This window comes from Oncorhynchus tshawytscha, linkage group LG26 (genome assembly GCF_018296145.1).
Source record: "Oncorhynchus tshawytscha isolate Ot180627B linkage group LG26, Otsh_v2.0, whole genome shotgun sequence".
NCBI classification, from domain to species: domain Eukaryota; kingdom Metazoa; phylum Chordata; class Actinopteri; order Salmoniformes; family Salmonidae; genus Oncorhynchus; species Oncorhynchus tshawytscha.
The window spans coordinates 31,908,426-31,980,514 of NC_056454.1; the positions used below are offsets into that span (position 1 = coordinate 31,908,426).

A 72,089-nucleotide genomic window follows, 5' to 3' on the forward strand; every position below is an offset into this window, starting at 1 on the left:
AGCATAAAAATTAAATACAGGCACAGACTGTGTGTGGAAAATGATTTAAGACTGAGACTCTCTCCAATACAACACAACATTGCAGAGTTATGTGCAATCCTTTCAAGCACACCCTTCTCATTAACCTGTGGTGAGTTACTCACCATTTTCAATGAACAAATAAGGTTGTATATGTAAGATGGTTATATAAAATTATTGATTATTATTACATTATTATTTGTGCCCTGGCCCTATAAGAGCTCGTTGTCACTTCCCATGAGCCGGGTTGTAACAAAACTCTCACTCATTCTTATGTTTAATAAATGTATCATATAGTGTGCGTATGGCAGACTTACAATGATGGCAAAAAACAACGTTTGAGAGTGCACTGACCCTGGTGCTAGAGGGGATGCAGCTGGAGTTTGAATGTTTTAAGGGGTACGGGACTATAAAAAGGTTGGGAACCACTGCTTTAGGTGGTGTCATATTTCAGTTTTCTCAACCCTGGCAGTCATTCTGAATGCAGGTTGCTGGTGATCTAAAATTCAGGTTGGATATCCCCATTCTTGCTGGATATTTATCAGATTTACACATCACTTTGCAAGCCAGCATAATGTGACAGATTGCGTGAATAACCCACTATGTTGGGTTTTTCAAATGATCCAAACATGGGTTTACAAATTCGATTTTATTCACTTTCTTTCTGGTTGCCCAAGCAGCTCGGTCTTTTTTAACATAATCCATAGATTATTTTCAGGAGGTGTGGCTTATTAGGGATGTGGCTTTTAGATAGTTATTTTTGGCCACCCGTGAGAGTAAATGTCATTCCTGTTGGACATGTTAATTTTGTATACTGCAACTTAACATTTTACTTGAAAGTTATTCCACATCACATAATCTAATACATTTTTTTAAACATTATTATTACTATCCCATTGGGGATATCCAATTATGATTTGCATAGGCTTTTAAGGAACTCATATACTTATGTAGGCTTAATTAAAGCTAAAAAAAATAGTTAGCAATTCAACAGAACAGATGAACTGAAATTACATTTACTCTCACGGGTGGCCAAAAATGACTTCCTGAAACCACACCCCTACTACGTCAAGCCTCCAGTCTTCTGATTTGACCCGCTCGGTCATATCTCAGTAACCCAGAGTCCCCAAAACCAACCTTGCTCTTTTTTAAAAGACATGAGTTTTGAATGACACCTACCCCCTTTGTTCCATGCTAGCTGAAGACCTAGCTAGCCAGTAACTAGCTAACACCAGACAGAGATGAAAGGGGAAACATATAAGAATCGTTGCCATTGATGAACAGGGTAAACTTTTATATTTGATGACACCCTAAAGTCACATTTTGGCACGAGTAGAGTAGGTATCTAGCTATATACCACATCCCTATGTAAACATGCCTTCTCCAAAGTTGGTTACAAGCAGTACTTTTTTAAATGTTGCAATTGGTTCATTAAAATGAGACTGAAGGCGATGTCACCTTGTCCCGTTAATAATGAATCCAAGTGTTTGACATGGGGGAGGTGACCAGTAACTTTATGATCAAACATTATCAATCTAGAATCAATTGTCATTTTTCATACTTCGGTCATCATAGTTTGATCTGGTTTCCTTCAAATGTCATCCAGTTTCATGGAAAACATGATTTTGACTGTCCAATACCTTTAAATAGATCAATTTGAATGATAACATATTCACATAGGATCTCACTTGGTGAAGTCCATAGAGGAATTTCTGTGTAGAGACAATCTGGGGCAGGCCTTCACGGAAAACAAAAAATATTTGACTACAGGAGTCACCACGGTAGTCAACCACCACAGCCCGTGACGGTAGTCAACCACCACAGCCCGTGACACGCAGGTAGGCGAGCTAATACCTCATACCTGGAGCAGGGCCAGACACATTCCACCACATAAAGACTGCTATTAGTTGAATGAAAATGATCACCAGGGGTGAACAAACCTAACCTGGGAGAACTACCTTGCTGCACTCAAACCCTTCACAAGAACACATGATTCTGCTAGCTGCTCACTAGGACTGATTAGTTGAATCAAAAATCGAATCAAAGTTTATTGCTCACATAGACAGTTTAGTAGTTGTTATAGTGGGTGCAGCGAATTGCTTGCGTTATTAGATCCTTATAGTGCAGTAAAATGTCAAACATCAGGTGTGATTTAGCAAAAGCCTGCAACCCCAGTTGCTGTCCAGCAGCAGGGTTGGCTATCCCTGGAGTGATGATACTGTGAGGCGTAAGAGTCATGAGGTCAGGGTTGTGAAAGCTAAGCTTCCTGTTCTCAGCTGGTCTGGATTGACTCACTGCATGACTTGACTCTGTCACACCCTGATCTGTTTCACCTGTCTTTGTCCTTGTCTCCATCCCCCTCCAGGTGTCGCCCATCTTCCCCATTATCCTCAGTGTATTTATACCTGTGTTCTCTGTTGCCAGTTCGTTTTGTTCATCAAGCCTACCAGTGTTTTTCCCTTGCTCCTGCCTTGTTCTAGTTTCTGTTTTCCTGTTTTTTGACCACTCTGCCTGCCCTGGCCCCGCGACTGCCTGCCGTTCTGTGCCTTATGGACTCTGATCTGGATTACTGACCTCTGCCTGCCCTTGACCTGTCACTTTGCCTGCCCCTGTTCTAGTAATAAACTTTTGTTACTTTGACACTGTCTGCATCTGGGTCTTCTCCTGAAACATGATAGTCTCTTGGACTTTTCAATTCCCTCCTTCAATACAAGCTTGACTTTTTATCAAGGGGAATGTTTGGTTGACTGGCCAGATTATACTAAATCTGACAGACACACTTCACAGTGGAGGTGTATAACTGTATTTCAGCTGTTATTATAACTAAGTTATCAACTGTGTGGTGTCAGACTACTTATGTCCACTTGTAATGAGAGTGATATCAAATGTACATTCTGCTTCTACATGGAGTTTTCAATATCTTTGCTTTATATCGTGTAACAACATAGTGTATATTCTGGATGATGTGCCATTGGCGATATGCATTTAGATTTTAGTAATTTAGTAGACGCTCTTATCCAGAGTGATTAGGGTTAATTAGGGTTAAGTGCCTTGCTCAAGAGAATAAACAGATTTTTCACCAAGTAAGCTTGGGGATTCGAACCTGCAATCTTTCAGTTACTAGCCCAGCGCTGTTAACTGCTAGGCTACAGCGATAAGAAGCACTACAGAAGCACTACAGGATGTGGAGTCAAGAGTGCTAGTAGGCGCCAGAATCAAATCTACATCTGTGCTCCCATTTGCCCATGTTTCTTGGAGATCATTTGAATGGTAACATTTTGTGATATTCAACTCGACCTGTGGTATAAGCACATTCATACAGTAGCTGTTTCATAACACTTCAAATGAAAGTCACTATACTGAAGGTGTTTGTGCACACACTATAAAGCCATATGACAAGGTTATGATGTCCGTCATTCCATTCAATCCATTCAATTTAATAATGTGACACAGAGGTTGGTAAATGACAAAACACCCTGTTATAACATCTGGTATGTAGACTCTTATGTAGCATGTAATAACATATGACAAAAGTTGGAAACGAAGCGGTCTTCTGGTCAGACTCCGGAGACGGGCACATCGTGCACCACTTCCTAGCATTCTTCTTGCCAATGTCCAGTCTCTTGACAACAAGGTTGATGAAATCCGAGCAAGGGTAGCATTCCAGAGGGACATCAGAGACTGTAACGTTCTCTGCTTCACGGAAACATGGCTCACTGGAGAGACGCAATCCGAAGCGGTGCAGCCAGCGGGTTTCTCCACGCATCGCGCGGACAGAAACGAACATCTTTCTGGTAAGAAGAGGGGCGGGGGCGTATGCCTTATGGCCAACGTGACATGGTGTGATGAAAGAAACATACAGGAACTCAAATCCTTCTGTTCACCTGATTTAGAATTCCTCACAATCAAATGTAGACCGCATTATCTACCAAGAGAATTCTCTTCGATTATAATCACAGCCGTATATATCCCCCCCCCAAGCAGACACATCGATTGCTCTGAACGAACTTTATTTAACTCTCTGCAAACTGGAAACGATTTATCCGGAGGCTGCATTCATTGTAGCTGGGGATTTTAACAAGGCTAATCTGAAAACAAGACTCCCTAAATTTTATCAGCATATCGATTGCGCAACCAGGGGTGGAAAGACCCTGGATCATTGTTACTCTAACTTCCGAGACGCATATAAGGCCCTGCCCCGCCCCCTTTCGGAAAAGCTGACCACGACTCCATTTTGTTGATCCCTGCCTACAGACAGAAACTAAAACGAGAAGCTCCCACGCTGAGGTCTGTCCAACGCTGGTCCGACCAAGCTGACTCCACACTCCAAGACTGCTTCCATCACGTGGACTGGGAGATGTTTCGTATTGCGTCAGACAACAACATTGACGAATACGCTGATTCGGTGTGCGAGTTCATTAGAACTTGCGTTGAAGATGTCGTTCCCATAGCAACGATTAAAACATTCCCTAACAAGAAACCGTGGATTGATGGCAGCATTTGTGTGGAACTGAAGGCGTGAACCACTGCTTTTAATCAGGGCAAGGTGTCTGGTGACATGACTGAATACAAACAGTGCAGCTATTCCCTCCGCAAGGCTATCAAACAAGCTAAGCGCCAGTACAGAGACAAAGTAGAATCTCAATTCAACGGCTCAGACACAAGAGGCATGTGGCAGGGTCTACAGTCAATCACGGACTACAGGAAGAAACCCAGCCCAGTCACGGACCAGGATGTCTTGCTCCCAGGCAGACTAAATAACTTTTTGCCCGCTTTGAGGACAATACAGTGCCACTGACACGGCCTGCAACGAAAACATGCGGTCTCTCCTTCACTGCAGCCGAAGTGAGTAAGACATTTAGACGTGTTAACCCTCGCAAGGCTGCAGGCCCAGACGGCATCCCCAGCCGCGCCCTCAGAGCATGCGCAGACCAGCTGGCCGGTGTGTTTACGGACATATTCAATCAATCCCTATACCAGTCTGCTGTTCCCACATGCTTCAAGAGGGCCACCATTGTTCCTGTTCCCAAGAAAGCTAAGGTAACTGAGCTAAACGACTACCGCCCCGTAGCACTCACATCCGTCATCATGAAGTGCTTTGAGAGACTAGTCAAGGACCATATCACCTCCACCCTACCTGACACCCTTGACCCACTCCAATTTGCTTACCGCCCAAATAGGTCCACAGACGATGCAATCTCAACCACACTGCACACTGCCCTAACCCATCTGGACAAGAGGAATACCTATGTGAGAATGCTGTTCATCGACTACAGCTCGGCATTCAACACCATAGTACCCTCCAAGCTCGTCATCAAGCTCGAGACCCTGGGTCTCGACCCCGCCCTGTGCAACTGGGTACTGGACTTCCTGACGGGCCGCCCCCAGGTGGTGAGGGTAGGCAACAACATCTCCTCCCCGCTGATCCTCAACACTGGGGCCCCACAAGGGTGCGTTCTGAGCCCTCTCCTGTACTCCCTGTTCACCCACGACTGCGTGGCCATGCACGCCTCCAACTCAATCATCAAGTTTGCGGACGACACAACAGTGGTAGGCTTGATTACCAATAACGACGAGACGGCCTACAGGGAGGAGGTGAGGGCCCTCGGAGTGTGGTGTCAGGAAAATAACCTCACACTCAACGTCAACAAAACTAAGGAGATGATTGTGGACTTCAGGAAACAGCAGAGGGAACACCCCCATCCACATCGATGGAACAGTAGTGGAGAGGGTAGCAAGTTTTAAGTTCCTCGGCATACACATCACAGACAAACTGAATTGGTCCACTCACACAGACAGCATCGTGAGGAAGGCGCAGCAGCGCCTCTTCAACCTCAGGAGGCTGAAGAAATTCGGCTTGTCACCAAAAGCACTCACAAACTTCTACAGATGCACAATCGAGAGCATCCTGGCGGGCTGTATCACCGCCTGGTATGGCAACTGCACCGCCCTCAACCGTAAGGCTCTCCAGAGGGTAGTGAGGTCTGCACAACGCATCACCGGGGGCAAACTACCTGCCCTCCAGGACACCTACACCACCCGATGCTACAGGAAGGCCATAAAGATCATCAAGGACATCAACCACCCGAGCCACTGCCTGTTCACCCCGCTGTCATCCAGAAGGCGAGGTCAGTACAGGTGCATCAAAGCTGGGCCGAGAGACTGAGAAACAGCTTCTATCTCAAGGCCATCAGACTGTTAAACAGCCATCACTAACATTGAGTGGCTACTGCCAACACACTGTCAATGACACTGACTCTACTCCAGCCACTTTAATCATGGGAATTGATGGGAAATGATGTAAATATATCACTAGCCACTTTAAACAATGCTACCTTATATAATGTTACTTACCCTACATTATTCATCTCATATGCATACGTAGATACTGTACTCTATATCATCGACTGCATCCTTATGTAATACATGTATCACTAGCCACTTTAACTACGCCACTTGGTTTACATACTCATCTCATATGTATATACTGTACTCGATATCATCTACTGTATCTTGCCTATGCTGCTCTGTACCATCACTCATTCATATATCCTTATGTACATATTCTTTATCCCCTTACACTGTGTATAAGACAGTAGTTTTTTTGGAATTGTTAGTTAGATTACTTGTTCGTTATTACTGCATTGTCGGAACTAGAAGCACAAGCATTTCGCTACACTCGCATTAACATCTGCTAACCATGTGTATGTGACAAATAAAATTTGATTTGATTTGAAGTTGTCATGTAGACTGTGTAGCAGTTGACATTAGAGCATATGACAGGATGAACAGTCCTCTTTGACACCAATTATAACTAGTTTTATATAATCTAATGCCGCAACTCATTACCATTTAAAACTGTTCATGACAGCTTATGACAAATATTATAATGTGTAACACAGCTGTTAAAAAGGCTTCATGAATGCATTCGTAAGGACACCTACAGTAAAGTGTTCCCGAAATGGACAATTAACGACTTCAGCCAACCAGCTGCAGTAACAATGTTTGCCTATTCAAATGGATGGTGGGAATGCTCCGAGAGAAGTACAGTATTAAGCTTATTATAGTAAGTCATTAGTAGACGATCACCACATCTGGCATAGAGGAAAGTGAATGAAGGTTACTCTCCCACACTGTCAATGAAATGTTTTAATTTATTTAACCTTTATTTAACTAGGCAAGTCAGTTAAGAACAAATTCTTATTAATGGTATATGTTGCTTTTATACATGTCTTACTACTCGAAAGTGATCTTAATTTTCGCTCAAAACCTCCCGTGGCTTATTTTTAAGTTTGGCATGTTCTGTTTCTAAATGTCTGTGCAAGAGTGAAGGTTTCATCGAGTTGTGAGATAGTACTTTTTTCACATATGACACACTGTGGCTGAGGAAAGGCACTACTCCCAATATAAGTGAACCCCAAATCAATGTAGTTCCCATCATATTTGCGCCTCTTCAATGGTCCAACGTCCCTGTCTGTTGCTCGGTGCTTTCCCGGGTAAGGGGGGAGTAGCTCTTCGGCTGCATCAGATTCACAACTGTCTGTGTCCATGCTAGCTGGGCTAACAACAAATGTAGAACTACTGATGCTAGCATTGGATGTGTTCGTGGAAGCAGAACAACTTGTGTTGTCGACAGGTGCAGGTGTAGTACTGCTGGTATGTGTCTCTATGGACGCGGACCTTACTTTTTTTTAACCATTTATCCATTTTCTAGCAAACAGAATGAGCACCAGCGCAGTTGGCTACATACGGACCGTTATCGGAATTCCCGTGAGAGAGTAACGGTTAATGTGATTGGATGTTAATTATTTGACTAGGCTACCTGTATTTGACATTGTGTTGTTATTTCGCTTTTGATTTTTGGCAGTGAAACAAGGCTACTAAGGTGAGAAACAAACCTCACCCAAATACATAGCCCCGTTGGAAAATATAAAAATATACTGTTTGAAAATGTGAATCACATTTATATCTTGGGTATGTATATATCTGGGGTATGTACATTGTAACTTGGGAATACCTGACCTAAAGCATCTAAACTGGAACAACCATTTCAGTAACTGGCGCAATAAATCCAAGTAACACGTCGACTTAGTTTGGAAAATGTATGACATATATATTTGAGATGCATAACATTAATTAATTATTGTACTTGCAATTTTTAATAAATCAACCTGAAATAGAGCACGCTGTAAAATATGATTATAATGGGTGTGGTTTTGGTTCAACTCTGGTTATTAACACCAACGCTGGGGTTATTTTACAACACTGAGTGTTATCAACATTTAGTTATGTTCAGAGTAGGCCCTTAACATTATGCCATATGAATAATGTTTTGTATTGTGTTAAATAATAAACAATTTATGATAACATATTTGCTCAGGATCTCACTTGGTGTAGTCCCTTGGACTGAAAATATATATATTTATTTTATTTAACCTTTATTTAACCAGGTAGGCTAGTTGAGAACAAGTTCTCATTTACAACTGCTACCTGACCACAATAAAGCAAAGCAGTGTGACACAAACAACAACACAGAGTTACACATGGAATAAACAAGCGTACAGTCAATAACACAATAGAAAATAAAAAGAGGCTATATACAGTGTGTGCAAATGGCGTGAGGACGTAAGCCAATAAATAGGCCACAGTAGCAAGTGATTACAATTTAGCAAATTAACACTGGTGTGATAGATGTGCAGATGATGATGTGCAAGTAGAAATACTGGTGTGCAAAAGAGCAGAAAAGTAAATAAAAACATTATGGGGATGAAGTAGGTAGATTGGATGGGCTATTTACAGATGGGCTATGTACAGCTGCAGCGATCGGTTAGCTGCTCGGACAGCTGATGAATGCAACAACCATGACTCTGTCACTAACAAATACAGTCTCGGATAGTACTGTATCTCTACAATTCACTTGAAAGGCAATGCACTCGAGGATAAAGTAAAAACAAATAAAAAATAAGGCTTTACACCTAGCAGTGTGTTTATTTCAAATGTTCCAGTGTCTATAGGGGTACACACTTTCAGTGTTAATTTAACACTCTCTGTGTTGATTTAACACTGGATAATCTGTGTAGCTGTGGAGTGTGGGAGACAGACATTCAGTTGACAAGTAAGGGATTAAGTGGATGGTCAGAAAGAAGCATGGTACTTTTGTGTGTCTGATCATTTCACTTGCTGAAGATTCTGATAGTTTGTTTGAGTCTATTATGTCAATGTGTGACTAAAACTCACAAGTGATTCTGTGTGTCTCTTTGTTTCAGCTATGGATTGGAGTCAGAGGTTGCAGCTCTTGCTCTTCTCACTCCTCTGTCTCACTGGCAACTCCAAGGCAGTAGGAGGTAAGTAGGATGAACTTTACCCACAGAATTCATCAGCCATCAATCAATCAATCAACCATGTTACCAGGACAGCTAGAAGTACTGATTGAATTAAACTGGATCAAGTTAACAGCTCTATATCCGGAAACATGGTCCTTCACTTTGTCATGATTTAAGTCTGACCTCTGGTGGGTGTTGATGGAATTAAATCAAATCAAATCAAATCAAATGTTATTTGTCACATACACATGGTTAGCAGATGTTAATGCGAGTGTAGCGAAATGCTTGTGAATTATATCATTTTATAAAGCAACACTGCAAATATCTGCGTGCAGTTTTAAACTACCCTTCCCCCATTTGTTCCATACTGGCTGAAGACCTGGCTAACCAGTAACTAGCTAACACCAGACAAACATGAAAGGGGAAAAATATAAGAATATTTGCCATAGATTAATAGTGTAAATGTGTAATTATATTTTCTGACACCATACAGTCACATTTTGGCACCAGTAGAGTAGCTATCTAGCTATATAAACCATGCCCCTCTGCAAACATGTCTTCTCCGATGTTGGTTAAAAGATTATAGTTATTTAAATTAGGTAAGAGAATATCATGGTAGAGTACCATTGGTGTATTAAAATAAGAGTTAATGTGATGTCACGTTGTTACCTAAATAATTCATCTAAGTGTTTGACGTGGGGGAGGGGACCAGTAACTTTATGATCAAACTTTATCAATGTAGAATCTACAGTCATTTTTCATACCTTGATCATCATAATTTGATCTGGTTTCCTTCAAATATCATCCAATGTCATGAAAAACTTCCTTTAAACTATTCATGACCTTTAAATCAACACTGAAAGTGTTGTCTATGGACCCCATATAAAAAACCGGAACCATGTTAAATCAACTTTCTGCTCAGTGTAAAGCCTTATTCAAATATTTCCCAGATTGTCTTGCCTTCTGAGTAAATTGTAGTTACCACCCATGACAATATTTGTTATTAACAGAGACATGGTTGTTGCATTCATCCATTTTCAGTCATATGGAGTTCACCCAGTATTAAATGAGATCCTTAGTGAATGTTATCATAAAATATATATATTTAACACAATACCATATGTCTTTCGTAAGGCCTTATTTTGAGGACCTAGTTTTACCCTAATACAGAGGCCTGAAACTCATATACATCACTTTGAACCAAAACTACGACCGGCGTATGCTGTTTTGCAGGTTGATATTTTAGAATTGTTTGTTTCAATATCTATGTTTGTGCACGTACATTGATTGACTGATTTATCGTAGACTACACAAATATAAACTACATACATTTTTCTAAACTAATCCAATCACTTAGTTCAAATCAGGTAGTTCCTAATGTTCCTAACCCTGACAGTCATTCTGAATGCAGGTTGCAGGTGAATTCATTTTCCAACTGTTGGATCTCCACCCTCCATCACATCGTAAGCCAGCATAATGTGATTTGCAGGCCTGATGTGGCTTGTAAAACATGGATTTCAGGCCCTTGTATTACACTCTCAGAATAAAAGGTTTACGTTTGTTGCTAATGGGCTACAAACACGTAATCAATCAATGTACCAATGTACCTGCACAAACAGATATTGAAACAAACAATTAAAAAAAAAAATCTTCCTGCAATAGAGCATGCTGGGAAATATGATGATGGGCATGGTTTTTGTTCAAAGTGACGTGTATGAGTTTCAGGCCCCTGTATTTGGTTAAAACTATGCCTGCAAAATAAGGCCTTATGAAATACATATGGCATTGTGTTAAATATACCATTTTTATGACAACATATTAATTTAGGATCTTACTTTTTGAAGTCTACAGGACAAAAAATGGATGAATGCAACAATTATGTCTCTGTCACAAAAAAATACAGTCACGGGTGGTAACTACAATTTGCTCGAAAGGCAAGGCACTGTGGGAAATATTTGAATAAGGCTTTACACTAATCAGTGTGTTCATTTAACACTACTCTGGTGTCTATGGGTCCATAGACTCAACAATTTCAGTATTGATTTAACACCATTAGTGTTAATAAAAAAATGAACACTGGAGAATTTGTTGTGAAGAGATATATTTTGAAAGACCATCTCTGTAAAAACTCTGTCTATGCATACTACATGACACGCATAATAATTGCATACTTTTTTGGTCTGCATCATTTCCCCAACATATTCTGTTCTTTAAGACGTGGACTCGTTAAATAAGATGGTGGTCCTCAAACAGTCCCTGTACTGCATGTTTGTCTTTACTCTATAGATTCTTTGTGTGCAGAGCTCTGTGAGGACAAAGGACGAGAGACTGAGTGGGTCTTTTCAGTTTCCGGTGATGCTGCCATGTTGACATCCACCCTGTTGGACCTCAACGTGTCTGACAACCGCAGCATCCCCTATAACATCTCATGGTATTACCTAAGGACTGGGACAGAGCTGACCAGGGAGACAGGAAAGACTCTGGTGCGGGGGAAGACACTCTGGATTTTTAACATCACGATGGAAGATGCTGGAGACTATGAGTGTGTTGTGAGGTAGGGGCTATACATTTGTCTGCTGTGTGTGTGTATATGTGTGTGTATATGAGTGTGTGGTGTAAATCTTTCCTGTTACCTTTGATAACAGACTACCCTCTGAGTGCTACAAGAAGGTTGCCTTACTGATTGTGAACCACACCAACCCAGAAAAATGCGGTCGACCAGAAAAGGCCCAACAGGTCCTGACCAACACAGCCACCTCTTTCCTGAACTGCCCATTGAGTGACCATATCAGGGAAGTAGACAACTACTCCATCCAGTGGTACAAGGTGAGTCCAATGGGGTAAACAGACAATGCAGTGCAATAGGAGAGTGTTGAGAGGGGACGCCTGACAGCAGGGGCGAACTAGCCATCTGGCATTTTGAAAAAATGGCATTTTGGGAAAACACCGAATGGGCTGGTCCAATGGGATCGCCTAACTTTTTTTGTTTTTTTGTACAGAATTAGAATTATCTGGCTAAGAATGGGGGCCACAGAGACAAAAAAACGGGCCTTTAGGGGGCCTCAAGGAAAGAAAATGGGCCAATGTCGGGGCCTCAATGGAAAAAGGGTCTGATGTGTCAGAAATGCCATGGCGGATTTCTGGTCTCATGCTTGACAATGCTGGAAAGCCTGTTTGAAATCTTTATTTTCAGTCATTCAGTCCATTTCTATGTATGCTTAATTTGTGTTTAAAACTATAGGAATGTAGGGTTATTACTACTAGTGACTACATTTCAGACAATGTTACTTCAGACACACTATATACACTTTCATTGTTCATTTCTCTCACACATTGTATTGCATTGAATTGTTATGAGAGTTGGTCTTCTAAGGTAAGACATTATCAGAACTTATCTGTAATTGAATTGTGTATTAATTTTGTACTATAAGCCATATTCCATTACCTCTACCTTTCAGTGTGCATTTCTATTTTAACCCTGTCAGGGCTGTGAACCCATTGTGGAAGATGATCCCTTGTGGAACAGGTTTAGTTATGTCAGTGACAGTACTGTGGAGTTACTCCGAGTAAAAGTGGTCACCCTTGAGGATAATGCGTTCTACACCTGCACCATGACCTTTAACTTGGAAGGGTTCAGCGGCAGGATCTCAGAGACCATCAACGGTATGGTGGACGGTGAGTATCGCTGGCACAGCTCATAAAAGTTGTCCTTAACCACAGATCTAGGATCAGATTATTACCATATACCCCCAATCCTTACCACAGCCATTACAGAGACAGTGAAAGTCAAACTGGTTACAGATGATTGCTAGACCACCTTGTCAGGTCCTGCCATAGATTTTCAAGCAGATTTAAGTCTAAACTGTAAATCGGCTCCTCAGGAACATTCACTGTAAACAACTTCTGTGTAGATTTGGCCTTGTGTTTAAGGTTATTGACCTGCTGAATGGTGAATTCATCTCCTAGTGCCTGTTGGAAAGCAGACTGAACCAGGTTTTCCTCCGCGATTTTGCCTGTGTTTAGCCGAATTCCGTTTCTTTTTTACAATGAAAAACTCCCCAGTCCTTAACGATTACAAGCATACCCATAACACGATGCAGCCACCACTATGCTTGAAAATAGGGAGAGTGGTAGTCAGTTGTGTGTTGCATTGGATTTTCCACAAACCTAAGACTTTGTATTCAGGACAAAAAGTGAATTGCTCTGCCACTTTCTTTGCAGATTTACTTTAGTGCCTTATTGCAAACAGGATGCATGTTGTAGAATATTTCTATTCTGTATAGGCTTCCATCCTTTCACTCTGTCAATCAGGTTAGTATTGTGGAGTAACTACAATGTTGTTGATCCATCCTCAGTTTCTTCCTATCACATCCATTAAAGTCCATAACTGTTTTAAAGTCACCATTGGCCTCATTGTGAAATCCCTAAGCAGTTTCCTGCCGCTGACAACTGAGTTAAGAAGGACACCTGTATCTTTGCAGTGAATGGGTGTATTGAAACACCATCCAAACTGTAACCATCCAAAGTGTAATTCATTTTTACTCCTGAACTTATTTCACCATGCTCAAAGGGATATTCACTGTCTGCTTTATTTTTACTTGACCCATCTAATAATAATTTCCCTTCTTTGCGAGGCATTGGGGAAACCTCCCTGGTCTTTGTGGTAGAACCTGTGTTTGAAATTCACTGCTCAACTGAGGGACCTTACATGTAATTGTGCTGTATATGTGGGGTAAAGATATCTGGTAGTCATTCAAAATTCATGATCAACACTATTATTGCACACAGAGTGAGTCCATGCAACTTATTAAGTGACTTGTTAATCAACATTTTACTCCTGAACGTATTCAGGCTTGCCATAAGAAAGGCATTGAATACTTATTGGCTGAAGACATTTCAGCTTTAAATATTTTATTAATTTGTAAACACTTTGAAAAACATAATTCCACTTTCACATTATGGGATACTGTGTTGGCCAGTGATACAAATATTTAAATGTAATACATTTTAAATTCAAGCTGTAATACAACAAATTGTGGAAAAGGTAAATGTCACGCCTTGGTCTTAGTATTTTGTGTTTTCTTTAATTATTTGTTCAGGCCAGGGTGTGACATGGGTTTATTGTGTTGTCGTATTGGGTTTTTTGTAGGCATTGGGATTGTGGCTGATTAGGGGTGTGTCTAGCATGGGCTTGGCTGCCTGAGGCGCTTCTCAATCAGAGTCAGGTGATTCTCGTTGTCTCTGATTGGGAACCATATTTAGGTAGCCTGGGTTTCACTGTGTATTTTGTGGGTGATTGTTCCTGTCTCTGTGTAGTGTTCACCAGATAGGCTGTAATTAGGTTTTCACGTTTGTTTGTTTTTTGTATTTATTTAGTTATTTCATGTTTCGCTATTTTTTTTCATTAAAGAACATGAGTAACCACCACGCTGCATTTTGGTCCGACTCTCCTTCAACAGACGAACGCCGTTACAGTAAAGGGGTGTGGATACTTTCTGAAGACACTGTACAGTACATGCCCCTGAATCAGAGGTTATGATTTCATAGAGGCTGCTTTGAAACTTTGCTCTGTGAGAGCTTAGAAAGGGCAATTTTCAATAGGGTCATGTGACTGCATATTTCTGTCGGTCTATGATGTTTTGGAATCATTGTCATCATTTCAGTGGAGTATTGCCTGGAGCCCAAAGTGGTTGAACCTGCCAATGAGATCATCAAAGCAGATTTGGGTGAGTAAGCCACTATAGAACATGTACTGTATATGTGTGTGCATATGTTTGTGTGTGTGTGTGCGCGTGAGTTTGTAATGTTCTTTTAATTCATGACGCAAATAAAGAATTCAATGTTTTGTCCCCTAGGTTCTTCCTTCAGTAAGATGTGTCGGGTGTTTGTCCCATGTGTGGGGAATAAACATTTTGCAAATTTGAATTGGATTTCTAGAGAGAACTCAATTTCCAAAATTGTCTCAAAGCGCATCTTTCAGGAATCAGAAAGGTAGGTTGAGACAACACAACAGCATCACAATACACAATGTAATAATTTGACAGTTCCATGAAGTATTTGCCCCCTTTCTGATTTGCTCTTTTTTTGTGTATTTTTTTTTTATACTGAATGTTATCAGATCTTCAACCAAAACCTAATATTAGATAAAGGGAACTTGAGTTTACAAATAAAAGTTACAAATATTATAAAAGTTATGCACCACCCAATTCCCCTGTGCCTCAGAACCTGAACAACTTTCTGTCCATCTGTCTGTGAGTTGAAGCTGAGGCGCAGCTGGGTCATGCAGCAATGATCCTAAACACACAGTGAAGTCTACATGAAAATGGTTCAAATGCAACACATGTGTAGTTTTGTAATGGCCAAGTCAAATTCCAAACCTGTCCCAGTTGAGATGTTGTGGCAGGACTTGAAACGAGCAGTTCATGCTTAAACTCACATGTCGCTGAGTTAAAGCAATTCTGCATGCAATAGTGGGCCAAAATCCCTCCACAGCGACGTGAGAGACTGATCAACAACTACAGGAAGCATTAGGTTGCAGTCATTGCAGCTAAAGATGGCACAATGAGTTATAGAGTGTAAGGGAGCAATTACTTTTTCACACTTGCATAACTTTAATTAAATAAATGAAATAAGTATATATATTATTTTTGTACACTCAGGTTCTCAATCTAATATTAGGTTTTGTTTGAAGACCTGATAATATTCAGTATAAGAAATATGCAAAAATAGAGAAAATCTGAAATACTTTTTCATGGCACTTGTCACGCCTGCTACCATTCTCTCGCGCCAGGCTGCCCAGCACTGTGCACTCCTGCCACCATCCTTACGCACACCTGCTTACCTCATTGTGCACATCAGCAAATTATTGGACTCACCTGGATTCAATCACCTGTGTTATGACCTCCCCTGTCAGTTCCCCAGCTCTTTTCCCCTGTCATATGTTATGTTATCTGTGTGTTGATGCTGGTCCATGTCTGTTCCTTATTTAATGTTTACTCCCCGTACCTGCTTCTCTACTCTGACGTTGGTCTTTACATGTATTCTGTGTCATCCAGATAGATGTTCTACTGTATAGTATCTAAACTGTTGGTACCATATCAGGTACAGTGCTAAGATTACAATAGGACCCATATACCTGAACATGGTTTGAGTGTGCGTTCACAAGTGGGAACTTGTCTGTCTTCTCTCCCTCTCTTCCCCTCCCCCTAAACCAGGGAGTGGGGAGAAGTGAAGGGTGTATGGTTGGAGCGTAATTTGAATTTCTTGACGGTGGAAGAGGAAGACTTTTCCATCCATTACACGTGTAAGGTTTCCAGCGACAGAGGCAGTCCTTCTGCCTCCTTCACACTACAGCCTACAGGTAACACAACACTTTCTGGAAGATAACATAAAACATTTTCAAAAGAGATCACACACATATTATCCTGGCCCTTTACTCTTGTTTTGATAGTGTATTATAACAACTGCAACCTCACCACTTTTGAAAATTGTTTGAAGAATTAAAGCCTGACCTTGGGTAAAAACTGTTATAAATGCTATCTTCTCTCTTTTTCTGCACAGATCCAAACAACCTGTTCCCTATTGGGGTACTACTGACTAGTCTGGTATTGGTGTTTACTGTTAGTGTTGTGATTTACCATCGCTTCAAGATTGACATTGTGCTGTCGCTAAGGAGGGTGTTCCCGCTTCTCTACCCAAACACAGGTAAGCAATGAGAGACAGTTTATCGCACATATACTGCCCAAGTACACTCATGGAAAGATTAATAGAAACATACCTGAGCACGCACACGCAGACATGCGCACACACGCATGGACACATACACACTATCTGCAGACTCATTGCATACTGTGCATTCACAAAATGGAAACTCGCATAAACATACATTCTACACCAGATACAGACAGTCATGCACATACAGCATGTCTCCCCACAAACCCCCAGGCCCACACTTAAACCCACACACATGAATGTTGCATTGCTTGTTTCCCATTCCCCACCTGACCACAAGTAAAATCAGTAGCAAGGTACTGTAGCACATCCCACAGCTGCAGTATGCAAGCACTGCATTTTCCATGACAGAGGAAACAGGAAGATTCATACGAGGCACTGGATAGGCTATGATGTCATTAATAACCAAGCCTCCTCTGTTAGGCAGGTTTGTGGAGACATTTGCTCCAGCCCAGCACTAACACCTATTTTGTTTTACCTGTCTCTGTCCTGCATGTGGCAGACTCTGATGGGAAGCTGTATGATGCGTACGTGGCTTACCCCCGTCTGTTTGGGGATGGGGGCAGGGCCTGTGGAGAGGCAGAGATGTTTGCCCTCCACACGTTGCCCCAGGTTCTGGAGGGGAGGTGTGGCTACAGGCTCTTCATACTGGGCCGGGACAGCCTACCAGGGGAAGGTAAGACATCTCGGTTCGACCCTGGGGCTCCAGGTTCCACAAGATTATCTTAGCATTGGCATTAGTACACATGTAGCATGATGATGATGAAATATGTGGAATCTTTTTGAAGTCATAAAGACCTTATGAAACCATCTTAATGCTTAAACAATGTTTTAATAACCATTTTTCCCTGCTCCCTTTCTTCCTCTCCCTCTTCTCCTCCCTCCTCTCTTTCCCCCTCCCTCCCTCCTCCCTCTTCTTCTCCCTCCCGCCTCCCTCTTCTTCTCCCTGACGCCTCCCTCTTCTTCTCCCTGACCCCCTCTCCCTCTAGCCGTATTAGATGCTGTGGAGGAGAGCATGCTGGCCAGCCGGTGTCTCCTCCTGGTCTACTCTGGCTCTACGTTCTGCAGTGACAGCAGCGGTGTCCTGGAGGCCTGGCAGAGCTTCGAGAGGCAGACGGCCATGCACCATGCCCTGCTGGAGGGCTCCCTTAAGGTGGTCCTGGTGGAGCTGGAGGAGGTCACTCCTACACAGCTGGCCCTCTTCCCTGAGTCGGTGCGCCACCTCCGGGAGCGCCAGGGCGCTGTCTGCTGGTGGAAGAGTAGCAGGACAAGGAGGTCCAAAGGGTTGAGGTGTGGGAGGTGGAGAAAAGAGGTGGCGGAGAAGAGAGGGGAGCAGGCTTCGCCCCCTCTCTCCTCACCCTCTCTTTTCTTGTCCTCACGCTTCTGGAAGGAGTTGAGGTATTATATGCCAGTGAGGGGCATGAGAACGAGGTGCCCAGAGAAGAACAGCCTGTTGAACTTGTGATGGGATTGATGGGCTTTGGAGAGGACAGTGATAGATATAAGGAGGAAATATGTTGAATGAAAGGACTTCTGATAAAATGGAGAATATAAATGCTTTTCCTGACTCTCACAACACATTTCCATGAAATATTCTTGAATCAGACTTTGGAGGACTGATCCTCTGGGATGATGATTGATCATCCTGCCGATTAATGTTGTAAAATGCACAGTTAAGAATAATTCTGAACATATTGGCAGAGCCACTCAAACACACACAATTTACCACTGTTGTACATACACACCACATCTGTGAGAGAGCTTTAATAAAGAGAGCCCAGTACATTCTATACAATGTATTTGATGTCTTTATTTGTCTACTTAAAACATGTTCCCACCAATGTTCCTTTATTTAGGATTTTTAAAATATTTTTTTCAGATTTGTTAATCCTCCAATGAGAAGCTGTGTTTAAACTAATATTTATGGATGCAGTTATTTGTTATGAGGCCAAAGTATTTATGAACAGCTTATATTAAATTTAATATTAAATGTTTTCTAAATGGTGAGCTGACTACTAACAAACACCTTATGATTTATTAATGAAAGCAGAGTCCTGAAACTTCCCAGAAAGGGTGTGGCGATTTGCACAAGTTGGTTGCGTGCTAGCTCTTCTGTTATGTCTAGTTTACATACAGGTAGGACTGGCTGTGACTGGTAACCTGCTTTACTGTAATCCAATGTGATCATAGGCCATTTCAAAGAAAGTGTGGTTAGGAGTACTGGGGATTCTAAAATCCAATGGGCGAAAATCCAGCTGAGGTTGTGTCACACCTCAAGAAAACATTCTCTAGCATTGTCTTGCCAAACCGAAGAATCTAACTTAAAATCACACTTCCGCGAGCCTGAAACCACTGAAACAAAGTGAAGAGGAGGACCTTGGGTTTATCATCTCTAAAATACATGGATTCATGTAAGTATTGCAATTGTTACTGCGAACTATTGGTACACTTGGGTTTATGTAGCATGAAGGTAGCCATTAGGAAGGATTAACAGCATGTTAAAAGTTCGGATAAAAAGTGAAACTTTATAGATTTTTGAATGGTCCTGCAGCGATGTCATGAGGTCCACCTGGCTACCACAACACAGTGTCTTCAGTAAAGTTTGTGGTCCTTGCGGAGAAGCAACTCCACCATGGGGCTCGTGTGTCTCAATTGCAATGGCTCATTAGCTAGTCCCCATTTATGCAGCTCTGCCTGGAGGCTCTCAAGTCTTGTTCACACTGCAGGCCTTAAAAGGATACTTTTATATTTTGGCAATGAGGTCCTTTATCTACTTCCCCAGAGTCAGATGAACTCGTGGATACCATTTTTGTGTCCAGTATGAAGGAAGTTAGAGGTAAGGGGTAAGCCAATGCTCACTTGCGTTAAGGCAATTAGTGGAAGTCTATGGGTATCTGCTATTGTGCTAGTAGATATCTATAGATCCCCTACACTATTTTCGTGTTTGTTTTCTCACATGAACAGAAATTGAGCGAACAGTGTAGAATCGTTACAAACAGGAATTGACAGGGGGATTTCTACTAGATAACATAGCCACAAAGTCAGAACAGCTTCCCCATTTTGACAACAGATGTCGTTCCGGCGGGAGAAAACAATAGGCGAATATCACAGCCAGTCAACACTGGCGAGTAAGTTATACTTAAACTGTGAAACACTATCGTTCCACTATTACTGCAGATATATTATGGACATTTTCTCAAATTACAATCCCAAAATCCTAAGAAATCCTACTTTAAAGCTAGAATCCTTAATTGAATCAAAAACAAAGTGGTCCCCGCACCTGAGGGATGGGCCTGGAGAAATATAGACTCAAATTCATAGACACCGCTATGGATGCAAGCACTGACCATCCACGATGTTTCCATTTACATTGTTTACAAACATTGGAGTAAAACAAGCTTATTTTGGTTCTGATGGTGTACAACAGTTGAACTAAGCTCATGTGGGATTCATAAGTTATATCCTATAAGAGTCAATGGGTATACAGTATATCATTCATATACAAGTTCAAAAATGGATGTAGCGTCTAAGGATTCCAGCTTTAACCATTCGTTTCTTGTTAGATCTGTTAGAGTTGCGTCAATTCGAATCTGGTATCAGGATAAATATGACAATGAGTCACCTATGTATTTTTTATTAGCTAAGCAATAAGTGGTAAATGCAATTTTCGGATATACGGGCTCTCTATCCCACCTCGCAGGGCAAAACAGAGAACTGACTTGTTCCTGACAAAGATATTATAATATACCCTGATGGCAGTAGTAGTTCCGGCTTCCGAGCCGGCCTGTCAGAGTAGAGACTGGGCGTGGTTTAAACTTGCTCAGCCTATTGCAGGCGCTCAGGCGGGTCCCCGCCTCTTGGCGCTTCTGTTGATAGATGTAACTGTTGCTGTGAAGAACATCCATGCGCTCATGCTCGATACCGTTATCTCGCACCTGGCTCCTGTTATCTAACAAAAGACCGCTTGTTCTGCAACCCCACGCTCTGAATGTGCCCCCCCAACTCATTGCAAAGTTCCTGTCTTCTGTATTTTTCCATCATGAGAAAGGCCCATGGCCCTGAAGCTTTTAACAATGTTTCAAGTCAGCTATGTTGCATAACACATACATATATCCACACAAGCCAACAGCAGATAATATTCAATCATATATATGGTAATGGCTATAATGTAAAACACAGGATCCAACAATCCCCCTTTTTCACACCCCTAAGGGTGTGAACAAAAATTCAGCAATGAATCATATAACAGTTACAAAGTTTAAAATACCTTCATGTCCTCCATTCGATCCCACTATGTACTAGATTGGCTACCAGCCACCTAGGAACTTAAAACCCTCATGTCAAAAGAGAACAACAGCTCATTTAAAAACAGAATAAAAGAAAATGGTGTCAAATTTAAGTCCCCCTTTTGACACCCGCTAGGGTGTCACTCATTATCCTTTATTTCAGCTGTCCCAACATAGTAATATGTTAATAGCATTTCATGAAAATAATAAAACGTTTATTATTAATAAAACATTATTATTATTTTTATTTTTTTACAGAAAAACAGAAAAGAAAAATCATCCAAGAAAAAATAAAAATCAACCAGTGTTATGTGCTTTTGTCTCCCCCTTTTGACAAAAACAGGATAAGACTTTACTGTTTATTGACATGTAAGATGTAGGATAAAACTTTGGTCATGGAAAACAGAGTAAAGCAGAGCAAAGCATTATTATAAACCATCTGGTCCTCTCAGCTACTCCTATCCTGCACCAGGTGGGCTCCTTGCCACCCAGGGACTCTAAACTTTCACATAAGAGAGGACAAGTTATATCGTACACGTTATGTATTTAAGAAGTTATCATTCCACGACCTCACCCACAGCAAACCAGGGGTCATCCTCAGTCAGCCCCATCTGTCTCCGGAAGTTAGATTCTGTATCTGCATCTCCTTCAGGAGCATCAAGCAAGGGCATCATACCTGAAGCCTGTACCACATCTGTAACAGACTTCTTCAAACAAGGTATGATGCAAGCAGCACAACACATCAATAACAAAAATACAAGAATTAGGGTCAGAAATCCACTAACCACCATACCAGTGTACTTACCAAACCAGGCTCCCAACCAAGAGAACAGTCCAGACTCCTCCACCCCCGCCATGGTCCTCAGCTCAGCAGATAGTGCATCAAGCCCATTAAGAGCCTTAGATATACTACCATCTGGACTGGTGTTATTAGGAATAAACGTGTAACATTGTTCACCGAACATCTTACAGACACCCCCCTGACTGGCAAGAAGCATATCCAAAGCAAGTCTATTCTGTCTGGCAACCCTAGATGTGGCCTTCAGCTGTTTAGACATACCAGTGAGTGCATCACGGGAGTAATTTATAGTAGATGTAATTAATCCATGCAGTCTGTCTAGTATCCACTATGGCTGGACCTATAATAGGTGGTAAGTGCCAGAGTCCATCATTCCTACCCAAGGCCTGAAACTCATGAGGAACCCCCACTGGCACTCCCAACAGGTTAGTGTGTATGTCAACTACATCCTCTGTCCATGGAGCACTACGTCTATGTCTCCCATGGGATGGAATGTTTTCAGGCCCCCTGGATACAGAACCCAACAGCTGTTCAGCAGTAACATCAACAATGGTCAGTGGAATTATCAAACTGGTCAGAGCACACGTACCTTGCCAGTCTCCTCTAAGAATGGGTCGCAGTACTCTTTTGGGTCCACATATCCACAGCCAGACCACTAGTTTGGTTTAGGCCTGTAACTGGCCAAGTGGCATTAATGGTTATGTTACTACTGCAATCAGCTTCAGGCAATCTCCCATAATCAATGCCATTACCTGTACCCGTGATGCAACTGTAATTGCCCCCATATGCCTTAACACCCCAAGGGGCCCGATGAGGAGGTACTGTAGGAAACACAAGGCTCAAAGAGGAACAGAGAGTTGAATTGGGCTGAACCTGGTAAAAACCTCTCAGAATACACAACCACCCCTCTCCTTCTCCTATAGCAAATGGGTGTGTAGCCAGAAGAGGTCTAGCATGACCAATGTTTCATGTAACTCATGCAGTCCTTTCTTGTCAGGGTCTTAGCTGTATACCTCATATAAGACAGCCACAAATTGTCCCTACCATCAAAACCAGTCTCAGTGCCTAATTGATCAATAGCTGAATAGTCTCTAATGTTAATTACCTGAATGAGATATGACACAGTGGTGGTAGGTGGCAGGTTCGGTCCAGGGGTGGTAGAGGAGTGTGTCTGGCTCTGGTTCGTCTGGGACCTCTGTGGTTTTGGCAGCACCTTAATAGAAAACACACCCATCGTGTCTGTCCTGGTCCTTTGTAGTCCAAGGGTGTAAGTCCCTCCATCAGAGAGCTTAATAGTTTTGATGGTTAATAGGATTTCATCACTTTTACAAAGTTCAACAGTGCTCCCAGGTTTCCCCCATATCATGGAAAACCTATCCACCTTTGTGGGATCCCCTATGCTATAAGGATACCCTCTTCTCCAATCCTAGAACTGTCCCAAGTTGGTTATCATGTAATCCCCATACGGACACCCTCCCCCATTACACAGGTACACTGACACTCCTGTAAAGCCCCACCCTCTCCCAGAGAACACATCAGCAGCCAGAGGCCAAACCACACTTTCACTTCTATGAACGCTACACAGTGATGGGAGGGCGGGGTCAGGGAAGCTTCGTTAAGAGAGTGAAACCCCGAACCATATTGGTTTCGGTTCTTCTCTCTAACTCTGTGATGGTTCGGCAGTGGCAGTGTGTCCTACCCTCCAACAATGTGTGATATGTCGCCAGGTAGCTACCGCAAAGGCTGTCACCAGGAGCACTTGGTATGGCCCTCCCAACGGGCTGCTTCACATCTATTCTCCACAGGGACTGGATTGAGTGAATCACCTTCTCCTTTAATTCACCTGTAATGCATAAAATCTTGGACATACAGGTTTGGTTAACAAACAGTTTCTCATTTGTTCTCTCTGATTATAGCTTTAACCTCTATGCCTATTTGTTAGCTAGAATATATGTTTTTTTTTTATTATTTAAAATGATTTTATTATCCAATAGGCCCCATCCTATCCTAGACCACAATTTACCCATCCCCCTTTTGATACCTGGCTCTGCCCAGGTAACAACCTTACCTACTCTAAATAATGACTCAGATAAGATTAGTATATTATCCTTCTGTTCTGACATTATCATGTAGGAGCGCCCCTTTCATTCTCCACATGTCCAATTCTCCCTTTTGTCTCCACTCAGTAACTGTTATCTTTGCTCGTCCTGGCGCCCCTTCTAAAACTTCTCCTCTCTGCTCTCCAACCTTCAAGGTCTCCGCAGCGCTGGGGAGGGCTCTTCTGTCTGCCTTTTCCCCCTATCTGTCTGTAGCTCTTTTTCTCATGTTTCCAAATTTTAACTAAATGTCTCACTGTTTGGCTTTATCTAAACTCATGGATTTAAAAAAAAAACATGTCTATGATGGCAAGTCCTTATATAGGTTAATTAAACTCCACTATAATTCATTTACCTTAAAAAAACATACTAAATAAATAAATATATATAATAAAAAATATACATGTATAAAAAATATAAAAAAGTATTACCTATGACCACAAATTCATTATTCAAATGGCACCCCCCTGTGGCTGATCAGACCACCTGGGCGAGCCATGAAAGCAGGTCAAAGGTCACACCATCCCCTTACATTTGTGTTCCATACCATATTAGACATATTAAAGAACCCTTTATCTTAACAAAAAAAAATCACTTGTTTAATCAAAACTCAGAAAATAAAACTCCTAATATTCCATATGTGAGTGTACCCCTTTAAGATATCTTGTCTCTGGGAACATGGAAATCCCCTTAAACCCAAAACATTTGCTACAAACAAAACCTAATAATTATAATAATACCCTCAAATAATTTGTTTTAAATTTCCTCAATGTTTCATGTAACTCATTCAGGCTTTAAAGGATTGTCTCCCCAAAATGCTTTATACCCTGCCAATAAACTCACACAATTGTGATAAACGAGCACTGTCCCTTTAACATAAAATAAAATCAGCCTGCAATCCACTTTGCAGGCTTTTCATTGTTCCCCATAATGAAAACAGATTCTAATGTTAGTATACCTTAACACCATTTGAAGTTAAACAGGTGGTTATCTGAACAATCAAACCAAAATCAATAACCGGGAATTATTGTAAAACGATATTCAGCTACTTTAAAAAAATTTTTTTAAATGTATTTGGAACTTTTTCTTTCTTTCTGTAAAGTGACTCAAAGCTATAATGCACGCATTTTCCCTCTCAATGACACAACCAATTTTCTCTGTCATCATTTGAGGAACGTTATTGTGTAGTCAACGTAATTACGCAGTTTTACCTTCCAACTTCCTCTACCCCAAAATGTAAACGTACCATGTACTTCGCTAAATTCATAAAAACATTTCGATGGGCACAAATCTATCGTAATTGTCTATTCATTATTATTTAGAATTCATCAGATTTAGATAACTGTCTCATCCCATGACCCAGCACCTTTTAAAAAAATAAATAAAAATACGACTCCATTCCCAATAGGCTATTCCAGTGATCATTATGTATTACATAGAAATTGCCTCGCCATTATCTCCAACGAATTAGTCTCTCAATTCAACCTAAACAAACTATCAAAACGTTCAGTCATATCTTGAACAAATACTAATAACCGTATCAATCCGGGCAAAACCCATAAATATTTGAATTACAATCAGAATGAATTTTAGTCTATCGATGTCAAGGCTGAGACACGAACCCCAGTCCCCCGCATCGAAGGCAAAAACTTTACCCCAACGCCATTCAAATGATTGAGTTTCCCCGCCAATAACCATGCAGTTATAATTGTCTATAAACTCCCGCACTGAGACAATTCCCAGAAAGCATTACAATTCAAAGGCCCAAGCTTTTCCCCAGCAAGGATTCTCCGTTTTAGCGTCTCCAATATCAAACCAGGCTCCCTGTCGCCCGTTGGGCGCGGCAATGCTGCCCTCTTCTGTCCACTCCCTGTATAGCTTTTCTCCCCGTTCCTACCACCAAACTTCAAAGTTTTCAACACCTTCTCAGCCTCTTGACCAGTCATTGTTAAGTACATTTGGGGTGTGTATCATATAATTTTAAAAATAATTTCCAATACCATTCGCCACTTTTTTTCATGTCAACGTTGCTACCTCCTTAGTCAATTAACAGTATGACTTCAAGAAATACCCGTAGGTTGTTCAAACTGGTATAAGCTATTCCCACTCAATACCAAATGTACTACATTCATTCAGTGAACTTATCTTATTTCCAATAAAACCCATCTCATTACCCTTAGGTCATTCACCTGTTATTGTACGCCGACTAATGTACCACAATCATAACTAATGTACCACAATCATTCGATTTGTCTTATCAAATCTTCATTCACACCAGTAAGTACGCCGACTCACCCACACAAACCAGTAGGTACGCCGACCCACCTAGTACATTACATTCGCTGTTATATTGCCGTTCATCCACACTCACACAAGTAGGTTCGCCAACCCACCCTCATATAAATCAGTAGCTTCGCCGAACTACCTAGTACATTACATTCACTGTCATACCATAAAGTGATCGATCAGTTCAAAATTGCATTTACCACTATGTAATCCTTATGATCCTTTACCAATATAAATTAATAGAATTTGGTTACTTACATCACACAGGTGTCTCACAAAACTAAATTTGGATAACTCCAATGTGCAGAACTTTAGTTTTTCACAACAGGTGTCTGCCTACCTTTTTTAGTTGACCGGTCAGGATTTGTGAGACACACCGTCCGATGACAGTACTGGCCAATTGGCTGGCACACCAATGTCCAGCGAAGTCCTTTACCAGATCACGTCGGGGCACCATGATTAGAGTTGCGTCAATTCGAATCTGGTATCAGGATAAATATGACAATGAGATTGTATACTATGTATTTGTATTAGCTAAGCAATAAGTGGTAAATGCAATTCTCGTATATACGGGCTCTCTGTCCCACCTCGCAGGGCAAAACAGAGAACTGACTTGTTCCTGACAAAGATATTATAATATACCCTGATGGCAGTAGTAGTTCCGGCTTCCGAGCCGGCCTGTCAGAGTAGAGACTGGGCGTGGTTTAAACTTGCTCAGCCTATTGCAGGCGCTCAGGCGGGTCCCCGCCTCTTGGCGCTTCTGTTGATAGATGTAACTGTTGCTGTGAAGAACATCCATGCGCTCATGCTCGATACCGTTATCTCGCACCTGGCTCCTGTTATCTAACAAAAGACCGCTTGTTCTGCAACCCCACGCTCTGAATGTGCCCCCCCAACTCATTGCATAGTTCCTGTCTTCTGTATTTTTCCATCAAGAGAAAGGCCCATGGCCCTGAAGCTTTTAACAATGTTTCAAGTCAGCTATGTTGCATAACACATACATACATCCACACAAGCCAACAGCAGATAATATTCAATCATATATATGGTAATGGCTATAATGTAAAACACAGGATCCAACAGATCTATCGTTTGAAGTTTCAGGATTTTGAGGAACTCCCTCCTGGTTTTATAACTCTTATCACAAACGGCACGCTTCATGTTGTCATTTATATGCTTGGAGATAATTGCGTTAGGTTTGGACACCATCCACAAATGAATTACCGTTGTGCTATGTGTGCAAGTGACAGAATTTGAACCTTATCTTGTCTTACCATGTGTGTTGCTAAGTGCTAGGAATGTGTTAGTCGTTGCTGGTTAGTACTCTGTATGATCATGGAGTAAAAAGCATGGACCATGCACGTGTTGCAGAGAGAGTGTGCAGAGCTGTGGCCTTGCATGATGACTAAAGAGTAACCTGCTACAAAGTATGTCTTCGTGGTGTGTGTGGTTGACATCTGAGTAAAGTGTTGACTAGGGTTCAGTCAGTTAATTGACATTTTGTGTTTTTTGAATTGTATATTTTGTACTGTCTTGATGTTCTTCTCTGTTATGGTCTTTTGTGAGTTGCATTATTTTGCTTTGCACTCTGCTGAGTTTATCACTCCAAATCTTCACTTTGTTTTGTCTCAAGTCATTCACGTCTTGAACATCAGTCATCAGATTCATTGTGAGAGGTCAATCATGTCAGATATGAGTAATTACATTGACACCGTGTGGGTGACACCGTTGATTCATTTTCCCCTATGCCGGTTTTGGCGATCGTCCAGTAATGAAATGACTTACTACAACCATCATAATGCTGTACTTCTCTCACTAGAGTGCTTTTTCACCATCCATTTCAATGGGTTGAAATTGTTACTGTAGCTGGTTGACTAAAACCGTTAATCAGACATTTCGGTCAACACTTTACTGTATGTGTCCTTATTGATGAAGCCTTTATAACAGCTATATTACACATTATACCAAATGTCATAAGCTGTCATAAGTGTTTTTGAATAGTAGTGAGTAATAGCATAAGATGTAATAAAACTAGTTAATAATGGGTTTTATAGATGACTGTTCATCCTGTTGTCATATTCTCTAATGTCAACTGTTAGTAACAACTGCTATTATACAGTCTGCAAGACAACTTTTGTCATATGTTATTACATGCTACATAAGAGTCTACCTACCAGATGTTATAACAGGGTGTTTTGTCATTTACCAACCTCTGTGTCACATTATTAAATTGAATGGAATGACGGACGTCATAACCTTGTCATATGGCTTTATAGTGTGTGCACAAACACCTTCAGTATAGTGACTTTCATTTGAAGTGTTATGAAACAGCTACTGTATGAATGTGCTTATACCACAGGTCGAGTTGAATATCACAAAATGTTACCATTCAAATGATCTCTAAGAAACATGGGCAAATGGGAGCACAGATGTAGATTTGATTCTGGCGCCTACTAGCACTCTTGACTCCACATCCTGTAGTGCCTCTGTCAAGGCACAGCCTTATGGCTGTAGCCTTGCAGTTAACAGCACTGGGCCAGTAACTGAAAGATCGCTGGTTCATATCCCCTAACCGACTAGATAAAAACCTGTCGATGTGCCCTTAAGCAAGGCACTTAACCCATTTGCCCATAATTTCAATAAAAAGACCAGGCTGCTTGGTCAACCCAGAAAGAAAGTGAATAAAAACCCATCTGATGGTTAAATTAACCCATGTTTAGATAATCACATAACCTGTCACATTATGCTGGCTTGCAAAATGATGTCTAATTCTGGTAGAAATCCAGCCGGAATGGGGATATCCAACCTTCTGAATTTTATATCACCCACAACCTGCATTCAGAATGACTGCCAGGGTGGGAAAACTGAAATATGAGACTACCTAAAGCATCTAAATTGGAACAACCATTTCAGTAACATATCGGATTAGTTTAGAAAATGTATGACATTTGTATTTGAGAAGCATAACATCAATTAATCAATGTACATTAAAAAAACATAGATATTGAGAAAAATCTTAAAATCAACCTGAAATAGAGCACGCTGTGAAATGTGATTATAATGGGCGTGGTTTTGGTTCAACTCTGGTTATTAACACCAACACTGGGGTTATTTTAGAACAATGAGTGTTAATTCAACATTTAATTGTTATGTTCAGAGTGTAGGCCCTTAACATTAAATGGGCGGCAGGTAGCCTAGTGGTTAGAGCGTTGGACTAGTAACCGAAAGGTTGAAAGATTGAATCCTTGAGCTGACAAGGTAAAAATCTGTTGTTCTACCCCTGAACAAGGCAGTTAACCCACTTTTCCTAGGCTGTTGTTGAAAATAAGAATTTGTTCTTAACTGACTTGCAGTTAAACATAAAACAATTTATGATGACATATTCACTAAGGATCTCATTTGGTGAATGCTATTGGACTGAAAATGGATGAATGCAACAACTATGTCTCTGTCACTAACAGATACAGTCATGGATAGTGCTGTAACTCTATAATTCACTTGACAGAATAGACACTCTGGGGTATTAAATAAATATATATATATTCTTTACACTAAGCAGTGTGTTAATTTAACACTTTCCAATGTCTATAGGGGTCCACACTTTAAGTGCTAATTTAACACTCAATGTTGATTTAACACTGGATAATTTGCTATGTAGCTCTGGGGTGTGTTTGTGTGGGAGACAGACATTCAGTTGACAAGTAAGGGATTAAGTGGATGGTCAGAAAGAAGCATGGTACTTTTGTGTGTCTGATCACTTCACTTGCTGAAGATTTTGGACAGTATGACGTGACCCTTGATTCTGATAGTTTGTTTGAGTCTATTATGTCAATGTGTGACTAAAACTCACAAGTGATTCTGTGTGTCTCTTTGTTTCAGCTATGGATTGGAGTCAGAGGTTGCAGCTCTTGCTCTTCTCACTCCTCTGTCTCACTGGCAACTCCAAGGCAGTAGGAGGTAAGTAGGATGAACTTTACCCACAGAATTCATCAGCCATCAATCAATCAATCAACCATGTTATGAGGACAGCTAGAAGTACTGATTGAATTTAACTGGATCAAGTTTAACAGCTCTGTATCCGGAAACATGGTCCTTCACTTTGTCATGATTTAAGTCTGACCTCTAGTGGGTGTTGATGGAATTATATCCTTTGAACCAGCAACCTGGAAAATATTTGTGTGCATGTTTCTTGTGTTCTCAAAGGTATAGCACAGAGCAAATTCTACTGTGTTAAAAAAACACCGTTTTAAAGTTCCTGAACAGTCATTCTGAAAAGTACTTTTTATCTCATGGCTACCTACCAGGAAGTTTAAAAAGACAGGCTGAGTGGGCTGTGAGATTATATTAATTAATTTGCCTTGACTGAGAGCTCTTTGAAACGCCTATGTCAAGTAACTTGGATGCAGTGAAAAGTGATACAGTAAAATACTCTCAAGAAAATTTGGTAACACAAAGCAACTCGAACACCATTGAAATTGCATCAACAATATCATTTAAAAATATATATACAGTTGAAGTCAGAAGTTTACAAACACCTTAGCCAGACTTAATGATGGTGTTGGAGTCGTGCCTGGCCGTGCAGTCATGAGTGAACAGGGATTACAGGAGGGGACTGAGCACGCACCCCGAGGAGCCCCCGTGTTGAAAATCAGCGTGGCGGATGTCTTGTTACATGTATTGTTTAGCCAGGATCCAGTTGCAGGGGGAGGTGTTCAGTCCCATGGTCTTTAGCTTAGTTATGAGCTATGAGGGCACTATGGTGTTGAACACTGAGCTGTAGTCAATGAATAGCATTCTCACATACAGTTGAAGTCGGAAGATTACATAAACCTTAGCCAAATACATTTAAACTCAGTTTTTCACAATTCCTGACATTTAATCAGAGTAAAAATCCCCTGTCTTAGGTCAGTTAGGATCACCACTTTACTTTAAGAATGTGAAATGTCAGAACAATAGAAGAGAGAATGATTTATTTCAGCTTTTATTTATTTCATCACATTCCCAGTGGGTCAGAAGTTTACATACACTCAATTAGTATTTGGTAGCATTGCCTTTAAATTGTTTAACTTGGGTCAAATGTTTCGGGTAGCCTTCCACAAGCTTCCGACAATAAGTTGGGTGAATTTTGACCCATTCCTTCTGACAGAACTGGTATAACTGAGTCAGGTTTGTAGGCCTCCTTGCTCTCACACACTTTTTCAGTTCTGCCCAAAAGTTTTCTATAGGATTGAGGTCAGTGCTTTGTGATGGCCACTCCAATACCTTGACTTTGTTGTCCTTAAGCCATTTTGCCACAACTTGGAAGTATGCTTGGGGTCATTGTCCATTTGGAAAACGCATTTGCAACCAAGATTTACCTTCCTGACTGATGTCTTGAGATGTTGCTTCAATAAATCCACATAATTTTCTAACCTCATGATGCCATCTATTTTGTGAAGTGCACCAGACCCTCCTGCAGCAAAGCACCCCTACAAATGATGCTGCCACCCCCGTGCTTCACGGTTGGGATGGTGTTCTTCGGCTTACAAGCCTACCCCTTTTTCCTCCTAACATACTGTAGCGATGGTCATTATGGCCAAACAGTTCTATTTTTGTTTCATCAGACCAGAGGACATTTCTCCAAAAAAGTACGATCTTTGTCTCCATGTGCAGTTGCAAACTGTAGTCTGGCTTTTTTATGGCGGTTTTGGAGCAGTGGCTTCTTCCTTGCTGAGCGGCCTTTCAGGTTAGGTCGATATAGGACTTGTTTTACTGTGGATATAGATACTTTTGTACCTATTTCCTCCAGCATCTTCCCAAGATGCTTTGCTGTTCTGGGATTGATTTGTACTTTTTGCAACAAAACACGATCATCTCTAGGAGACAGAACGCGTCTCCTTCCTGAGTGGTATGACGGCTGCGTGGTCCCATGGTGTTTATACTTGCATACTATTGTTTGTACAGATGAACGTAGTACCTTCAGGCATTTGGAAATTGCTCCCAATGATGAACCAGATTTGTGGAGGTCCACAATTTATTTTCTGATGTCTTGGCTGATTTCTTTTGAGTTTCCCATGATGTCAAGCAAAGAGACACTGAATTTGAAGGTAGGCCTTGAAATACATCCACAAATACACCTCCAATTGACTCAAATTATGTCAATTAGCCTATCAGAAGCTTCTAAAGCCATGGCATAATTCTCTGGAATTTTCCAAGCTCTTTAAAGGCACAGTCAACTTAGTGTATGTAAACTTCTGACCCACTGGCATTGTGATACAGTGAATTAGAAGTGAAATAATCTGTAAACAATTGTTGGAAAAATGACTTGTGTCATGCACAATGTAGATGCCCTAATCGACTTACCAAAACTATAGTTTGTTAACAAGAATTTTGTGGAGTGGTTGAAAAATTAGTTTTAATGACTCCAACCTAAGTGTAAGTAAACTTCCGACTTTAGCTGTAGGTGTTCCTTTTGTCCAGGTGGGAAAGGGCAGTGTGGAGTGCAATAGATATTGCATCATCTGTGGATTTGTTAGGGCGGTATGCAAATTGGAGTGGGTCTAGGGCCATGACCAGCCTTTCAAAGCACTTCATGGCTACAGACGTGAGTGCCACGGGTCGGTAGTCATTTAGGCAGGTTACCTTAGTGTTCTTGGGCACAGGGACTATAGTGGTCTGCTTGAAACATGTTGGTATTACAGACGCAGACAGGGAGAGGTTGAAAATGTCAGTGAAGACACTTCCTAGTTGGTCAGTGCATGCTTGGAGTACACGTCTTGGTAATCCGTCTGGCCCTGCGGCCTAGTGAATGTGGACCTGATTAAAGGTCTTACATTGGCTGCGGAGAGTGTTATAACACAGTCGTCCGGAACAGCTGATGCACTCATGCACGTTTCAGTGTTACTTGCCTCAAAGTGAGCATAGAAGTAATTTAGCTCATCTGGTAGGCTCGTGTCACTTGGCAGCTCGCGGCTGTGCTTCTCTTTGTAGTCTGTAATAGTTTGCAAGCCCTGCCACATCTGAAGAGCGTCAGAGCCATTGTAGTACGATTTGATCTTAGTCCTGTATTGACGCTTTGCCTGTTTGTTGGTTTGTTGGAGGGCATTGCGTGATTTCTTATGAGCTTCCGGGTTAGAGTCCCACTCCTTGAAAGCGGCAGCTCTACCCTTTAGCTCAGCGCGGTTTTTGCCTGTAGTCCATGGCTTCTGGTTGGGGTATGTACGTACAGTCACTGTGGGGATGACGTCATCGATGCACTTATTAATGAAGCCAGTGACATTTGTGGTGTACTCCTCAATGCCATCGGAAGAATCAGTCCTGTAGTTTAGCATCTGCTTCATCTGACCACTTTTTGTTGACCGAGTCACTGTTGCATCCTGCTTTAATTTTTGCTTGTAAGCAGGAATCAGGAGGATAGAATTATGGTCAGGTTTGACAAATGGAGGGTGAGAGGGAGCTTTGTATGGGTCTCTGTGTGTGGAGTAAAGGTGGTGTAGAGTTTTTTTCCTTCTGGATGCACATTTAACATGCCGGTGTAAATTTGCTAAAACGTATTTAAGTTCCCTACATTAAAGTCCCCGGCCACTAGGAGCGCCGCCTCTGGATGAGCGTTTTCCTGTTTGCTTATGGCGGTATACGGCCTTAGAGCCAGCATCGGTCTGTGGTGGTTTGTAGACAGCTACAAAAAATACAGATGAAAACTCTCTAGGTAGATAGTATGGTCTACAGCTTATCATGAGATACTCTACCTCAGGCGAGCTAAACCTCGAGACTTCCTTAGATATCGTGCACTAGCTGTTGTTTACAAATACACATAGACCATCACCCCTTGTCTTTTTTCTAACCCCTTCACCACCTCTCTTCGGAGGACAAATATCATAGTTTTTTACTGCTTTTTTTGCTACAAAAACATACATTTTACCTATACATTTTACATACAGGGTACTTTTATGTATAACAACAATACATTATATAATCTTTAATCCCAACCCTCTGCCACTCACAGCCCATCCCACCTATCACCATAGACCACCCTTGTTTTGTTTCCATGTGCCATATATTTTTCAATTGTGCTTTGATGTTTTACAAAATGTTTGAATCTTTCTAATCGGATATTATCCACAGATTGTGAGCTAAAGATGAAAACCTTTCCTACGAGTATTATTAAATTATTTATTGACTGGTTATGGCTTTCCAGATCGCCCTACTGTTATTTGTAAGGTTAATTTTAAGAGCATGTTGTGATTTTTTTTTAACCATTCCTGAACCTGTGACTAGAAACAAGCTACATAGGGGCAATACCAGAACAAATTATCTATTGACCCTTGCCTGTTTCTGGACCCTGACCATTCTGCCTGCCTTGACCACGAGCCTGTCTGCCACTCTGTACCTCATGGACTCTGATCTGGTTTTGACCTTTTGCCTGTCCACGACCATTCTCTTGCCTTCTCCTTTTGGATTAATAAACATTGTAAGACTCCATCCATTTGCCTCCTGTGTCAGCATCTGGGTCTCGCCTTGTGTCATGATAAGAATTTTATACAATAATTTAAATTGAAAAACTCTTAAGTGTTGAGTCAAGTGTAATTTTTTTGTATCAGCTCATAAACTATGTGCCATGGAATTGGTACATCGCAAATCTCATCCCATTTATATTGCAGCCTGTATGGTGCATCTGTCAACATTTTTGAAACTGGTATATTTGTCTATTTATGCCAATTCCTTTCAGCCAATTTGTATCTTTAATATATGGCGGGCAAACAAGTTCCCTACCTTCTCCCTTTTCCACTTGCCTCCTCCAACTGCTGCAATCAGTTGTTTGTAAATTTGGATTGAGCAGATATTCCCATATATTTTCGATAACTGCATTTGTGATATAACTCCTCAATTTCTACTCATAATATCATTAATAAATATAATACCATTTTAAAACCTTTTTTCCATAAATAATGTTTTTTATTCATCAATATATTTGAGTTTAACCATAACATTTGTTGTAATATTTGTTCTATCTTTTCTGGAGGATAAAACTGAAATTGTAACCAGCTTTATATGGCTTGTTTAAGAAAGGGTGATACTTTTAAAGAATTTTATTTTCAATTACTTTGAAATGTGAAGTTCTAATCTGTATGACGAAAAAAAGATTTTTTTGAACAAAGGATGAACTTTACTTAACGATCTACTGGAGAACCATTTTGGGTTTAAGTATATCTTATGTATGAGTGAAGCTTTAAGTGAGAGGTTTAAAGCTTTAATATTTAATCATTTCAGCACCCCAAAATAATTTATTATATTAATAGGCACGTTTAATTTTGTCTGGTTTAGCATTCTAAATCAAATGAAATATTCTTTGCTCATATAATTTTAAAAACAAAGCATCTGGAGTTGGCAATGCCATTAGTAAGTAAGTCAACTGTGACAAAAGAGTTAATCAATGTGATTTTTCCATAAATAGACAAGCATACCTCTCCATGGTTACAAAATCGTATCTATTTTTGCTAACTTTCTATTGAAATTAATTGAGGTAAGTTCATTTATATTTTTTGAGATGTGAATACCAAGTATGTCTACTTCACCATCAAACCATTTGATTGGTAAACTACAACGTAGTGGAAACACTGTCTTTTTTAATGATCCAATACGTAATATGGTACACTTGTCATAATTAGGTTTTAATCCAGTGAGGCTAGAAAAGTGATCAAAATCTTCAATGAGACTGTGCAGGGATCCAGATTGCGGACTTAAGAAAAAACTAGAGTCATCTTACAAAATATCATTTTGTGAATCATGGATAACCATCATTTGTAACGAGTTTCTGTAAATTATTTTTGGTAGAATTTCTGTGTTGAAGATTCAAAAATGCATCTTTCCCCATTTTCCATCCAATTCGCTTTATTTTTGTAATACATTACACTTGATCGTTCTTGAATAAGTACCTCCATTTCTTTTTGTTTTTCCTTTAACCTATTTCGTGTCTCTATAGTACAGTTTCCATTACCATCTACCTGCTCTGTTACTTCCTCTATTTCCTTTATTAGTCTAATCTCTTTTGACCTAAACTGCTTATGTTTTAATGGTGTGTATTGTATTGAATGGCCTCTAAAAGTACATTTGAAAGTGTCCCATACAATAAGAGGATCTGCTGTACCTATGTTGTACAAAAAAGTAAATTATGAATTATTTTGTCTTAGTTAAGAACAAATTGTCATCCAATAGGCTTTGATTAAATTTCCAATATCCCCGTCCACGTGGAAATTCTGTAAGAGTTTTATGGAGGCCAATTAGATGGTGGTACGATCGCATTCAGTCTCATATTAATACTTTTTAAACTTTTGATGCCAACAGGAACGAGACTAGGAAGTAATCAAGACGGATAGCTTGATAAAGCCTCCTGCATGTATATCTCTCTAGGTCTGGGTTTTTAAACCTCCATATATCCACTAGTTCTAATGTATCCATGATCTTTGTGATCTCCTTAAGTCTTGAGAGTGATAGTTTGTAGAATGATTTCTGTTTGTAGAATGAGATCTGTTTTTGGTCCAATAGCATATTTAAAAGTATCCATCGTCCTTGCGGATCTGTTTGCACATTCGAATCAAAATTTGTATTAATTAGTATAATCACCCCTTTTAAGTTATTTTGACCATGACGAAAATATATTTCTACCTCCCAGTCCCTTTTCCATCCAACCTCATCTATATTTGTAGAATGAGTTTCCTGTAAACAATAGATATTATATTGTTTCTCTTTTAGCCATGTAAAAATTGATATTCTTTTTATGATCTGCTAAGCCATTACAATTATAACTTGCTGTAATTATTTTCCCACTTACCGTAACGATACCCAAGTTTCAATTATACTTACCACAACCAATGTTTGTAATCTTACCATTATAAAGCACCGTGATTATTAAGTGCCCATATAGCAGTACCATAATAATGTGCACTGTTTAGCATACTGTAGCAGCAACTTTGTAAATCTCCAATTGTCCTAATATTCTACCAACTAAAACCTCCCCCATATCTAGGTCTGTTGTCACTAAGACCATCAGACCATCTCCCTGACTCAGGACGCAAAGGTGCGTCATAAGGCAAACCCTTGGCCGCCAATTGGTGTTGGTCAGAGGGAAAAAATGTGCAGTCCCATGATAACATAATTATCTATGAGGATGCCTAAGAGAACTAACCAAATAACATGGAAAACAGTCAGGAAAAAATATGTATAGTAACAATAATAGATTTTTTTTTGTTCACCTTTATTTAACCAGGTAGGCTAGTTGAGAACAAGTTCTCATTTGCAACTGCGACCTGGCCAAGATAAAGCATAGCAGTGTGAACAGACAACACAGAGTTACACATGGAGTAAACAATTAACAAGTCAATAACACAGTAGAAAAAAAAGAGAGTCTATATATATTGTGTGCAAAAGGCATGAGGAGGTAGACGAATGATTACAATTTTGCAGATTAACACTGGAGTGATAAATGATCAGATGGTCATGTACAGGTAGAGATATTGGTGTGCAAAAGAGCAGAAAAGTAAATAAATAAAAACAGTATGGGGATGAGGTAGGTAAAATGGGTGGGCTATTTACCGATAGACTATGTACAGCTGCAGCGATCGGTTAGCTGCTCAGATAGCAGATGTTTGAAGTTGGTGAGGGAGATAAAAGTCTCCAACTTCAGCGATTTTTGCAATTCGTTCTAGTCACAGGCAGCAGAGAACTGGAACGAAAGGCGGCCAAATGAGGTGTTGGCTTTAGGGATGATCAGTGAGATACACCTGCTGGAGCGCGTGCTACGGGTGGGTGTTGCCATCTCCAGACCTGAACCCAATAGAAAATCTTTGGAGGGAGCTGAAAGTCCGTATTGCCCAGTGACAGCCCCGAAACCTGAAGGATCTGGAGAAGGTCTGTATGGAGGAGTGGGCCAACATCCCTGCTGCAGTGTGTGCAAACCTGGTCAAGAACTACAGGAAACGTATGATCTCTGTAATTGCAAACAAAGGTTTCTGTACCAAATATTAAGTTCTTCTTTTCTGATGTATCAAATACTTATGTCATGCAATAAAATGCAAATGAATTACTTAAAAATCATACAATGTGATTTTCTGGATTTTTGTTTTAGATTCCGTCTCTCACAGTTGAAGTGTACCTATGATAAAAATTACATGCTTTGTAAGTAGGAAAACCTGCAAAATTGGCAGTGTATCAAATACTTGTTCAAAAAAAGTATTTAGTCAGCCACCAATTGTGCAAGTTCTCCCACTTAAAAAGATGAGAGAGGCCTGTAATTTTCATCGTAGGTACACTTCAACTATGACAGACAAAATTAGAAAAAAAAAAATAATCCAGAAAATCACATTGTAGGATTTTTAATGAATTTATTTGCAAATTATGGTGGAAAATAAGTATTAAGATTGTAATTCCTTTGTTACAGAGACATTTTGCGCCCAAAAACTCCAACAGCCAAAAAATAAACTTTGGAACAATATTCATAAGATAGGAATGTTAAGAATGGCACGTGGGGATCTAAAGAATAATACTGTCATATTGTTTATTCTTTTGTGACCTCATTAAGGATGGGATAACGAAATAACTGTAACTTGGAAAGTGTACATATTTTATCTGTATAGTTTCCATCCCATTGTCACACCCTGACCATAGTTTGCTTTGTATATTTCTATGTTTTGGTTGGTCAGGGTGTGATCTGAGTGGGCATTCTATGTTGGATGTCTTGTTTGTCTATTTCTATGTCTGGCCTGATATAATACTCAATCAGAGGCAGGTGTTAGTCATTGTCTCTGATTGGGAACCATATTTAGGTAGCCTGGGTTTCACTGTGTGTTTGTGGGTGATTGTTCCTGTCTCTGTGTTTTGCACCAGTTAGGGCTGTTTTTGGTTTTCCACGTTTATTGTTTTTGTTAGTTTATTCATGTCTAGTGTCTTTATTAAAAAACACGAATAACCACCACGCTGCGTTTTGGTCCGCCTCTACTTCAACTAAAGAAAACCGTTACACCCATAGGATGTCAATACAATATGAAGAACAATGAAACTATTTTTGAAAAGATAGAAATATGATTTTAGTCTTCACATGAACTAAAACACGCCCCTAATGAGGTCAGAAGAGCGTGTCAGTGTGATGGAACTGCCTTTCCAACCAGAGTGCTTAAAAGGACTCGCTAAGAATGAACATATTCAGACCAGAAAGTGTGGAGCGGTACACTGCTGAAAATGGTGAGACCAGTACATTGCTGGGTTACTACTGGCGTGTAAAGTGGTCGGGAGCTGAACCCTGAATAATAAATCATTGAGACCAGCAGACGAACGGAGATGGACGTTACAAATGGTTGAAACTACCAGACCAGCTGATGGGAATCGCGAGCTGGACGTTATGAAATGGTTGGAAACTCTGAAAACAACACTAAGTGAGAAGATAACCTCCACTACGAGACCATAAACATTCAGTTTGCAGCTGTGCATGTAAAAGTGGACCTAGAACTTTTACTAAAGACACGAGGTGGGAAGGAAAACATTCCATCTCATACAATCGTTGGTGCATCTAAAGTATCTGGCCTAACAAACACTTCACTACCAGAGAAGCTCTACAAAGAAGAAGGACATTGTGACCTCTTGTGGACAAGCCGGGCCTTAGACCGAATGGGACACTAAAGACAACGACCCCGTTTCCCATAGAATGATCAATCGAGTCCAACAGAGATAGACGAACAAAGACATCTACACATAAATACATTGCGTTCCTTACCCAAATGAGAGGTGGTTCTTGAGCAAAGTATTATTATTAATTTAAAGGTAGTTTCTAAATGTTCGATAAGTTTGACTCTCTTTGTCTCTCCCTCTCTTTATCTACCCCTCCCTCTGCATATGTGTAACAAGCCGTCATATCTTGTCAGTCCACTAGGGTTTTTTTTTTATCTCATGTAAGTGTGTATGTATGGATTCTGTGTAATTATTTAGTTAGTTAGTAAATAAATAATTAAGCCAATTTGCATAATGCTGATAAGTGAGGTTAGGGTTCTTTCAGATATCAAGGAGTATGCAACATTCAGAATGGTACTGATATGAGGTAATGGTTACTAAGTGACTGTTATCGATATATCATTCATATATATATCTTTGAGTTTATTTCAGGAGATGCTATCATGTTAAACAACTTCTTCTGTGGTGTCCCAAATTCATAACGAGTTAATTGTTACATGATTATTTTAAATCGAATAACAATTGAACATAGTTTGTTCATTAGATAAATAACAGTCATCACATTAATGATAGTCAAGTCACAACAATATTGAAACAAAAAATAAAATAAAAACATTATCCTGAAATAGAGCATGCTGGGAAATATGATGATGGGCATGGTTTTAGTTCAAAGTGACGTGTATGAGTTTCAGGCCCAAGTATTAGGTTAAAACTATGCCTGCAAACTAAGGCCTTATGAAACATTATTTTTTATGACAACATATTCACTTCGGATCTCACTTTTTGAAATCCTAAGGAACAAAAATGGATGAATACAGTAATAATTGCTCTGTCACTAACAAATACAGTCATGGGTGGTAACTCTACAATTTGCTCGAAAGGCAAGACACTGTGGGAAATATTTGAATAAGGCTTTACACTAAATGGTCTGTTAATTTAACACTGTTTTGGTGTCTATACGGGTCCACAGACTCAACAATTTCAGTATTGATTTAACACCATCAGTGTTAATAAAAAAATGAACATTTGTTGTGAAGAGATATATTTTGAAAGACCATCTCTGTAAAAACTCTGTCTATGCATACTACATGACACGCATAATAATTGCATACTTTTTTGGTGTGCATCATTTCCCCAACATATTCTGTTCTTTAAGAGGTGGCCTCATTAACCTCTCTGGGATATGTGGGACGGTAGCGTCCCACTTGGCCAAAAGCCAGAGAAAATGCAGAGTGCCAAATTCAAATAAATTCCTATAAAAATCAATCTTTCATGAAATCACACATGTAAGATACCAAATTAAAGCTACACGTGTTGTGAATCCAGCCAACATGTCAGATTTCAAAAAGGCTTTTCGGCAAAAGCAAACGAGGCCATTAGCACCTCCATAAACAAAAGAGAGAAAACATTTCAACCCTGCAGGCGCGACACAAAATGCAGAAATAAAAATATAAATCATGCCTTTGGCGAGCTTCTTCTGTTGGCACTCCAATATGTCCCATAAACATCACAAATGGTCCTTTATTTCGATTAATTCCGTCCATATTATATCCAAAATGTCCATTTAATTGGCGCGTTAGATCCAGAAAAACACCGGTTCCAACTTGCGCAACGTGTCTACAAAATATCTCAAAAGTTACCTGTAAACTTTGCCAAAACATTTCAAACTACTTTTGTAATACAACTTTAGGTATTTTTTAAAGTAAATAATCGATCAAATTGAAGACGGGATGATCTGTGTTCAATACAGGAAGAAAATAAACTGAAGCATGCTTTCTGGTCACGCGCCTCTATCAAACAGTACACATGAAGTGAACCTCGTTCAAGATGGTCGTACTTCTTCATTACACAAAGGAATAACCTCAACCAATTTCTAAAGACTGGTGACATCCAGTGGAAGCGGTAGGAACTGCAAGCAAGACCCTTAGAAATCTGTATTCCCAATGAAAACCCATTGAAAAGAGGGTGACCTCAAAAAAAAATCTGAATGGTTTGTCCTAGGGGTTTCGCCTGCTACATAAGTTCTGTTATACTCACAGACATGATTCAAACAGTTTTAGAAACTTCAGAGTGTTTTCTATCCATATCTAATAATATGCATATCTTATCTTCTGGGGATGAGTAGCAGGCAGATGAATATGGGCATGCTTTTCATCCAAAATTCCAATATCCTAGAAAAGTTAAATAAGATGGTGGTCCTCAAACAGTCCCTGTACTGCATGTTTGTCTTTACTCTGTAGACTCTTTGTTTGCAGAGCTCTGTGAGGACAAAGGACGAGAGACTGAGTGGGTCTTTTCAGTTTCCGGTGATGCTGCCATGTTGACATCCACCCTGTTGGACCTCAATGGGTTCAACTACCACAGCATCCCCTATAACATCTCATGGTATTACCTAAGGACTGGGACAGAGCTGACCAGGAAGACAGGAAAGACTCTGGTGCGGGGGAAGACACTTTGGATTTTTAACATCATGATGGAAGATGCTGGAGACTATGAGTGTGTTGTGAGGTAGGGGCTATACATTTGTCTGCTGTGTGTGTGTATATGTGTGTGTATATGAGTGTGTGGTGTAAATCTTTCCTGTTACCTTTGATAACAGACTACCTTCTGAGTGCTACAAGAAGGTTGCCTTACTGATTGTGAACCACACCAACCCAGAAGAATGCGGTCGACCAGAAAAGGCCCAACAGGTCCTGACCAACACAGCCACCTCTTTCCTGAACTGCCCATTGAGTGAGCATATCAGGGAAGTAGACAACTACTCCATCCAGTGGTACAAGGTGAGTCCAATGGGGTAAACAGACAATGCAGTGCAATAGGAGAGTGTTGAGAGGGGACGCCTGACAGCAGGGGCGAACTAGCCATCTGGCATTTTGAGAAAATGGTGGATGGGCTGGTCCATTTTTAGCCCAATGGAATTGTCTAACTAGTTTTTTTTGTACAAAAATATAATTATCTGGCTAATAATTGGGGCCACAATGACAAAAATTGGCCTTTTGGGGGCCTCAAGGAAAGAAAATGGGCCAATGTCAGGCCTCAAGGGAAAAATGGTCCGGTGAGTCAGAAACGCCCGGGCGGGTTTTCTGGTCCCAGTCTGCCCTTTCCTGACAGTGCTGGAAAGTCTGTTTGAACTCTTTCTTTTCAGCTATCCAGTCAGTCTCTATGTATGCTTAATTTGTGTTTAAAACTATAGGAATGTAGGGTTATTACTACTAGTGAAAACTTGTGACTACATTTGAGACAATGTTCCAACAGACACAGTACTGCACATACCCTTTACATTGTTCATTGCTCTCACATATTGTACTGCATTGAATTGTTCTGAGAGTAGTTCTTCTAAGGTAAGACATTATCAGAACTTATGTGTAATTCTATATTCATTTTGTACTACTAGCCATATTCCATTACCACTACCTTTCAGTGTGCATTTCTATTTTAACCCTGTCAGGGCTGTGAACCCATTGTGGAAGATGATCCCTTGTGGAACAGGTTTAGTTATGTCAGTCACAGTGCTGTGGAGTTACTCCGAGTAGAAGTGGTCACCCTTGAGGACCATGCGTTCTACACCTGCACCATGACCTTTAACTTGGAAGGGCTCAGCGGCAGGATCTCAGAGACCATCAACAGTATGGTGGACGGTGAGTATTGTTGGCACAGCTCATAAAAGTTGTCCTTAACCACAGATCTAGGATCAGATTATTACCATATACCCCCAATCCTTACCACAGCCATTACAGAGACAGTAACTTCAGAAAGTATTCACACACGTTGACTTTTTCCACAACTTGTGTTGCAAAGTGGGATTCAAATAGATTTAATTGTCATTTTTTTGTCAAGAATCTACATAAGTATTCAACTCCCTGAGTCAATACATGTTAGAATCACCTTTGTTGCGATTTATAGCTGTGAGTCTATCTGGGTAAGTCTCTAAGAGCTTTCCACCCCTGGATTGTGCAACATTTCCCCATTATTCTTTTCAAAATGTCTTAAGCTGTCAAATTGGTTGTTGATCATTGCTTGACAACCATTTTCAGATCTTGCCATAGATTTTCAAGCAGATTTAATTCTAACCTGTAAATCGGCCACTCAGGAACATTCACAGTTTTCTTTGTTAGCAACTTCAGTGTAAATTTGGCCTTGTGTTTAAGGTTATTGACCTGCTGAATGGTGAATTCATCTCCTAGTGCCTGTTGGAAAGCAGACGGAACCAGGTTTTACTCCACAATTTTGCCTGTGTTTAGCTGAATTCCGTTTCTTTTTCAAATAAAAAACTCCCCAGTCCTTAACGACAGGCATACCCATATCATGATGCAGCGACCACTATGTTTGAAAATAGGGAAAGTGGTAGTCAGTAATGTGTTGCATTGGATTTTCCACAAACATAACACTTTGTATTCAGAACAAGAAGTGAATTGCTTTGCCACATGTTTTGCAGTATTACTTTAGTGCCTTGTCGCAATCAGGATGCATGTTTTAGAATATTTTTATTCTGTATAGGCTTCCTTCATGAGCCCTGTCAATCAGGTTAGTATTGTGGAGTAACTACAATGTTGTTGATCCATCCTCAGTTTCTTCCTATCACATCCATTAAACTCCGTAACTTTTTAAAGTCACCACTTGCATCATGGAGAAATCCCTAAGTGGTTTCCTTCCTCTCCGACAACCTGTATCTTTGCAGTGAGTGTAATTAATTTTACTCCTGAACTTATTTCACCATACTCAAAGGGATATTCAATGCCTGCTTTATTTTTATTGTTTTACCCATCTACCAATAGTTGCCCTTCTTTGCGAGGCATTGGTAAACCTCCCTGGTCTTTGTGGTTGAATCTGTGTTTGAAATGCACTACATTGAGGGACCTGTAACGGCTGTCGTGGGTTGAAGAAGGTGAAGAGGACCAAAGTGCAGAGTGGTACGTGTTCATGATGTATATTTATTTTAACTCAGAACACTACGACCAAAATAACAAAAATAGACCAACACGAAACAGTTCTGTCTGGTGCAGACACAGAAAACAACTACCCACAACACAAGGGCTGCCTAAGTATGGTTCTCAATCAGAGACAACAATTGACAGCTGCCTCTGATTGGGAACCATACCAGGCCAAACACATAGAAATACAAACATAGAACAAAACATAGAATGCCCACCCCAACTCACGCCCTGACCAACCTAAAACAGAGACATACAAAAGGAACTAAGGTCAGGACGTGACAGAACCTTACATGTAATTGTACTGTAATGTATGTGTGGGGTACAGACATGAGGTAGTCATTCAAACATCTATTAAAATCTATTATTATTATTATTATTGCACACGGAGTGAGTCCATGCAACTTATTATGTGACTTGTTCAGTAACATGTTACTCCTGAACTTAGTTATGCTTGCCATAACAAAGGCATTGAATACTTACACTAAAGACATTTCCGCTTTTCATTTTTTGTAACCATTTCGAAAAACATAATTCCACTTTGACATGATGGGTATTGTGTGTAGGCCTGTGATACAATAATCTAAATGGAATCAATTTTAAATTCAAGCTGTAACACAACAAAATGTGTACAAAGTCAAGGGGTGTGAATACATTCTGATGGCATTGTATATGACCCTGAATCAGAGGTTATGATTTCATAGAGGCTGCTTTGAAACTTTGCTCTGTGAGAGCTTAGAAAGGGCAATTTTCAATAGGGTCATGTGACTGCATATTTCTGTCGGTCTATGATGTTTTGGAATCATTGTCATCATTCCAGTGGAGTATTGCCTGGAGCCCAAAGTGGTTGAACCTGCCAATGAGATCATCAAAGCAGATTTGGGTGAGTAAGCCACTATAGAACATGTACTGTATATGTGTGTGCATATGTTTGTGAGTGTGTGTGTGTGTGTGTGTGTGTGTGTGTGTGTGTGTGTGTGTGTGTGTGTGTGTGTGTGTGTGTGTGTGTGTGTGTGTGTGTGTGTGTGTGTGTGTGTGTGTGTGTGTGTGTGTGTGTGTGTGCGTGAGTTTGTACAGTTCTTTTAATTCATGATGCAAAGAAAGAATTTAATGTTTGTCGCCTAGGTTCTTCCTTCAGTAAGATGTGTCGGGTGTTTGTCCCGAGTGTGGGGAATAAACATTGTGCAAATTTGAATTGGATAGCGCGAGATAACTCAATTTCCAAAATTGTCTCAGAGCGCGTCTTTCAGGAATCACAAAGGTAGGTTGAGACAACACAACAGCATCACAATACACACTAAGAATTCTACAAATGTGTTGCTTTTCAACAATTTTCATGTAGACTTGATTGTGTGTTTTGGATCATTGTCTTGCTGCATGATCCAGCTGCACCTCAGCTTCAACTCACAGACGGATGGTATGACACTCTCCTGTAGAATTCTCTGATATCGAGTAGAATACATGGTTCCTTGTATTAAGTCAAGTCGTCCAGGTCCTGAGGCATACCCAAACCATCTAAATATCATCACCATGCTTGCCCGTTGGTATTAAATTAATATGTCACGTACCGAATACAACAGTGAAATGCTTACTTACAAGTCATTAACCAACAATGCCATTTTAAGAAAAATAAGTGTTAAGAAAGTATTTACTAAAATAAACTGATGTAAAAAATAAATTTAAAATGTACATTTTTTAAAGAAGAAAAAAGAAAATAAGAAAATAATGCAAATAATTTCATTAGCTGTTCAGGAGTCTTATGGCTTGGGGGTAGAAGCTGTTAAGGAGTCTTTTGGACCTAGACTTGGCACTCCGGTACCGTTGCCGTGCGGTAGCAGAGAGAACAGTCTATGACTTTGGGCCTTCCTCTGACACTGCCAAGTATATAGGTCCTGGATGGCAGGAAGCTTGGCCCCAGTGATGTACTGGGCTGTACGCACAACCCTCTGCAATGCCTTGCAGTCGGAGGCTAAGCAGTTCCCATATCAGGTGGTGATGCAACCAGTCAGGATGCTCTCGATGGTGTAGCTATGAGGTTCTTACTGTGTAATGCAGTGTTTGCTGCATTGTTTTATTGTATAGTATCTAAACTGTTGGTATCGTATCAGGTATACCACTAAGATTAAGATAGGATCCATATCCCTGAATACATAGTGCTTGCTTTGTAACTTCAGAACATCAAATCAAATTGTATTTGTCACAAGCTCCGAATACAACAACCTTACCGTGAAATGCTTACTTACAAGCCCTTAAAGCCCTTAACCGACAATGCAGTTCAAGAAATAGAGTTATATTTTCTAAATCAACTGAAGTAAAAAATGTAATGAAAAGTAACACAATAAAATAACAATAACGAGGCTATATACAGGGGGTACCAGTACTGAGTCAATGTGCAGGGGTACAGGTTAGTCAAGGTTATTTGTACATGCAGGTACAATAGGAGTAAAGTGACTATACATAGATAATAAACAGAGGGTACCAGCAGTGTAAAAACAAAGTGTGTGTGTGTGTGTGGGGGGACATAGACTTGTCACTCCGGTACCACTTGCCGTGCTGTAGCAGAGAGAAAAGTCTATGACTTGGGTGACTGCAGTCTTTGACCATTTTTTGGGCCTTCTTCTGGCACCGCCTAGTATATAGGTCCTGGATGGCAGGAAGCTTGGTCCCAGTGATGTACTGGGCTGTACACACTACCCTCTGTAGTGCCGGTCAGGATGCTCTCGCTAGTGCAGCTGTAGAATCTTTTGAGGATCTGGGGACCCATGACAAATCTTTTCAGTCTCCTGAGGTGGAAAAGCTGTTGTCGTGCCCTCTTCACGACTGTCTTGGTGTGTTTGAACCGTGATAGTTTGTTGGTGATGTGGACACCAAGGAACTTGAAATTCTCAAACCGCTCCACTACAACCCCTTCAATATTAGTGGGGGCCTGTTCGGCCCTCCTTTTCCTGTAGTCCACGATCAGCTCCTTTGTCTTGCTCATATTGAGGGAGATGTTGTTGTCCTGGCACCACACTGCCAGGTCTCTGACCTCCTCTCTATAGGCGATCTCATCATTGTCGGTGATCAGGCCTACCACTGTTGTGTCATCAGCAAACTTAATGATGGTGTTGGATTGTGTGTAGGTCATTCATTCGGCGCCGGAGTGAACAGGCAGTGGCTCGGGTGGTTGCTGTCCTTGATGATCTTTTTGGCCTTCCTGTGACATCAGGTGGTGTAGGTGTCCTGCAGGGCAGGTAGGTGTCCTGGAGGGCAGGTAGTTTGCCCCCGGTGATGCGTTGTGCAGACCTCACTACCCTCTGGAAAGCCTTACGGTTATGGGCGGAGCAGTTGCCGTACCAGGCGGTGATACAGCCCGACAGGATGCTCTCGATTGTGCATCTGTAAAAGTTTGTGAGTGTTTTTGGTGACAAGCCGAATTTCTTCAGCCTCCTGAGGTTGAAGAGGCGCTGCTGCGCCTTCTTCACCACGTTGTCTGTGTGGGTGGACCATTTCAGTTTGTCCGTGATGTGTACGCCGAGGAACTGAAAACTTTCCACCTTCTCCACTACTGTCCCGTCGATGTGGATAGGGGGGTGCTCCCTCTGCTGTTTCCTGAAGTCCACGATCATCTCCTTCATTTTGTTGACGTTGAGTGTGAAGTTATTTTCCTGACACCACACTCCTAGGGCCCTCACCTCCTCCCTGTAGGCCGTCTCGTCGTTGCTGGTAATCAAGCCTACCACTGTAGTGTCGTCTGCAAACATGATGATTGAGTTGGAGGCGTTCATGGCCACGCAGTCGTGGGTGAACAGGGAGTACAGGAGGGGACTAAGCATGCACCCCTGAGGGGCCCCAGTGTTGAGGATCCGCATGGCAGATGTGTTGGTGCCTACCCTTACCACCTGGGGGCGGCCCATCAGGAAGTCCAGGTTGCAGAGGGAGGTGTTTAGTCCCAGGGTCCTTAGCTTAGTAATAAGCTTTGTGGGCACTATAGTGTTGAATGCTGAGCTGTAGTCAATTATCAGCATTCTCACATAGGTGTTCCTTTTGTCCAGGTGGGAAAGGGCAGTGTGGAGTGCAATTGAGACAGCGTCATCTGTGGATCTGTTGAGGTGGTATGCGAATTGGAGTGGGTCTAGGGTTTCCGGGATGATGTTGTTGATGTGAGTCATGACCAGCCTTTCAAAGCACTTCACGGGTACCGACGTGAGTACTACAGCGCGGTAATCTTTTAGGTAGGTTGTTCTTCGCTTCCTTGGGCACAGGGACTGTGGTTGTCTGCTTGAAACATGTAGGTATTACAGACTCGGTCAGGGAGAGGTTGAAAATGTTAGTGAATGATGGTAGAAATTAGGCTAAACGGATTTAAGTTTGCCTGCATTAAAGTCCCCGGCCACTAGGAGAGCCGTTTCTGGATTAGCATTTTCTTGTTTGCTTATGGCCTTATACAGCTCGTTGAGTGCGGTCTTAGTGCCAGCATCAGTTTGTGGTGGTAATTAGATGGCTACGAAAAATATAGATGAAGATAGTGTGGTCTACAGCTTATCATGAGGTACTCTACCTCAGGCGAGCAATACCTTAAGACTTCCTTAATATTAGACATCATACACCAGCTGTTATTGACAAATTGACACACACCACCACCCCTCGTCTTACCGGACGTAGCTGTTCTGTCCTGCGGATGTACGGAAAACCCGGCCAACTGAATATTATCCTTGTTGTCGTCCAGCTATGACTCGGTGAAACATAAGATATTACAGTTTTTAATGTACCGTTGGTAGGATAGTCTCGAATGGAGCTCATCCAGATTATTCTCCAGTGATTGCATGTTGGCCAATAGAATGGATAGTAGAGGCAGGTTACTCACTCGCTGACAAATTCTCACAAGGCACCCTGATCGCCACCCCCTGTACCACTGTCTTTACTTCACGCAAATGATGGGGATTTGGGCCTGGTCTCGGGGAGAAACAGTATATCCTTTGCAGAAGACTCATTAAAGTAAAAATCTTTGTCTATTTCGAGGTGAGTAATCGAGACCAATGTACAAAATACAAACAATGTAAAAAAACACACAAAGTAGCACAGTTGGTTAGGAGCCCATGAAACGGCAGCCATCCCCTCCGGCGCCAATAACAGTATATGTTATCTTAACTGTGGCCATGATGGTTTGATTGTGTGTTCACAAGGGGGAACTTTTCTGAAGAGAAGGAGGGTGTATGGTTGGAGCGTAATTTGAATTTCTTGACGGTGGAAGAGGAAGACTTTTCCATCCATTACACGTGTAAGGTTTCCAGCGACAGAGGCAGTCCTTCTGCCTCCTTCACACTACAGCCTACAGGTAACACAACACTTTCTGGAAGATAACATAAAACATTTTCAAAAGAGATCACACACATATTATCCTGGCCCTTTACTCTTGTTTTGATAGTGTTTTATAACATCTGCAACCTCACCACTTTTGAACAAAAATGGTTGAAGAATAAAGCCAGTCAGCTTGACATTATGTATTTTAAATGCTATCTCCACTCTTTTCTTCTGTACAGATCCAAACTATCTGTTCCCTATTGGGGTACTACTGATCACTCTGGTATTGGTGTTTACTGTTAGTGTTGTTATTTACCATTGCTTCAAGATCGACATCATGCTGTCTCTCAGGAGGATGTTCCCGCTTCTCCACACAAACACAGGTACACAATGAGAGACGCTTTACCGCATATATACTTCGCAAGAACACTCACGGAAGCATTAATAGAAACATGCCTCAGCATGCACACACACACACACACACGCACGCAGACATACACACTATCTGCAGATTCATTGCATGGTGTGCATTCACAAAATGGAAACTCGCACTAACATAAACATACATTCTACACCAGATACAGACAGTCATGCACATACAGCATGTCTCCCCACAAACCCCCAGGCCCACACTTAAACCCACACACATGAATGTTGCATTGCTTGTTTCCCATTCCCCACCTGACCACAAGTAAAATCAGTAGCAAGGTACTGTAGCACATCCCACAGCTGCAGTATGCAAGCACAGCATTTTCCATGACAGAGGAAACAGAGAGAGAAAGTTTCATACGAGGCACTGAATAGGCCATGTTACCATGAAACACAAGCAACTATGGTGTCATTAATAACCAAGCCTCCTCTGTTAGGCAGGTTTGTGGAGACATTTGCTCCAGCCCAGCACTAACACACCTATTTTGTTTTACCTGTCTCTGTGGCAGTGGCAGACTCTGATGGGAAGCTGTATGATGCGTACGTGGCTTACCCCTGCGTGCAGAAAGACGAGGTGCCCAGAGAAGAACAGCCTGTTGAACTTGTGATGGGATTGATGGGCTTTGGAGAGGACAGTGATAGACATAAGGAGGAAATATGTTGAATGAAAGGACTTCTGATACCATGGAGAGTATAAATGTTGTATCTGCCTCTCACAACACATTTTCATGAAAATTTATTGAATCAGACTTTGGAAGATTGATCTTCTGGGGTGAGATTTATTTTTGGCGGGATGATGATTGATCGTCCTGCCGATGGAAAATGCACAGTTAAGAGTGTATTAATTCTGACCATATTGGCAGAGCAACTCAAATACACACGCATGCACGCACATACACACACAGACACACAAACCACACACACCATTTACCACCATGTTGTACATACACACCACATCTGTGAGAGAGCTTTAATAAAGAGTGCCCGGTACATTTTATACAATGTATTTGATTTGTCTTTGTCTACTTTAACAAAATTGTTGAAAGAATAGTTTTTCAGATTTGTTTATCATCCATTCGGATAAGCTATAAGTGTTTAAAGTAATATTTATGAATGCAGTTATTTAGTATTTATGAACAGCTTATCAACATTTAATATTAAATGTTTTATAAATGGTGAGCTGACTATTAACAAACACCTTATGATTTATTAATTAAAGCACAGTCCTGAAACTTCCCAGACATGGTGTGTCGGTTTGGAGAAGATGGTTGCATTCAAGCTCTTCTGTTATGTCTAGTTTACATACAGGTAGGACTGGCTGTGACTGGTAACCTGCTTTACTGTAATCCAATGTGATCATAGGCCATTTCAAAGAAAGTGTGGTTAGGAGTACTGGGGATTCTAAAATCCAATGGGCGAAAATCCAGCTGAGGTTGTGTCACACGTCAAGAAAACAACCTCCAGCACTGTCTTGTTAACCTGAAGTATCAAACTTAAAATCACACTTCCGCGAGCCTGAAACCACTCAGTGTGAAACAAAGTGAAGAGGAGGACCTTGGGTTTATCATCTCTAAGAAGTATCGTAATTGTTTCTGCAAACTATTGGTACACTTGGGCTTATTATGTAGCATGAAGGTAGCCATTAGGAAGGATTAAGCTAGAGATGTCTGTGTTTTGAATGAGCTGCGTCTCAATCCGCCAATGTCAGCCTTCCGCATCTGCGGAGGAAAGTGACCGGGCTACAGCGGTGTTTGTCGGACCATGAGATGTCTCGAAAATCAGTCTTCTCACAAAAATGTCTGTGGAGTCCGAACGGTTTGGCCTTATCAATATGACCACTCTATGGAAAGATGAGACTCACGGACACGATGATCTACTCTGTTTTGCTCTAGGACCCCCACAAGTGTCACGACTCATCTGAAGGTAACCCATACAAATGAATGGAAGTATAGAGGTAGTTTTGTGCTTTCAAATATAAGAGGTGAAATATTTGTCTATAAAAACAAAAATATTTCCTGAGCTTTCTTATATCTCCTAGATATAGGACAGACATTTCAAAACCTTATTCCTTAAGATTTTTTTTGACTGTATTTTTTGCCATTTATTCATGTTTATTTGTTAGTAGTAAAGGCCAAATTCAATATTTCATCAAAACATTTTTATATGGTTACAGGGGTACTAAAAATCTAAATCAAATAGCTAAATGATTCCTAGCATGACCATCTTAAAACAATTCCATGTCTTAATTGTGTGTGTGTGTGTTGGAAATATACATTTCCAGAGTGAATTTGACTTATCTGATGTCCTGGAGATATGAAAGCCACAGAATAAACTGGTTGGGGTAAATGCCTGTCAATCGAAACAGTCAGCATTACAGATGCCAGGTAGACTAATTATGAGTGATAACCGCTGCCACAGAAGATCATCAATCAACATAATGAGTACGATCCGAGATATATATATATATATATATATAGTACCAGTCAAAAGTGTTGACACACCCACTAATTCAAGGGTTTTTCTTTATTTGTACCATTTTCTATATTGTAGATTAATGGTGACGACATCAAAACTATGAAATAACACATATGGAGTCATGTAGTAACAAAAAAAGCGTTAAACAAATCAAAATATTTTTTATATTTGAGATTCATCAAAGTAGCCACCCTTTGCCTTGATGACAGGTTTGCATTAACTCAACCAGCTTCACCTGGAATTTTTTTCCAAAAGTTTTGAAAGAGTTCTCACATATGCTGAGCACTTGTTGGCTGCTTTTCCTTCACTCTGCTGTCCAACTCATCTCAATCATATTTATTTAATATTGCTTAATTGTTGCAATAATGAGGCTGGTCGACCCCACACCCTTAAGCGTTGGACCGAGTAACCTAACCTTTACACAAATGCAGAGTACTGTATATAGCTGGCACTAACAATGCTCAGTCATGGTTGGTTCAACCCCCCTCATGCAGACCAAGGAGCATCATAAGTCACTCTTGGTTCATCCTGTCATCTGCATGTGGGTTATTACTGCATGGTCGGAACTAGAACCACAAGCATTTTGAAACACTCGCATTAACATCTGCTAACCATGTGTACAGTTAGTCAGAGGTTTACATACACTTAGTTTGGAGTCATTAAAACTCGTTTTTCAACCACTCCACAAATTTCTTGTGAACAAACTATAGTTTTGGCAAGTCGGTTAGGACATCTACTTTGTGCATGACACAAGTCATTTTTCCAACAATTGATTACAGACAGATTATTTCACTTAGAATTCACTGTATCACAATTCCAGTGGGTCAGAAGTTTACATAGTTGACTGTGCCTTTAAACAGCTTGGAAAATTCCAGAAAATTATGTCATGGTGTTAGAAGCTTCTGATAGGCTAATTGACATAATTTGAGTCAATTGAAGGTGTACCTGTGGATGTATTTCAAGGCCGACCTTCAAACTCAGTGCCTCTTTGCTTGACATCATGGGAAAATCAAAAGGAAAAAGCCAAAACCTCAGAAAATAAATGTTAGTCCTCCACAATTCTGGTCCAACGCCTGAAGGTACCATATTCATCTGTACAAACAATAGTATGCAAGTATAAACACCATGGGACCACGCAACCGTCATATCTCGCAGGAAGGAGACGCGTTCTATCTCCTAGAGAAGAATGTACTTTGGTGCGAAACGTGCAAATTAATCTCAGAACAACAGCAAAGGACCTTGAGGAAACAGGTACAAAAGTATCTATATCCACAGTAAAACAAGTCCTATAGCGACATAACCTGAAAGGCCGCTCAGCAAGGAAGAAGCCACTGCTTCAAAACCGCCATAAAAAAGCCAGACTAAGGTTTGCAACTGCACATGGGGAGAAAGATCGTACTTTTTGGAGAAATGTCCTCTGGTCTGATGAACAAAAATAGAATTGCTTGGCCATAATGACCATTGTTACGTTTGGAGGAAAAAGGGGGAGGCTTGCAATCCAAAGAACAACATCCCAAACGTGAAGCACGGGGGTGGCAGCATCATGTTGTTGGGGTGCTTTGCTGCAGGAGGGACTGGTGCACTTCACAAAATAGGTGACATCATGAGGTAAGAAAATTATGTGGATATATTGAAGCAACATCTCAAGGCATCAGTCAGGAAGTTAAAGCTTGGTCGCAAATGGGTCTTCCAAACGGACAATGACCCCAAGCATACTTCCAATGTTGTGGCAAAATGGCTTAAGGACAACAAAGTCAAGGTATTGGAGTGGCCATCACAAAGCCCTGACCTCAATCCTACAGAAAATTTGTGGGCAGAACTGAAAAAGCATGTGTGAGCAAGGAGGCCTACAATCCTGACTCAGTTACACCAGCTCTGTCAGGAGGAATGGGCCAAAATTCACCCAACTTATTGTGGGAAGCTTGTGGAAGACAACCTGAAATGTTTGACCCAAGTTAAACAATTTAAAGGCAATGCTACCAAATACTAATTGAGTGTATGTAAATTCTGACCCACTGGGAATGTGATGAAAGAAATAAAAGCTGAACTAAATCATTCTCTCTACTATTATTCTGACATTTCACATTCTTAAATAAAGTGGTGATCCTAACTGACCTAAGACAGGGAACGGATTTGGATAACATAAAATCAGACACTAACAGGACAGAAACATCCCCCTATTTGTTAAGTATTAATTTGTAACTATTAATATAAAACAAATCAGTTAAATATGTAATTTTTCTATCACAAGTGTTACCAGCCAAGCACACCAACACCATCACAGCTCCTCCTCCATGCTTCATGGTGGGAACCACACATGCAGAGATCAGCCGTTCACCTACTCTGCGTCACACAAATTTGGACCAAAGGACACATTTCCACCGGTCTAATGTCCATTGCTCATGTTTCTTTGCCCACACAAGTCTCTTCTTCTTATTTGTGTCCTTTAGTGGTGGTTTCTTTGCAGCAATTCGACCATGAAGGCCTGATTCACGCAGTCTCCTATGAACAGTTGATGTTGAGATGTGTCTGTTACTTGACCTCTGTGAAGCATTTATTTATGCTGCAATTTCTGAGTATGGTAAATCTAATGAACTTATCCTCTGCAGCAGAGGTATCTCTGGGTGTTCCTTTCCTGTGGTGGCCCTCGTGAGAGCCATTTTCATCGTGGCACTTGATGGTTTTTGCGACTGCAATTTAATTGTTCTGACCTTCATTTCTTAAAATAATGATGGACTGTCATTTCTCTTTGTTTATTTGAGCTGTTCTTGACATAGCCCTATTTGGTAAATTACCAAGTAGATATTATCTTCTGTATACTACCCCTACCTTGTCACAACACAATTGATTGGCTCAAACACATTAAGAAGGAAAGAAATTCCACAAATTAACTTTTAGCAAGGGACACCTGTTGATTGAAATACATTCCAGGTGGCTACTTTGAAGAATCAAAGGTTGGCTACTTTGAAGAATCTCAAATATATTTTGATTTGTTTAACACTTTTTTGGTTACTACATTATTCCATATGTGTTATTTCATAATTTTGATTTCTACAATGTAGAAACTAATAAAATAAAGAAAAACCCTGGAATGAATAGGTGTGTCCAAACATTTGACTGCAACTCATTATACAGTATGTTTCTTGTTGTGGAACACTGTATAGCCTATAGCTCAAAAACACTGTTAATGAAAAGGTTGCTTGTGAAGTCGAACAAGGGGATCTGGGATCAGAGGGATACAGGCCTATCAGGGTACAATGAGACATGCCGAGAGAGATGGGGTGATTTTAAACCTCAGCTTTAACTGTAACGTTAACCACACTTCCAACCTTATGCCTAACCCTAACCTTAAATTAAGATCAAAAAGCAAATTCATTTTTACGATATCGTTTTTGTGGCTGTGGTAACCATTGGTGGTAACTAGTGACAACCGTTATGGGCAGAGGCTCTGTTTCCGGGCGTGATTACGTCACTCAACCACCGTGAAGATTCTAGTTAGTTTAGCCAACTCAACACTTACCACCCGGCGACTCCCGGACCCAAACCCGGATAAGAAGTGGGCCAACAATTCACTCGGTTAAGGTAACGTTAATTTGCAAGATTTCAGAATATGTGCATTTCATAGATAATGCGTAGAGAAAATATCTGATCTCAATGATGAGGTAGGTAGCTGCAATAACATTAACTTAGCTAGCTAATGTTACTTGTTAGGCAGCTAGTGTGGGCTCAACCGATAGAGCTAGCTAGCTTTACAGAACCGCTTTTAAATAAGTAATTTATTTTATGATTATGATCTGGCGTTTGCGAAGAAACAAGAATCTGATTTTAAATAAGTGTTACATCTGTGTTCGTAGCTAGTTGGCTAGCTTAATTTGTTTTAGCTTGCTAACTTGGCACATTTTGTCACCATGCAATCATGTCTCTAGTTGAGAACACTTTCTGAAAAATCACTTTGGAATTATTGTGATCTTATCCTACCTAGCGTGAGGTGTGTGTGACACTAACAACTTCAGAGATTCAGCACTGAAACACTGTGTTAACTGAGACCTGTGGCAATGGAATCTCTACCGCCAGCAAAATCACGACAAGCTTGTCAAGTTCAGAATCAGCAGATGCCTTGGAGCAGAATGTTGCTGGGATCACTGATTGTCTTCAGTTGTCTGGTAGCTTCTGTGTCCTCTGATGAGGATTACTATAAGTTATTGAAGGTGTCCAGAGAAGCCACAACCAGAGAGATACGACAAGCCTTCAAAAAGCTAGCTCTGATCATGCACCCGGATAAAAACCCAGTGAGTAGCCTGCCCTATAGATAGATATACACTACCTGTCAAAAGTTTTAGAACACCTACTCATTTAAGTGTTTTTTTCTTTATTTTTACTATTTTCTATGTTGTATTGTTGGAGTGAAGACATCAAAACTAAGAAATAACAGAAATGGAATCATGTAGTAACAAATTAAACAAATCAAAATATATTAGAAATTCTTCAAAGTAGCCACCCTTTGCCTTGATGACAGCTTTGCACACTCTTGGCATTCTCTCAACCAGCTTCACCTGGAATGCTTTTCCAACAGTCTTGAAGGAGTTCCCACATATGCTGAGCACTTGTTGGCTGCTTTTCCTTCACTCTGCGGTCTGATTCATCCCAAATTATCTCAATTTGGTTGAGGTTGGGTGATTGTGGAGGCCATGTCGTCTGATACAGCACTCTATCACTCTCCTTCTTGATCAAATAGCCCTTACACAGCATGGAGGTGTGTTGGGTCATTGTCCTGTTGAAAAACAAGTGGTAGTCCCACTAAGCCCAAACCAAATGGGATGGCTTATCGCTGCAGAATGTTGTGGTAGCCCTGCTGGTTAAGTGTGCCTTGAATTCTAAATAAATCACTGACAGTGGCACCAGCAAAGCACCCCACACGATCACACCTCTTCCTCCATGGTTTACGGTGGGAAATGCACATGCGGAGATTAAAGGTCGACCGATTATGGTTTTTCAACGCCGATATTGATTATTGGAGGACTTAAAAAGCCGATACTGATTAATCGGCCGATTTTAAAATACATTTTTTTATTTTATTTTTATTTGTAATAATGACATTTACAACAATACTAAATGAACACTTATTTTAACTTAATATAATACATCAAGTTCAATTTAGCCTCAAATAAATAATGAAACATGTTCAATTTGGTTTAAAAATGCAAAAACAAAGTGTTGGAGAAGAAAGTAAAAGTGCAATATGTGCTATGTAAGAAAGCTAACGTTTCAGTTCCTTGCTCAGAACATGAGAACATATGAAAGCTGGTGGTTCCTTTTAACATGAGTCTTCAATATTCCCAGGTAAGAAGTTTTAGGTTGTAGTTATTATTGGAATTATAGAACTATTTCCCTCTATATCATTTGTATTTCATTAACCTTTGACTATTGGATGTTCTTATAGGCACTTTAGTATTGCCAGTGTAACAGTATAGCTTCCGTCCCTCTCCTCGCTCCTCCCTGGGCTCGAACCAGGAACACAACGACAACACCACCATGCAGAGCAAGGGAAACAACCACAGGCTCAGAGCGAGTGACGTTTTGAAATGCGCGCAAACTAGCCAGCCATTTCACTTCGGTTACACCAGCCTCATCTCTGGAGTTGATAGGCTTGAAGTCATAAACAGCGCAATGCTTGACACACAACGAAGAGCTGCTGGCAAAACGCACGAAAGTGCTGTTTAAATTAATGTTTACGTGCCTGCTTCTGCCTACCACCGCTCAGTCAGATAATTAGATACTTCTATGCTTGTATGCTCAGTCAGATTATATGCAACGCAGGACACACTAGATAATATCTAGTAATATCATCAACCATGTGTAGTTAACTAGTGATTATGATTGATTGTTTTTTATAAGATAAGTTTAATGCTAGCCAGCAACTTACCTTGGCTTACTGCATTTGTGTAACAAGCAGTCTCCTTGTGGAGTGCAACGAGAGAGAGGCAGGTCGTTATTGCGTTGGACTAGTTAACTGTAAGATTGGAACCCCGAGCTGACAAGGTAAAAATCTGTTGTTCTGCCCCTGAACGAGGCAATTAACCCACCGTTCCTAGACCGTCATAAAGAAAATAAGAATGTGTTCTTAACTGACTTGCCTAGTTAAATAAAGATTAAATAAAGGTGTAAAAAATATAAAAATGTCCAAAAATACCGATTTCCGATTGTTATGAATACTTAGGGCCGATTTCAAGTTATCGGCCATTCCGATTAATCGGTCGACCTCTAGCGGAGATCATCCATTCACCCACACCGCATCTCACAAAGACACGGCGCGGTTGGAACCAAAAATATCCAATTTGGATTCCAGACCAAAGGACACATTTCCTCCGGTGTAATGTCCATTGTTCGTGTTTCTTGGCCCAAGCAAGTCTCTTCTTCATATTGGTGTCCTTTTTAATAGTGGTTTCTTTGCAGCAATTTGACCATGAAGGCCTGATTTCACGCAGTCTCCTCTGAACAGTCGATGTTGAAATTAGAGGTTTACCGATTAATCGGCCGGGCCGATTTCAAGTTTTCATAACAAATCGACAATCTGACTTTTTGGGCGCCAATTACATTGCAATCCACGAGAACTGAATGGCAGGCTGACCACCTGTTACGCAGCGTCGTCAAAAGGACCTTGTTGCTACAAGGAGCCAAGGTAAGTTGCTAGCTAGCATTAAACTTAACTTATAAAAAAACAATCAGTCTTCACATAATCACTAGTTAACTACACATGGTTGATGATATTACTAGGTTGACTAGCTTGTCCTGCGTTGCATATAATCAATGGCATGCCTGTTAATTTATTATCGAATCACAACCTACTTCAACTTTGCCAAACGAGTAAAGATTTAACAAAATTGCACAATCGTTGCACAAATGTACCTAACCGTAAACATCAATGCCTTTCTTAAAATCAATACACAGAAGTATATATTTTTTAAGCGTTCATATTTAGTTAAAAGAAATTCATGTTAGCAGGCAATGTTAATGAGGGAAATTGTTTCACTTCTCTTACGTTCAGTGCAAGCAGAGTCAGGGTATATGCAGCAGTTTGGGCTGCCTGGCTCTTTACGAACTGTGTGAAGACCATTTCTTCCTAACAAAGACCATAATTAATTTGCCAGAATTTTATGTATTTATGACAAATATTGAAGGTTGTGCAATGTAACAGCAATATTTAGACTTGGGGTTGCCACCCGTTCGATAAAATACGGAACAGTTCCGTATTTCACTGAAAGAATAAACGTTTTGTTTTCTAAATGATAGTTTCTGGATTTTACCATATTAATGACCAAAGGCTCTTATTTCTGTGTTTATTATATTATAATTAAGTCTATTATTTCATAGAGCAGTCTGACTGAGCGGTGGTAGGCAGCAACAGGCTCGTTCATTTAAACAGCACTACTGCATTTGCCAGCAGCTCTTAGCAATGCTTGACATACAGCGCTGTTTATGACTTCAAGCCTATCAACTACCGAGATTAGGCCGGCAATACTAAAGTACTAGAGAGAAATACTAAGGTAAGTTTCATTATTTATTTAAGACTAAATAGATTTTAGTTCAAATGTGTTCATTGTTCATTCAGTATTGTAATAATGACAATTACAACAAATATATATATATTGTGGCAAATCTCTTCAAGATTAGGAGCGTTTGTCACAAATTAAGTGGGAAACTGTCACCAAAATCACAGAGTTATTTCGAACAGGACAGTACCTGTGAGCTTGTTTCTCCGTTCTGGTCCACCCAGGCCGCAGGCAAGGTCAAGGATAGCAGGGTTCGGTACACAAATCAGGTTTTCGGTAGGTCGAGGTCCAAACGCCAACAGGTAAATCCAAACAGTCAGCTCATACATGGTAAATCCAGCCTATATATATATATATATATATATATCTTTCTCTATGGTTCACAGATCCTTCCAGCCCTTTCTCTCTCTCTTCCTGGTTTGTCTTGACCCCTTATCTGTGAATCGGCCCCACCTTCTGAGGGTTCCCCTTGCTTCTGAGAATTGTAGTTTTGGCAGTCAGACATTTTGTGATCTGTAGTTCTGATCGGGTTGGCCATTTTAGTGATAGGGCAGAGCCCCTTTATTAGTTCACATATCTGACATTTATCACTCGACCCCCTTTGCCACAAAATATATTTAGGCCGATTTAATCGGTATCTGCTTTTTTTGGTCCTCCCAATAATATGTATCTGCATTGAAAAATCATAATCGGTCGACCTCTAGTAGAGATGTATCTGTTACTTGAACTCTGAAGCATTTATTTGGGCTGCAATCTTGGGTGCAGTTAATTGCAGATTTCTGAGGCTGGTAACTCTAATGAACGCATCCTCTGCAGAAGAGGTAACTCTGGGTCTTCTTTTCCTGTGGCGATCCTCATGAGAGCCAGTTTCTTCCTAGCGCTTAATGGTTTTTGCGGCTGCACTTGAAATAACATTCAATTATTGAAGTTATTGAAATTTTCCGGAAAATTTACTGACCTTTGTCTTAAAGTAAAGATGGACTGTCGTTTCTCTTTACTTATTTGAGCTGTTCTTGCCATAATATGACCGCCAGGTGCACGCTGTTTCCTCCGACACATTGGCGTGCATTCCCCCATGGACCTCGCGGTCGCGGCCGGCTGCGACAGAGCCTGGGCTCGAACCCAGAGTCTCTGGTGCCCTAGACCACTGTGCCACCTGGGAGGCCACAAATTTACTTTTTAACAAGGCACACCTGTTAATTGAAATGCATCCCAGGTGAATACCTCATGAAGCTGGTTGAGAGAATGCCAAGAGTGTGCAAAGCCTTCATCAAGGCAAAGGGTGGCTACTTTGAAGAATTGTTTAACACTTTTTGGGGTTGTTTCATAGTTTTGATGTCTTCACTATAATTCTACAATGTAGAAAATAGTAAAAATAAAGAAAAACCCTTGAATGAGTAGGTAATGTCCAAACTTTTGACTGTGTGTGTTATAACATGTTAAAATGTAACTTATCATTGGCTATAACATATCACAACATACTGGTGATTTCCTAGACTGGTCCCAGATCTGTTTTTGCTATTTTTCTTAATTCTATGGTCATTGTCACAACAAAACAGCACAACCACATCTGGTAGCAGGCTAGATATTTTCTACAAAGTCCAGTACTTAATTTGTTGCTCTCATTGTCCAGCATGATGAAACTGCCCATGACAAGTTCCTGAAGGTAACCCGAGCCTATGAAGTTCTGAAGGATGACGATCTGAGGAAGAAGTATGACAAGTATGGAGAGAAGGGTCTGCAGGATGAGCAGCAGGGAGGAGGACGATATGAGAGCTGGAACTACTATAGAAATGAATTTGGTAAATCATTTTTCTTTTGGAGTCGTCTAAGAATGTGAAATGTAAACATTGCCAAGAAATATGAAGAAAGGGGATTGATAGGCCACTGCTAACATGCAACATTTTCAGTCATTTCCTCAGGACGTTGGTGTGACTTGTCATCTTACTCTTTCTGCAGGTATCTACGATGATGACCTAGAGATTGTCACTTTAGATAGGGGAGACTTCGGTAAGTGATGTCACACTATTCCGAACCTTCAGAGCCATCCTTTCTTGTTGGGGTATGTTTGTTGTTATGATACTGACTCTACTACTATAGATGCAGCAGTGAACTCCGGGGAACTCTGGTTTGTCAACTTCTACTTCCCTCGTTGCCATCATTGTCACGAGCTGGCTCCCACGGTAATACTTTCCTCACTCACTGTAAAAGTGCATTCTGCAATATTTTCTGCTATTCATTGGTTGTTTCATATACTTAATTAAAATGTCCATTGAACAGTGGTAGATATTGCAGATGGTACCTTTGTTTAAGTCGTCTTCATTTATCTTTTGATAATTGTCATCTATGTTTAATATTTCAACATATTATGTTACTTTGTGTGTGTGTCCGCAGTGGAGGGAGTTTGCTAAGGAGATGGATGGAGTGATCAGGATAGGAGCAGTGAACTGTGGAGACAACAACAGACTGTGTCGCAGCAAAGGCATCAACAGCTACCCCAGCCTCTACATTTACAAAGCTGGAATGGTAGGAGAAACGTCACAGCTGTCTTTTAGGATAGCTCTGTCATGCATCACGTAGCCTGGTTAAACCAGACTGAATGCTACGCTCACCATGGTTTTAGCACATCATTCAATCTGTTTTAAACAGGCTACGTATCACTCACTGCTCATGGTGTTAGGAACAACCCTCTAAAACGCATCCCTTTCTGTCGTCCCAATAGAATCCAGAGAAATACTTTGGAGATAGGGCCAAGGAGAGTTTGACTAAGTTTGGCATGCAATTTGTGAAGAGCAGAGTTACAGAGCTGTGGCAAGGCAATGTCTTCACTGAGATTGAGGCAGCATTTTCATCTGGAGTTGGATGGCTGATCACCTTCTGTGCTGACTCTGGAGGTAGGACGAGTTGTTAAGGGTTACGTTGAGATGCTTTGTCATGTTTACAAATAGAGACTTTTAGTCAGAAGTAGTGAAACCAATATGGTAGGAATTGTATTTTCTATACAGTTAAAATATGATCTGTGTTTGATCTCTTCATAGACTGTCTAGAGTCACAGACGAGGCAAAAATTAGCAGGAATGTTGGTAAGTCCTCATTGAACCCATGCTGTATGTTTACCTTCCCATGAGCATACATTGTTATTGTGACTGAAATGTCTCTTCTCTTGTGTTATCTTCAGGAAGGTCTAGTGAATGTGGGCTGGATGGACTGCTCAACACAGGCTGAGTTGTGTGACAGCTTTGAGGTGACCACCAGCACCACAGCCTTCTTCCCCCCCGGCAGTTCACTGAAGAACAAGGGCAGCGTGCTGGTAAGAGAGGCCCATGTTTTAGTTTTGTTTGCGTACACTAAAAACAATGCATAACATGAAATGTATTTGTAAGTGAGAAGGAGAAACCCAGGATGGGTTCATCAAGAAGCCTCACCATACATAGCTTAGAGAACACTTTATTTTATTGACATGAGATGATAGAATCATGACTGTTCTGAAAGCCCAGATTTACAACAAACATTGGTTTCATCATAACAACAGTTCCTGCAGAGTTTGGATACCAGAGAGATCTATGGAGAGGTGATGCAGCATCTGCCTGACCTGGAGGCTCTTACTAAGGAAACCTTCCAGGTACAGTAATAATAATCAAATCTAAGGTACAGTAAAAATCATCTGTATTGCCATCTTGTACCACCATATTTATTGTGCCTGGGAGGGGGGGGGTTATGTCTTAGTGCAGCGTCCTCTGTGCTGTCCAATCTGTGAGAGGCAGACTCGGTTGTTGGAGGCAGACTCGAATGTTGTGGATGTTTGAGTTCTTTCCTCTTCCTAGTAATAATATACCTACCTACTAAAAATAACCACATATATTTGACATGAAATAATCTGTTGTCTGACATGATTTCAGTTGAGGAAAACACCTGTAGTGGTGATGCTGAAATATTTAGGAAAATACAGTTATTGTGTTCTATTCTATTCTCCATCGGTCTCTGTAGAGTAAACTGGCCCATCATCGGTGGCTGGTCAGTTTTTCTTTCGGACAGAAGACCATGGCATCTCATGAGTATAAGAAGCTCAAGGCTCTTCTGAAGGCAGCCCACATACAGGTAAGGTCTGAAATCCACAATGAATATCGCTCTGATTCACTGTTCATTCACGTCACTGATTCAGTCTGGATGTTTAATACTCTGTGCTTTTTCTCAGGTGGGAAAGGTGGACTGCCTTACTGACTCAGAACTATGTGTCTCCTTCTACATTCAAAAGCCCTGTATCGCTGTCTTCAAAGGCCTTGGGATTCATGACTTTGAGATCCACCATGGTAAGTTAGTGTCTTATTCGAACTCAACCGATTTTGTTATTTTATCTCTGTATTTCACTTGGCATTCCTTTTCACTGGTTGTTGTATACATATGCACATTTGTATATCTACTCGGGGGGGCTCCCAAGTGGTGCAGTGGTCTAAGACACTGCATCTCAATGGTACCTGGTTTGAATCCAGGCTGCATCACATCAGGCCATGATTGGGAGTCTCATAGGGCGGCGCACAATTGGCCCAGCGTCGTCCGGGTTTGGCCGGGGTAGGCTGTCATTATAAATTAGAATTTGTTCGTAACTGACTTTCCTAGTTTAACAAAATTATTTTTTAATTTGTCTTGTTTTGTTTTTCATGAGAGCCTGAGTGAGTAAGATTTGCAATCTATTTCTTATAAATGGCAAATAAACTGTTTCTGCTCTCCCAGGTAAGGATGTGCTGTACAACATCATAGCATTTGCTAAGGAGAGTGTCAGCGCCCATGTCACCACTCTGAGACCAGAGAACTTCCCCAGTGATGGAAAGGAGCCCTGGCTAGTTGACTTCTTTGCTCCTGTAAGTATCAGCCTAATGTTAGTGACTAATACTCTACTTGCTTATCGATGTTCACTACGTGTTGACATGTATTTGAAAGATCAAATCACATTGTATTTGTCACATGCGCCGAATACAACCGGTATAGTGAAATGCTTACAGTGAAATGCTTACTTACAAGCCCTTAACTAACAATGAAAAAATAATTATTAAGTAAAAAATATAAAATAAAAGTTACAAATAATTAAACAGCAACATAACAATAGCGAGGCTATATACAGGGAGTACCGTACAGAGTCAATGTGCGGGGGCACCGGTTAGTCGAGGTAATATGTACATGTAGGTAGAGTTAAAGTGACTTTGCATAGATAATAAACAGAGTAGCAGCAGCATAATAGAGGGGTCTGGGTAGCCCTTTGATTAGCTATTCAGGAATCTTATGGCTTGGGGGTAGAAGCTGTTAAGAAGCCCTTTTGACCTAGACTTGGCGCTCCGGTACCGCTTGCCGTGCGGTAGCAGAGAGAACAGTCTGACTAAGGTGGCTGGAGTCTTTCACAATTTTTTGGCCCTTTCTCTGATACCACCTGGTATAGAGGTCCTGGATGGCAGGAAGCTTGGCCCCAGTGATGTACTGGGCCTTACGCACTACCCTCTGTAGTGCCTTGCGGTCAGAGGCCAAGCAGTTGACATACCAGGCAGTGATGCAACCAGTCAGGATGTTCTCGATGGTGCAGCTGTAGAACCTTTTGAGGATCTGAGGACCCATGCCAAATCTTTTCAGTCTCATGAGGGGAATAGATTTTGTCGTGCCTTCTTCACGACTGTCTTAGTGTGTTTAGACCATGATAGTTTATTGGTGGTGTGGACACCAAGGAACTTGAAGCTCTCAACCTGCTCCACTACAGCCCTGTCGATGAGAATTGGGGCGTGCTCGGTCCTCCTTTTCCTGTAGTTCACAATCATCTCCTTTGTCTTGATCACGTTGAGGGAGAGGTTGTTGTCCTGGCACCACATGACCAGGTCTCTGACCTCCCTATAGGCTGTCTCGTCGTTGTCGGTGATCAGGCCACTGTTGTCATCGGCAAACGTGATGATAGTGTTGGAGTCGTGCCTGGCCTTGCAGTCATGAATGAACAGGGAGTACAGGAGGGGATTACAGGAGCACGCACCCCTGAGTGGCCCCCGTGTTGAGGATCAGCATGACTGATGTGTTGTTCCCTACCACCTGGGGGCAGCCCGGCAGGAAGTCCAGGATCCAGTTGCAGAGGGAGCTGCTTAGTCCCTTAGCGTAGTAATGAGCTTTGAGGGCACTATGGTGTTGAACGCTGGGCTGTTGTCAATGAATAGCATTCTCACATAGGTGTTCCTTTTGTCCCGGTGGGAAAGGGCAGTGTGGAGTGCAATAGAGTGCATCATCTGTGGATCTGTTGGGGCGATATGCAAATTGGAGTGGGTCTAGGGTGTTTGGGATAATGGTGTTGATGTGAGCCATGACCAGCCTTTCAAAGCACTTCATGGCTACAGATGTGAGTGCTACTGGTCGGTAGTCATAAACTAGGTGTGGCTATTAAAATAATAATCTGTTGGTGACTAACAATCCCTGAAAGTAAACAGACTTTATTGTTGTATAAAGTGGACTACATCCTGTTGAGTTGGCTGAGACATTGGGTGAGGTCCATGAACAAATACTAATATACGGTTTCCTTGTAGTGGTGTCCTCCCTGTCGTGCTCTCCTCCCTGAGCTGAGGAAAGCCTCGATCCAGCTGTTTGGTCAGATGAAGTTCGGAACGCTGGACTGCACTGTGCACGAGAGACTCTGCAGCATGGTGAGTGTCGGGAGAACATACCAAACGTAAACCCAAACCCCCTAGATGTGCTATTCTTCTATGTATTCCACAATATCTGCTTAGATGTATTGAGAGAGCCTGGTTGCCAGTCTGTTTAGCTAGCATTCCACTTCTTGTACTCCATGTCGTGTGCATATGATGCGGTGTAAAATTAGTGGAATGTTAGCTAAGAAGACTGCCAACTACCGTAATTTCCGGACTATAAGCCGCTACTTTTTTCCCAGGCGTTGAACCTCACGGTTTATATAATGACGTGGCTAATTTATGGATTTTTCCCGCTTTCACAAGATTCATGCTGCGAAAAAACTGAGCACCGTCACATAATGTGACGTAAATCGAGCGCGCTCAAACTTCCCATCGTTCTGATTACGGTAATCATTTTGTCACCCTCATCATGGCAAAGACACGGAGAAATGCATATGATGCAGCTTTCAAGTTGAAGGCGATCGATCTGGCTGTTGGAAAAGGAGATAGAGCTGCTGACAGCGTGGAGCATTGTCAAAAAATCCACTATCATCAACGGGTTTGGAAAGGCTGGACTGCTGCGTGTTGAAGAGGGCAGCGATCCAACATCGGATGAAGCAATTCTGAGGCTATTCAACTCCGACACCGAAGGAGATGACTTCAGTGGTTTCAGTGCACAGGAGGAAGATAGTGACCCATGACTTTTTTGGTAGGCTACTGTTGTAACAAAAATTAAAGCCGTGTTTCGTTAAAGCCTATTTATTTTTGTTACAAGCCGTGTTTCATTTAAAGGCTGTGTAAAGTTAATTTGTTTCAATGTACCGGTAGGCACCTGCGGTTTATAGACAAGTGCGGCTTATTTATGTACAAAATACATATTTTTTAATAATTCAGTGGGTGCGCTTAATAGTCCAGCAATTACGGTAGACTAGTATTGCGGAGCCAGCCATGCAAGACTGTTGCTCCCAGAGTTTAACTATGTCCCCAAATCATGGCCCTACTGTATGACATAATTTCTCACTATAATGAAGGTATTTATGATTGAAGTAAATAATACGCGTTTCATTCAATGGACTTAGTATGACTAGTATCAACAAAGCTGTTTTTATTTATTCCGGTAGCATTTTTACTGCTTTCCTCTGGGCTGTGTGGCATTTAGGCATAGTAGAGCTGTCATTCCTCTGGCTGTGTTGTAGCAAGGCTAGCCGTAGGGCTATCATTCCTCTGGCTGTGTTGTAGCAAGGCTAGCCGTAGGGCTATCATTCCTCTGGCTGTGTTGTAGCAAGGCTAGCCGTAGGGCTATCATTCCTCTGGCTGTGGCATAGAGCCATACTAGGGCCATCATTCCAGCCCTGTCACCTGTGATTGTGTGGTGAGCTCAGTATCCACTTTTCCTGGCCAAAATAAAGATGTTCTATTTTATATCCTGATCACATCCCTGAGTATGAACCAAATGAAATGTGTTTGTGGTTTTGATGGATAACTGAAAGTGGCAGTGGCTACCACAGTTATGTAACGTACTGTATGTCCTATGTGCCTGTTTTCGGTCCACGCCTACGCAACCACCTTGATATTTAATCGAAAGTAGTACTAGCTACCAGTAATTTTGTGTTTTCAGTATAATATCCATGCCTACCCGACCACGGTAATCTTTAACAAGTCCTCCATCCATGAGTACGAGGGACATCACTCTGCTGACGGAATCCTGGAGTTCATACAGGTGAGAAGCTTACCATTAGCCTAGTTCACAGTATCGGTCCATCTCCTTTCTAGCCAGTGCTTATAGTGCCACAGAAGTTTAAAACTAAGAGACTCAACATAGTTACTTCATGTACCGTGTGGAGGAAACGTCCCATTGCCAATAGCCTTAATTGTCTGTTACTGTTATACAGTACATCCCTACTGTAGTGACTCCTCTTTCTTCCCACTCTTCCAGGACTTGGTCGACCCCACTGTGGTGACCATGGACCCAGACAGCTTTGCAGAGCTGGTGAAGAGGAGAAAACACAGCGAGACCTGGATGGTGGACTTCTATGCCCCGTGGTGTGGGCCCTGTCAGGCCCTGCTGCCCGAGTGGAGGAGGATGGCACGGGTAGGTAGTGGATTGTAGGGTGGTAGGCTATAGGCTGTATAGAATACCTACTAGGTAATAGGCAGTAGGATGGTAGACTTCTTTGCCCCCTGGTGTGGGCCCTGCCTGGCCCTGCTGCCAGAGTGGAGGAGAATGGCACAGGTAAGTTCAGTAGGTACAGCAATAGAGCTTTCACTGACGTGTTCTCTGGATATTGAGGGCTTGAATCTAGCATAGATGGAGAGATACATGATATCTATCAAGATAAAATATTAGCATTATCTCATTTTATTCTAGGGTGGGTGGGTGTAATCAACAAATCCAACTTAATGCATTTGTCAAGATTTTTTAAATGTTAATTCACTCTAGCAAATAATTTGTTTTCTCCCTGGTTTTCTGTCTGTTGATGTCTCTTCTCAGGCGTTGAATGGTATGATAAAGGTGGGGACGGTAGACTGTCAGAAACACCACTCCTTCTGCCAAGGAGAGAGTGTCAAAGCCTACCCTGAGATACGCCTCTACCCTCAGAACGCCAACCGACGAGACCTATACCAGTATGTACCTTACTGTTCTTTCAGTCTTACTATAGTTACTGTTTACGTGTTCTACAGATTACACTAAGTTTACATGTTTTAAAGTATACATATGGCTTACATGTTGTAAAGTTTACAGTAAGTTATGTTGTAAAATTGACATGAAATGATATTGTAACGTTTACATTAAGTTATGTTGTACAGTCTGTAAATAAGAGTGCTGTTTTTATTTCTCTCACCAGGAGTTACAACGGCTGGCACAGAGATGCTCACTCTCTCAAAGTCTGGGCTGTGGGGTAAGTTCTCTCCTCCTGTGTTTCTGTCCTAGCCTTTTAACAGTCACCATTGTTGGAACCTTTGTATCTGATTTGTAGTCAACAGAAAGGAATTCATACAGTGTCCGTCTGTGTCTTAGTACTCTCCCAAGAGCATCAGTGGATCTGACTCCAGATGACTTCAGGAACAAGGTAATAGGAGGGAAGGATCACTGGGTGGTGGACTTCTATGCTCCGTGGTGTGGACCATGTCAGCACTTTGCCCCAGAGTTCGAGGTCCTCGCTCGGGTAAGATATTTTCTCCACTCCTCCATCTCTCAAACGCATGTTTCATGGCCCGTTTTCATAAAGCATCAGAGTAGGAGCGCTGATCTAGGATCAGGCATCCCCTGTCCATGTAGGCTGATCTTATTTATTATGATATAAATGGCTCAACTGATCTACTCACTTCATGAATATGGCCCCTATTCATGCTTCATGAATCAGCTGGCATAATTTTTATGGATATATACAAATAAATGTAAATTGAAAACAGGTAAAACCATATGAAGCTCAGCTAGTTTACAGTCTTTCCAGCTTCAGTTTGAAGTGATTGTGTTAGCCGTGTTGGCTAGCTCCTCTGAACAACAGTGTCCTGACGATAGAGCATATTTTTTATGCCAGGCAAAACCTTGACTCATCAACTCATTGTTATGGATGTCAAAACAAATGCAAATGCTGTTACTGTTGTTATTCGGGCTGCACTGTTTGAAGTGACTAAGTTAACCGTTGTTGGCTAAGAACAGCCCTTAGTTGTGTGCTATTCAGTAGTGCATTACTTTTGACCAGAGCCCTATGGATAATGTAGTGGTTCTAATGTGTTGATTCACTGGGCGGCCATGTCTTTGGTTGCTTCCTAAATGGCACCCTATTCACTATGTAGTGCACTGCTTTTGACCAGAGTGTTATGGGTCTCCCTATGGGCCCTGGTCAAAAGTAGTGGGAAAATAGGGAAAATTGTGCTTTTTCTGATGTAGTCTTTCTTTGTCTAGATGGTGAAAGGGAGTGTGAGGGCAGGGAAAGTAGACTGTCAGGCCCACTACCAGACCTGTCAGTCAGCTGGCATCACAGCCTATCCCAGCGTCCGATTCTACCCACACCTGGGCACCAAGAAGGTAAGAGACTCCTGATTGGTAACTTTTTTTTTTAATGGGTTAGCTATTTATCCAGGTAAGTTATTTAGAAGACTTCATATTAACGACCTGACAAAGAGGCGGCAATGATAGTTTTTCATCATAGCAGCTTATCGTTATCTTACTTATTCCTGTCCTTGTTAGAGGACAAGCTGTAAGTTAAATACATTTGATTACTATGTATCAGAAGTTCCAGTAGTTAGATATTCTTATTGAAACTTGTTTAACTGTATATTTGATGTAGTATTTTTCTTTGAGGACCTCTTGCCTAATAATACCATTTATATTATTAGAGAGGCGGAGTCAGTCCCCCAGAGCACTGTGCCCTAACTAGCCCCTCCATCCATCCTTCCACCCCTTCCTCCTTTCATCCCTCTGTCCCCAGCGCGACCAGGGAGGGGAGCACGTCAACAGCCGGGATGCTAACAACATCGCAGACGTCCTCCACCAGAGGCTCCAGCAGTTATCTCCATGGTTACAGGGC

The 72,089-nt window shown here is 41.1% G+C and overlaps 3 protein-coding genes across 6 annotated transcripts in view; all 3 read left to right on the top strand.

The window, feature by feature from the left end:
* Positions 1–9,285: 9,285 nt before the first annotated feature.
* LOC112234773 (interleukin-1 receptor type 1) lies at positions 9,286–18,862 on the top strand. 2 transcript variants are annotated; one of them, XM_024403073.2, is made up of 10 exons: positions 9,286–9,362; positions 11,643–11,895; positions 11,987–12,167; positions 12,827–13,016; positions 15,005–15,067; positions 15,197–15,332; positions 16,556–16,701; positions 16,902–17,045; positions 17,575–17,748; positions 18,062–18,862. In XM_024403073.2, exons 1-10 carry the CDS (start codon positions 9,287–9,289, stop codon positions 18,535–18,537), a joined length of 1,839 nt encoding a protein of 612 aa, XP_024258841.2. In that variant the 5' UTR covers position 9,286; the 3' UTR covers positions 18,538–18,862. The 2 variants fall into 2 exon arrangements, with proteins under 2 accessions (XP_024258841.2, XP_042162417.1); XM_042306483.1 differs by having other exon boundaries at positions 9,287–9,362; positions 11,628–11,895.
* Positions 18,863–19,103: 241 nt separating this feature from the next.
* On the top strand, positions 19,104–51,886 carry LOC112231472 (interleukin-1 receptor type 2). 3 transcript variants are annotated; one of them, XM_042306485.1, is made up of 10 exons: positions 19,104–19,483; positions 30,419–30,496; positions 42,478–42,745; positions 42,837–43,017; positions 43,686–43,875; positions 45,989–46,051; positions 46,294–46,429; positions 50,334–50,485; positions 50,691–50,834; positions 51,396–51,886. In XM_042306485.1, the coding sequence occupies exons 1-10, from the start codon at positions 19,474–19,476 to the stop codon at positions 51,542–51,544; spliced, it is 1,371 nt and encodes a 456-aa protein (XP_042162419.1). In that variant the 5' UTR covers positions 19,104–19,473; the 3' UTR covers positions 51,545–51,886. The 3 variants fall into 3 exon arrangements, with proteins under 3 accessions (XP_042162419.1, XP_042162418.1, XP_042162420.1); XM_042306484.1 differs by having other exon boundaries at positions 19,106–19,483; positions 51,390–51,886; XM_042306486.1 differs by having other exon boundaries at positions 19,107–19,483; positions 42,493–42,745; positions 51,390–51,886.
* A 4,896-nt stretch (positions 51,887–56,782) lies between these two features.
* Positions 56,783–72,089, top strand: part of dnajc10 (DnaJ (Hsp40) homolog, subfamily C, member 10) — a 17,560-nt gene continuing 2,253 nt past the window's right edge. The window contains exons 1-21 of the mRNA XM_024389590.2: positions 56,783–56,937; positions 57,338–57,644; positions 62,539–62,707; positions 62,865–62,915; positions 63,006–63,088; positions 63,300–63,431; positions 63,628–63,799; positions 63,944–63,987; positions 64,083–64,214; positions 64,437–64,526; positions 64,892–65,002; positions 65,100–65,214; positions 65,636–65,763; positions 67,453–67,569; positions 69,173–69,274; positions 69,491–69,646; positions 70,046–70,179; positions 70,401–70,454; positions 70,574–70,721; positions 71,465–71,587; positions 71,991–72,089. The exon at positions 71,991–72,089 is cut by the window's right edge and continues 18 nt beyond it. Coding sequence (XP_024245358.1) covers positions 57,411–57,644; positions 62,539–62,707; positions 62,865–62,915; positions 63,006–63,088; positions 63,300–63,431; positions 63,628–63,799; positions 63,944–63,987; positions 64,083–64,214; positions 64,437–64,526; positions 64,892–65,002; positions 65,100–65,214; positions 65,636–65,763; positions 67,453–67,569; positions 69,173–69,274; positions 69,491–69,646; positions 70,046–70,179; positions 70,401–70,454; positions 70,574–70,721; positions 71,465–71,587; positions 71,991–72,089 — 2,394 coding nt within the window. The 5' untranslated portion in view covers positions 56,783–56,937; positions 57,338–57,410. The remainder of the gene's footprint in view (positions 56,938–57,337; positions 57,645–62,538; positions 62,708–62,864; positions 62,916–63,005; positions 63,089–63,299; positions 63,432–63,627; positions 63,800–63,943; positions 63,988–64,082; positions 64,215–64,436; positions 64,527–64,891; positions 65,003–65,099; positions 65,215–65,635; positions 65,764–67,452; positions 67,570–69,172; positions 69,275–69,490; positions 69,647–70,045; positions 70,180–70,400; positions 70,455–70,573; positions 70,722–71,464; positions 71,588–71,990) is intronic.

Excerpts from the sequence above, each read along its gene's own strand:
- LOC112234773 (XM_042306483.1), top strand. The coding sequence starts at position 9,287 with ATGGATTGGAGTCAGAGGTTGCAGCTCTTGCTCTTCTCACTCCTCTGT. Across the intron at positions 13,017-15,004 it reads CATCAACGGTATGGTGGACG|TGGAGTATTGCCTGGAGCCC; the intron begins GTGAGTATCGCT and ends TCATCATTTCAG. Across the intron at positions 15,333-16,555 it reads ATCTTTCAGGAATCAGAAAG|GGAGTGGGGAGAAGTGAAGG; the intron begins GTAGGTTGAGAC and ends CCCCTAAACCAG.
- LOC112231472 (XM_042306484.1), top strand. Across the intron at positions 30,497-42,477 it reads CAACTCCAAGGCAGTAGGAG|ACTCTTTGTTTGCAGAGCTC; the intron begins GTAAGTAGGATG and ends TTTACTCTGTAG. Across the intron at positions 46,430-50,333 it reads GTCTTTCAGGAATCACAAAG|GGGGAACTTTTCTGAAGAGA; the intron begins GTAGGTTGAGAC and ends TGTGTTCACAAG.